At 54.2% G+C, this 69,507-nt stretch overlaps 2 protein-coding genes across 19 annotated transcripts in view; both read left to right on the forward strand.

Annotated features, from left to right (window-relative positions):
- Positions 1 to 26,695: 26,695 nt before the first annotated feature.
- Positions 26,696 to 57,918, forward strand: JAKMIP3 (Janus kinase and microtubule interacting protein 3; the record flags this gene model as incomplete). Of its 18 annotated transcripts, none has more annotated exons than XM_084264282.1 (21): positions 26,696 to 26,830; positions 29,342 to 29,839; positions 36,479 to 36,694; positions 38,254 to 38,373; positions 39,360 to 39,506; positions 40,253 to 40,384; positions 40,706 to 40,741; positions 42,033 to 42,092; positions 42,941 to 43,069; positions 44,520 to 44,648; positions 45,764 to 45,847; positions 48,453 to 48,515; positions 48,971 to 49,069; positions 49,948 to 50,046; positions 50,136 to 50,195; positions 52,398 to 52,483; positions 53,049 to 53,148; positions 53,255 to 53,332; positions 56,238 to 56,396; positions 56,748 to 56,813; positions 57,868 to 57,918. In XM_084264282.1, 21 exons carry the CDS (start codon positions 26,696 to 26,698, stop codon positions 57,916 to 57,918), a joined length of 2,547 nt encoding a protein of 848 aa, XP_084120408.1. The 18 variants fall into 18 exon arrangements, with proteins under 18 accessions (XP_084120408.1, XP_084120406.1, XP_084120404.1 ...); XM_084264280.1 differs by having other exon boundaries at positions 52,398 to 52,463; positions 53,080 to 53,148; positions 56,193 to 56,396; XM_084264278.1 differs by having other exon boundaries at positions 50,136 to 50,189; positions 52,398 to 52,463; positions 53,080 to 53,148; positions 56,193 to 56,396.
- Positions 57,919 to 68,739: 10,821 nt separating this feature from the next.
- DPYSL4 (dihydropyrimidinase like 4) overlaps positions 68,740 to 69,507 on the forward strand; it is a gene marked incomplete at both ends in the record, with an annotated part of 11,694 nt that continues 10,926 nt past the window's right edge. Inside the window, one exon of the mRNA XM_084264460.1 lies at positions 68,740 to 69,006. Within this exon, the coding sequence (XP_084120586.1) occupies positions 68,740 to 69,006 (267 nt within the window). The remainder of the gene's footprint in view (positions 69,007 to 69,507) is intronic.

Consider the following 69,507-nt stretch of genomic DNA (forward strand, 5'->3'; position numbering starts at 1 on the left):
ACAGTGCATCACCCAGCAACTGCAGCCTGCCTGTGAAATTCAGCTTTAGCTTCTCCTCAGTTAGGCTGCTCTGATTCTTCACTTGGGGGTGTGTACATGGTGAGCAGATTTTACTGTATGGTTGATTTTTTTTTCCTTATTTTTTCCTTTTCCTCCTCTGTCCTCTCACTGCCTCTCCGGATGCCTGATGAGCCATTCCTCATCCCATCCCGCTGCTCAGAGGACAGAGATGCAAAATGTCACCTTATGCAGCAGGGATGGATTATTTTTTTTAGCCTTTTGCAGCGTGAATCGTAAAAATCCTTTTAAATCTGTCTGCTAGGAGCAGCCTACAGGTTTTAAAATGAAGTGCACTGCGTACAAGGAACGGTGCTGTCCTCAGGTGACGCAGACAAGCAGTGTGCAGCACGATGGAGCATGCCTGTGAGGTTAGTTCCTGTATGTCTTTATGCATATATAAATATCTACACAGTGTGTGTTGTATTTCTCTCTCTGTGTTACACATGACTCATCTGCTGCCTGCTGGCTCTGTATCACCCATTTTCAAACGTCCTGTTTTGCATCCTGCGCTTGGGATTTTGTTTTTCCCCATGAATACCTAGTTTCTCCTTGGTGTGGTTAATAAACACAGCTCTGATTTGCAACAGCTTTGCATTAGGACGCCAGCAGCCTGTCGCTGATAATGTCTCATCCCTTCACTGGTTAAGTGGGCTGCACCTTCCTGCTCCAGTTACTCGTCAGGATGCTCAGAGAGGCTCCATCAGATGCAGTGGAGTTGAAATGTCAGGGCCTGTAATTGCTGATGAATGTCCTCTGCAGCTGTAAATATTGGTGATTGAGGGTAATACCAGTTAGGAGGAATCACTGAATTCCTGATCTGGTGTCTGTGCTCACAGTGACTGATGTGGATGTTTGCTGTTTCCTAAACTCCATTGCATCTACTGCGTATCTTGAGAGCTGCTCTCTGTTCTGTGCTGCTTAACCTGTTAGGTTAAAACCAGAAAGCCCTTTTTTTGCCCAGCTGCTTGCTCCCTTGGTGGGTTTAAATGCCATTCCTCTCCTCAGGATTTCTTTTCCTTCCGGTTACTGTGGCTGTGCCTCTGCTACAGCGCAGACAGAAACTAGAAAACAAACACAGTGAGTGGGGTCAGACCAACTCTTGCCTGTTATTTCTCACACTGTGGTGCTTCAGGGAAATGTGGGTAGTGCAGAAGAGTAACTTACTGGCAGGAGACATTCCCTGCTGTCAGTCCAGGCTCACAGCTCCCAGCTGATGGACAGTGGCCTTGACACACCACCTATTCTACAGCTTGCTCTGCTCTGTACCTTTAAGTGCATGGTGGGTGCCTCGGGCACGCTCAGAAATGGAGGGTTTGGTGTCTGGCTGCTTGGTGGTTGCTTTTGCAGAGGATTTCCTGGCTGTTGATGCTGCTCAGCTTTCTGAGCAGTAACTGCTTGTTCTTCACCTGGGAGCATCAGGCGTGTAGCAGGAATGAAAAGGGGGATGGTGCTGGTTGAGGGTACCAGGATGCCTTGGCTGGAGAGAGCTGCATGTGGCACTGGGGCCTGATGGGAAAAGCAGCACCCTGTTTTAACAAGACTTCAGAATGTGTTCAAGGCCCACTGGCTGTCTGGAAAAGCACCAGTCCTGGATATATTTGTGGAACTGTGTTCCTATAAATCTTCCCCTTATTATACGCTCTGCAAGTGACAGTTGTCAACACCTCCTACTTGGTGAAGCTTCAGAAACTTTCCAAGTGCACTGTCAATTTATGTAGAGAATAAAGCTTTGCTTTGCTTTTTAATTTTTTCCCCCAAAATGCATCTCTGACACATGACCTCCTATTGCAGATGGCTGGAATGCAGAGCAGTGTCAGCAGCTTGCTCTGGGTTTGCTCCAGTGGGCAGCTGGGCACCACCACCACTCACTCACTGCTCCCCCAAGGCTGGGGTGGAGGATGGAAAAGCAAACTGCTGGGCTGAGATGAAGTTTAATAGGATAAATGGGACAAGAAAGGCAGAGATTAATAATAATAATAATAATAATAATAATAATAATAATAATAATAATAATAATAATAATAATACCATGAGTGAAGCAGAGGGGTGACTGCTCAGCCCACGCAGAAGGACACTGCAGCAGCCCCACGCCCAGCCCCTTTGGGAGCAGTGACCCCCTCCCAGCCAGTCTCCCCAGTTCCATGTGCAGGGAGCCCCACGTGCCATGGGATGGAGCATCCCGCTCTCCCGGCTCCTTGTGCCCCTGGCAGGGCACAGGGAGCTGAAGAGTCCCCTGCTCTGGGTAGGCACCTCAGCTCCCAGCAGCAGCTGAGCATCAGCGTGTCCCCAGCATCATTCTCACCCTGAATCCAAACCACAGCACGATGCTGGCTGCTGGGAAGAACATTAACTCCATCTCAGCCGAAGGCAGGACACAACTGAAGGCCTTTAAATAATGATCTTTGTTAACACTTTCCATTCAAATCTCTGTCTTCTAAGTTCAGCAGCTTCTCCAGTGCTGGTCTGCATGCAGAATCCACAGCAGACGTTCAGCTAAAATGGAAACATAAAAAAAAGGAGGTTCAGAAACTTTATGCCAACCAGCTGCCTGGGCTGTAGGATGTGGACTCAAAGCTGTTCCATCCAGCTGCTCTGGCTGTGAGGCTCTAACAGGACTAAGAGAGATAACAGCATTTGTACTTATGTGTTATGGTAAAAGCAGCCAAATATCAGCCTTCCAAATTAAATCATCCCTGTGATCCCACCTTTACTTGACAGGACACCGGTAGCACTGAGCTGTGTGCAGAGGGACAGGGGGGCTTCCTCATCCCTGGGCCATCAACTGCTGCCTACTGTTGGTGGCAAATATGAAGTGATTTCTCCCAGTCATCTAACCCAGAAGGGTAATTGGGGTACAACTCCCTGATTTCCTTTTGGTACTTTAAGCCACGTGCTCCACAGTCAAATGGGCCCAAAACCCCCAAAGACCCTGGAATTTTCTCTCATTCTGCAGCAGTTATTCTAGCAGAGAATGACGTCCTGGCAGCTTTTTAAAGACTTTTCCATTCTCTGCAAATCCACTCAGCAGTGTTTCCAGGAACTCATGCTGAGGGATTTGTTGTTCACTGGAGATGCAGAATCAAGATGTAGGTTCAATAAATCTCCTCTGTGGCCTCCCATCTCCTCCTTTGTACTCCAGCAAAGCAGAGGCAGCATCTCAGGAGGGATAGTTCAGAAAGGCTTGGTTCCAGAAATGTCAGGAGGGCAAGATGTGCTTCCTCACAGGCGTGGACAGGCAGCAAGGTGTGGGGTGTTGTCTTTTAGCCCAGCAGATGCCCCGTTGTGCTGCTGCCTCGAGTCATGCCGCTGGTGCCACGACTGGCTGACCTTGACAAGGGCGTGTGCAGATGGGGCCTTGTTTGCCATGGAGCTGGCGTGAGAAGAGTCAGTTTCAGGGGCAGGATGTGCATTGTCTGTCCTTGTAACTCACGTTTCTGGGCTCTCATTGTCTCGTGTGGTTGGTCCCAGGCTCAGCTGCTGCTCTGTAGCACAGCCGGGCGGGCTGGCTGCGTGGTGGGGCTGCAGGTCTGGGCTTGGGAGGAGCTGAGCTTTCCCAGGCCAGCGGGATGAGGTGTCCCAGCACCCTCTGAAACCAGCCCCTGGTCTGGAAAGCTGCTGCCCAGGTGATGTTGGATACTGCACGAGGCTGACTTTGTCACAGGTCACAGCCAGAGTTTGGTACTGCCTGCAGAGCAAACTGTTAGCTGCTGGGACTGGCCATCAGTCCCTGCCAGTCCTGGTCCCTCTATTTCAACCCTCCAGAAACCAGAGTGCATGTTAATTGATTCAACTTGGGCTTTTAATACCAAAAAGGCTGCTCAGCTTTTTGCTGAGTGCTGTGTTTTGTCTTCCATGACCCTTAGTTGCATAATAGATGTGTCCCCTGGCAGGAGCTGGAGGTAAAGGACAGCTTTAATGAACTCCAGATGGCACAAACTGTATTTTACTGGGATGTAAATCTGAAACAAACCCATAAGAATGGTGTTTAATTAAAAAAGAAATTGCACACCAAAGGCCTGATTGTGATGCCACTGAGTCACTGTCAGGAATCTTACTGGCTTCAGGGACTCCAGTGCCCCAGAGGGAGAGCTTTGCTAAATATCAAAGTGTCTGAAGATTCACTGGTTTGCAGGAGCTTCTAGGGGGGCTCACAGTAAAGTTCCCATCACCTGCCTGACTTGGAGTGCTGCAGGAGACTTCCCTTTGCTCTGGGGGTGCCTGCAGGCTCCTGGCCTGGGGGACTAAGGCAGCCTGGCCATGCTGGGCTGAATGGTTTGTTATTTATGATGTTTGCAGGAGGGTTCGTTCTACATTTGGGCACTTTCACCTTTGGCTTGTGTCTCCCTTTTCCTCAGTATTCCACACAAGGCTTTCTTGGGTGCTGTGTGGGCTGGGCAGAGGGCAGGGAGAGGCTCTTCTTCATCAGACACTGGGCTCTTCTGCTTCTCTCCTTTCCCACCTCCTGGTTTACTGTTTTCCTGCTTCATAATATTGACTGTGAATTAATTTAGCATTTGTTGTTGAGCAGCTCTGGTGACCATGGGCTAGGCCTTGAGAAAGACTGATTCAGTTTAGGAAGTGCAGTAAAGGCTGATGTGTGCCTCCTGAGGTAGCACCACTTAGCAGCACACCTAGAGAAAGATCAAGCAAGGTTTTGGAACCAAGGGAGGGATTTTGGTTTGGTTTTCTCTACTTTTCCAAAGCTTTCCTGGGCATGTGGCTGGCTCTTGGCTTTGCACACAGAGGAATTCCAGTTCCACATCCTGCTCATAGCTGCTCAGGTGCTGCACAGGGACTGAAGCATCTCTACTGTTGCTCTGGGCGTGGTGGATTGGCAGGCTTGTAATGAAGGGAAATCTCATTAGGTTCAGCTGCCCTTAGGATACATGCAGGCTGAGCAGGAGCTCCAGGCCTGGTGGTTTGCTCCCAGGTGGCCATCATTAGCCCGTCCATTAGCCCAGCAGGCTGGGGAGGTGACCTGGTGTGGGGCAGAGCTCGCAGCAGGGTCTGGGGGAGCTCTGCCAGGCAGCTCTTCACAAACAGGTAATTTTACTCCCTCTGCTTGGGGAGTCTTGGGTTTTTTCTTCTTCTTTTCACCTCTTACAGAGCTTTCTGTGTGTTGCTCAGGACCAGCTTAGGGTCTCAGCCTGGTGAGATGTTATAATCACAAACTGCACAGCAACACAGTGAAGCAGCCCAGAAGGGGGAGTTACTGTGGATTTGAGGGGGAATGGGAAAGAGGGGTGTGCTGAAAGGACTCCTGGGGTTGTCCTGCATGAAGCCAGCGGTGGGTAAGGGTGTCTGAGTGGGTAGGGGTTGGTGAAGTGGGCTGGAGAGGGATGAGTTTGTGTGTCAGGCAGGGGCAGCAAAGTGTAACTGTGCTCTTTTCCCCTCCAAATTTGTTTTGTCTTTATTATTACATTGTTCAAAAGGAAAACCTGAAATAGGGAAGCATGTGAAATGAGCTTCTTCACAAGTGCCCAGTAGCCACCAGCATGGCAGTGGGTGGGTTTGGTGCTGACAGGGATGGTGCATCCAGACCGAACCCATGGAAGAGCAGGAAGGTGAACAGAAGCCTCCAAGCACCTGTGGGCAGCTGGGGTGAGCTCTGCTGTGCTACGAAGTGCTGCTTGGGAAAGGGCTGTCAGAATGTGGGGAAAAGTTCTTTCCCCTCCTTTCCTTGCAAAATACATACCATTTGGAGAAGCACGGGGGTTGGGGGGGTTTTCCTTCCAAAAGTTAAGCTGAGGATGGGAATCCCCGTTGCCCTTCTGTTAATGGTCTGTGCTGGGAATCCTGTTACTGTGTGGAAGCCCCAGGAATGACGTGGGGATGGCAGAATGAGTTCATGCTGTGCCTGGTGCACAGGTCATCCTGGGTGCAAATGGTTCAGTGCTGAGCTGGTGCTGTCTTCAGGTAGAGCCTGTGCCATTGGCAGCCCAGGAGAGCTGAAATGCCATCTTCTGCATGGAAAGCCTAGGAGATGCTAGGGAGGAGGGAGCTGTGTGGGTTAAATGCTTTGCTGTTGTCACTCCATTATCACCATCTCTGTCTGGCACTAGAGAGAGGTGGGTATGGCACGGAAATGAAGTAGGAATTGGGATGGGATGGAATGGACTTACAGCCTGGATGGTATTTGCTCTCCCCTGTCTCTGGCAGCCTCTCCTGAGAAGCAGCTGGGAGTGGAGAACAATCTCCCTGGCCAGCAGTGCATCCATTCCCTTTTTCTAGATAAGAAGTTGTGTGTGTTCCATGGGGAAGAAGAGGTGTTTCCTTCCCCTGTGTGAGGCTTGAGGCCAGAGAGCAGAGCTGCTCAGCAGGAGCAGACCTACACCTGCACGCTCTGCTTGGGAGACATCCCAGAGGGCTTCAGACAGGGGAGAGGCTTGTTCACTGCTGTGGGTCTGGCTGCTGGTATTGGCAAGGGCCTGGTGGCAGTAACAGGCCCCGTGTTGCCCAGCTCAGCACGGGAACTGCGTTCCAGCCCCCTGGCTCTCGCTGCCAGAGCAGTAACGACTCTGTGAGGGGGGAAAGTTGCTGATGAACTCAGTGGAATGAATAAGCATGTGAAACTAGGGAAAAATAGGTGCTTCTGCTAAAAATACCCAGACTGACAGTTAAAAATAAGTCACTCAACAGCCGCGTTTGGCTCCGAAGAGTGTTGTACAGGCAGGAATGTTTATCCTCTGCTTGTGTTTCTAGGTCAGTCAACAAAGAGGCGCCCAGCAGCGTTAGCTCAGGAGTAGCTGTACAGCCTGGGAAGGAGGATGTCTGTGTCCTGCAAATCTCCAAACAGGAGCAGAAGATGCCAGGGTTTATAAAGCAACAGATGCAGCTTTGGAACAGGGTTGGGAGGAGTTACAGGGCACCAGCACTAATGAAAGTGGGTAATTCAGTTACTAATAGAAACTGCCCTGGAAATGGTGGATATATTGCTCCTGCCTCCCTGCAGCCCTGGGCATCAACACCTCAGCTTTTGCTTTGCCTTGGCATCCACTATCTCTTTATCACTTCTTTAAATACACATTTCCAGGAGTGTACACAGGAGCTCCTGGTGTGATTTAAGAGCACTGGGAGTCTCTGCTGCCTGCTTAGCAGCATTGTAACCCCTGGGCTGCAGTCCCTGTGTCTGTGCTGCGAGCTCCAGCAGGTCAGGTCTGGCTTTAGAGGTGGGGTGGGTGGTGTCAGTAGCACTTTCTGGAATGCCCTGGGATATGTAAGCATATGTAAGCCTCTGCTCATGGCCAGACAGGGAACTCCAGCTTTGCCTGTGTCAGTGGTGGCACGACCTTGCTGAGTGACGTGGTGCTGAAGCTGCTGCTGGTCTCTCAGCTCTTGTTTATCACCTCTGGGCAGTGACTTGCTGTGCTGCTGAGCATGCTCCTACATCATGTGTTTGATGCAGTCACTGGCAGGACAAGCCATGGGCTGATACTTGGAGTGTGTAAGTTTTGCTGTCTGGGGCTTGTGGTGGTGCTGCAGCCACCCAGTGCTGCTCTCCAGCTGCCTGGGCTGAGCACAGTGCTCACTCATCGCAGTGTTCATGTGGAGCCAGGCAGCTGGGTGTTCAAACTGTGAGTCAGATCCCACCTCCAGGCATGGAAACAAACGTAGCAGTCACCTTGAGGTGTGATTCCCCGGTGTACTGGGAAGGTTTTGCCCTTTGAGAGTGGAAAAGTGATCTTTAGTGCCTGGATAATATGCTGAGGTGTTTGGGACTGGGGGCAGCCTCTGTGATTCAGATTGCTGCCACCTATTAGTGCCACAGCAAACAGCAGGTACTTTAGTTCACGTGTATGTATATATAGGCATGTGCACACAGATAGATAGAGAGGAGTTTATATCTGTACCAGCTCTCTATAAACTCTGGAGGAAAAGGGAAGTCAAAGGGCACAAGAGAGAAACTAACAATTGTATATTTGTCTTTTCTGCCCCGATCTTTGGCTGCTGCTGGAGTGGCCTGTGTCCCAAAAGCCAGATGCTCAGAAGTTTTGTAACCCTGACAACTTGCTTAGATCCACTGAGGCTTGGGGGCTGTGCTGGGATCCAGTTGTACCAGCAGTGGAAGAAAACCAGGGAAATACTTTTAATGCAAATGACATTCTTGCTTCTAATTAAGACAATGAGGGTAAAGGTTTTATGTAGAATCATAGAATGGCATGGGTTGGAAGGGACCCCAAGGGTCACAGAGCTCCAACCCCCTGCCACAGGCAGGGACACCAACCTCCAGGCCTGGAGCTACACAGGGTTGCCCAGGGCCCCATCCAACCTGGCCTTGGACACCCCCAGGGATGTAATTAAAGTCCATGTTTGCCCCTTTGTCGCAGGCTGAACTCTGAAGCGCTTCTCAGATGCTTCTGGAAGTGAACCCTGAGCTTCCCTTCTCCATAGTAACAGGCTGATCACTCATCTGCACAGCCCCGCTCACTCACGGCTCTAAATCCCACAGGCCCAGCATTGGGGATGGGGAACAGGCTGCCCAGGTGGGGGCTCCAGGGACCCCCAGCCCGGGGGCACTGCCCGAGCTCCCTGCACTGAGCACCCCCAGCCTGCTGTGCCTGGGGCTGGACGGGGCTGGACGTGAGGCCTTTGCCTTCTCTCTTGAGCTTGTGTGGATGGTCAGCAAACACGGTGGTGGTGGCGGCACTTCTGAGCTTTGGTTTGAGGGCAGGGAGTGAAAGAAATTAAAAACTGGAAAATAACCCTGGAGAAAATGAAAAGAAGTCAGTTCTGTGTTATCTGGTGTAATGGGGAACTGGGGCAGCTCGGAGAAGGGAGGCAAACGCTGCAGTGGCACTGGGAGCACCCAGGTCCTAGCTGGGAGATGCTGTGGGTTCGTGGGGCTCGAGGGAGCCCTGTGCACCCCATCCAGCAGCATCCCTTGGCAGGGAGCACAGGGGAGAGGGGGACCATGTGAGATGGATGGTTCGTGGGTTTGTCTCCCTGATGAGCTGTGGCTGGTTGGGATTCACACCTCGATGTGTGTCACCATGTACTGCCTAATGCTGAGCCTGGCTGCTTGGGTCAGTGTGAGACCCTGGTTTGTACACTGCTCAGGCTGGGACCTGACCACCCTGCTCAGCCTTTCTGCCCCTGGGCTGTGGGAGTCGGCTGTTCCCTAACAGTGAGAGCCCCAGGCAGCACCCTGAGCCCTGTGCTGTGCCTGCAGCCCTCCGAGGTGCTGCCCCCTCACTAGGCTCAGCCCAGCAGGGCCGTCTCAGTCCACACCTCCACCCGAAATCCCACACAGATTTCCACACAGCTTCTCCATGGTTTCAGCAGCGCAGAGCAGAGGGAGGCAGTGGGGTCTAGCCTGTGAACAGGGGCTGTGCTGCAGGTAAAGAGCCCCTTCCCCACACGCCTCATTACCCTGCAGCGTGCCTGGGGTACGAGCTGAGCTCTGACCCTCAGCTGATGGTGTCTCTGGAGGGGCCAGAGGGGTGTGTTCAGTGGGCAGAGAGGGAGGCACCCCCCTTGCTCCGGGGTGATTCCCACCTCCACCAGCCTGTCAGGGGTCTTCTGCTGAGCTCCAGCCGCATCCCAGATGCTCGCAGATCTAAGGATGTCTGGCTAGGAGCAGCCTAACTCCTGGCTAATAATAAGACACCACCTTTTCTTGTAAACACAGCGTGGATAGAGGTTGGGAGCGTTTCCTCTCCGGTTCAGCCTGGCTCCCGTGCTGGCTGGCGTTTGATTTCTCCCTGAAGAAACTGTTTCCTGTTGTCATAACGTAACCAGATGGGGAGGGTTCAGTGGGAATAGCTCAGGAGAGACTGGCGGAGGAGTGGATCCAGGAAGCAGATCCTCCCTGTAATATTGGCACGGTTTGGTAAGTTCCATCTGAAAAATCAGGAGCTGCTCCCTTTGCTGAGTCACAGCCCCTCGGAGCTGGAGCTGTGACAAGCCAGGAGCCACCGCGCTGCCGGAGTGGAAGCGAAGGTGAGGAGAGGCTGTCCAGAATCCTTCTCCAGCACCTTTCTTGCCTGAAATGATTTTTAAATCTCATTAAAGCCTCTGGTGAGTCTGATTCAGCGTGTGGAAGTGTGCAGCTACGTTCCTGCCTTGCAGGGCTGGGGCTTGCACGGCTCTTGGGTGGCAAATGCTGGGCAAAGCGCGGGGGAAGCTCCTTCGCTCTCCAAAGGCAGGGAGAGAGGAGAGACGGGCTGGGGCTGCTGCTGCTCTCCCAGGGACTAGTTCTGGATGCAGCGCTGCATCTTCCTGTACCCGGCTGCCAGCACCGCGGGGCGGGGAGCCCGTACCTGCCGGGGAGGTGCCGGGGCAGTGGCACGCAGGGTGCATCTGATCAGCAGGGAAGGAGGTGCCCAGCCTGGCTGGAAAGTGTTCTCCCTGATGGCAGGGGAATGCTGCTGGCCTTACTGATGGCTGCGTGGTTGGTGGGTGGGCGGGTGCGCTGGTTCCTCTCTGCTCGTACAGGCCCTGTGCGTGGCTGTGTTCCCTGGTTCCTCCTGCCTGCACTCCTCTCCGTAGCCCAGGCCGGTGTGTGCCCAGGCTCTGTGCTGCTGTTTGTTTGCTGGAGTTGGTACAGCTTGTTTTGTACCTGCTTCTGTGTTGTGTTCTGATGGACAGCTGAGGGTGGTTCGCTTTCTGAAGCCTGGTCATCATCTTAAGCCTTCAGACCCTGGTGTCAGTCCAGAGAAGGAGTTTCCGTGGGGAGGAGGCAGCTGGGGCTGTTGGAGGACAGTTGGGGGGGTGGTACAGGGGCACTGGAGCACTCACTGGTCACCACTGAAATGTGGCATTTGGCATTGGAAGCAGCTCTGGCTTTGTCCAGGTGCTGCTGAGAGGCAGATGTTTTCCAGACTGGGGCACTCTTGGCTGTTACCCCAGGCACACACGGGCTGTTACTCGTGGGCACGTGCAGGTTGCAGGTTTGCATTGAATGAATAAGAACATTTCAGAAGCAAACGTTAAACCTCAGGTGCTACAGCTGAATACATCTTAACCGTGTTCTTCCTAATGGATTTTTTTAAAAGTAAACAGACAGCCCAGCAGTGCCTCTGGTTTTGCTGCTGCACAGGGAGTGATCCCAGCACGAGCTCCCTGCCCGTGGCACAGGGGGCCGTAGCTGGGTTGAGCTGGCATCCCACGAGGGCAGGAGCTGCATCCCTGTCGCTGGGCTCCTGCATGCTGCAGGCAGAAGAGCAGCAGCGCTCCCCTGGGTGCCCCCAGAGCCACGCTGTCACTGTCCTCAGCTGGGAGAGAAGATGTCACGAAGGACTCATGGGCCAAGGTGAGGACAAGGAGAGAGCACTCAACAACTACCCTCATGGGCTTATTTTTTGGGTTTTTTTCCTTCTTAACCCTGTTACCCCAAAGGCCCTATTGCTGTCACTGATGGGCTCGGCTGTGGGCAGCGGTTGGTCCACCTTGGACCAGGCTGGTGTTGGCTCTGTCAGACCTGGGGGGAGCTTTTAGCACCTTCTTGCTGCCACACAAACCCAAAACACCCATCCAGTCCCAGAGCAAGAGCTTGGAAAAGCAAACCAGCCTTGCTGTGGCTCCTGTGCTGTGGGAACCTGCACCTCTACTCCTTGCTCCACCTAACCTTCAGGTCTGTCCCGCCAGCCCCACCAGTGTTCCCAGCCAGGTCTCTGCCTGCCCACCGAAATCGCCTCGCTGGGGTGCAGGGCACCTCCTGTGCCTGCCCAGCAGCATCACCCACCCTTCCACCTTGCCCATGCTGAGCGGGCACTGCCCATTGCTGCTCCTCTCCTCACAGCCCCTTCCCCAAAGCGTGGGGGCCAGGTGCCCGGGTAGGACAGCCTGGAGCAGACCCCTCCCAGCCCCTTCCCCAAAGCACACGGGCCAGGTGCCCAGGTGGGAGCAGACCCCTCGTGCCTGGAGCAGGGAAGAGGTGCCTGTTTAGCTTTGGACTTTTCCTAATTGCAAACCTGGGATTTACACAGAGCAAGATCAAAGAAGAAACTGTGATTTCAGCACAGAAACTAAAACAAGGAAGAAAAGCAGACAGGCCTGAGCTCCTGCACAGCGACAGGGCCAGGACAGCTCGGGTTCAGCCTCAGCCTGCCCGCTGCAGCCTGTGCAGCAGGGAACATGGTGCTGCTGGGTGGGCTGGGGGCCGCTGTGCTGGGCATCGCTGCCCTCTCTGCCAGCCCACTGAGCACACGTTCTGTTCTTGTGTGTTTTCTGCTCAAATGGATTTCCCAGCGTTTTGTTGGTGGGTTTTTGGTTGGCTTTTTGAGCAGCTGATCAGCTCTAGCAAAGGTGAATTGGCCTGGAGCTGCCCAGCACTGGAGCAGTGGCACTGTGGAAGGGGTGCGTGGAGCATGGGTGGAGGGGTCTGCACGGCCCCCCAGCTCTGTGCCACAGGACACGCTGCCCGTCCTGCTCCCTGGGGCTGCTCCGTGCGGAACACGACGGTCGGTGTTGTGCCCGTGGAGCTGGGGATGTTGTCCCTGGCTTTAGTGGGCCTGGGACCGTGAGTTTAACTGTGCTGCAGCAGCACAGAGTTGTTGTGGAACAAATGCAGTCTGGGATGTGGCATGCACAATTTTATGGCTATTAGATACTTTAATTCTATCCTGCCTACAGGGTGATGGTGAGGTACGCTGAGCCCGGTGCTGTGCACACAGCGCTCCTGGCTGTTAGCTTTTCAAAGCAAAACAGGCTTGAAATACATGTAAACTGTGTTCATGTTCACACTCACCCCCTTGTCACGGAGCTACACAGCCCACAAGTGAAACAAACGTGTGTCCAGCCTTGCTGGGTGGGACACTTGAGGCTGTAGCATGAACCTCTTAACGCTGCGCTGAGCATCGATGCCTGTCTGAGTCCAGGCAGGGAGCTCTGAGCTGGCTGGAGCATCCCCCCAGCCCCACTGTGCCCAGACAGCACGCAGCGTGATGGGTTGGTTTAATTGGCTGGGTGATTTAATTGAACACAAGTTTAAGAGCAGATGCAGAAGCAGCTCTGTGACGTGTATGTGATGCGAGCTGAGATATAGGTGAGGCTGTACCAGGAGCAGGGTGGTCTCGCTGTACCCGTGGTGCTGTGGTTAGGCTGCAAGGCCCACGGGCCTCTTCATCAGCTGTGATGAAGCAGAGTGGTGCCTTGCACAGGCTCTGCACGCTGAGCCAGCTTGGGCCATGTCTGTCCCTGCACATCAGAGCCCAACAGGGGTGGGCTGGCTGAGATTTTACTAATTCTGTGTGGCTGGAAATGAAAATCAAGTGAAGCTGCAGTCACTTTAACTACAGACATCTTTTAACAGAGAAGCAGCAGCCACCAGCAGCACTGTGCACTGCCCAGGCAGGCTGCATCGTTTCACTGACACTGCTTTTCTCTCCTAGCATCCTTCCACAGCCAGAGTGTGTCAAAGCCGGAGCGGACTGGGGAAGCAGGGGTCTCAAGCTGGGCCTCAGAGCTGGGGTAGGTGCTGTACCTGTTCTTCATGCCCTGCTGTGCTGTTTCCAGCCAGTCACCTCGGAGCGCTTGTCTCGCAGGCTGTTTGAGAGCAGTGTGACAGAGGCTGTGCTGCCAGCCCAGGAGTGCTCTGGTTCCTCGTTTGCCAGGGGTCTGTGTGATGTGTGTGTGAAGCAGGGGTGTCAGGGCAGGACAGCTCTGCCCGTGGCAATGCCTCAGGTCGCACTGGAGCCGCTGCTGCCCGCTCTGCTGCGGCTGCCCCGGGGCTCCCCGGGACTCGGGCTGGCAGGGTTTGTCCCTCGCTGTGTTTGGTCTGGGGTGGTTTCACCCCAGGAGCAGCTCAGCGCTGGGGAGCTGCTGCCAGGGCTTGTGGTGTGCAGTGCCAGCTGGAAGATTCATCCTTCCGGGGACAATGGGGTAACTGCCCCTGCCAGTGCCTCGGGGAGGGGCTGCTGCTTCTGGCACCAGTGTGGAGAGGTAAACAAAATGTGCTTCATATAACTGCCTGTTTACTGCCTCTTAGAAAAATCACAGGCCCTGCATCTTTTATTACCTGCTGGCACCTGCTACGTCTCTTCTAGGTGAGTGTGAGTGTAAGAGCAGTCCCCAGCAGCACCACAGTGCCTCCCAGCTCGTTCCCCATCTCCTGCTATTCCAGTCTGGTATCTTGCTGACCTTCCTGCGTATGCAACAAGTTATCCACAGTGATCACTCGATCCTCCCTTCTGAATCTCTGTGTGCAGAGCACACCTCAGGTTGTGTTTTAGAATATGGATTATCTTGTACCTTCCTGTACTGATTTGCATGTTGCTTAGTTACCTGATTTTTGAGGTTATTGGTTGGGTTTTTTTCCTCTTGTTTTATCTTCCCCTCTCATTTCGATTGACCTGAATGATTCTCTGCTACCAGCAGACTTTGGTACCCGACCCTTCATTCCTCAGTGCTGGCAGAGCCTCGGGCACCGCCGGGCCCCAGGGCTGGCGGCTCCCAATCTCCCTGTTCCTCCCTTGGTTCTGTCCCCATCCGTGAGAGGGTTTCTTACACATCCCATCACCAGATCTCCACAAACAGTGAATTGCAGGAGCAGCCAGCCCCTCAGTGTGCACTGTGAAGCTGAGCTCCACATTAGCAGCCTCACACGTGCGTGGTCTGGCTGGTGCCCTGGCTGCTGGGCCCAACGCGCTTCCCTCAGGCTGTGTGACACCCTGTTGCCTGCTGGCCAGTAGCCACCCGTCAGCTGGGCGCTGGGGCATCGGCACCCTGCGGGTGGGTTCCCTTTCCTGTCAGCACCTGCAGTGAAGTGAGGACTTTGGGGGGCGCGGGTGCCCGGAGCGGAGCAGCCGCAGCCCTGCTGTGTGTTCCCGCGTGTCTCGGGTCTGGCAGCGCCCTGCAGACGGGTGTCCCCAGCCCGTGCTGCGGCCGCACAGCTCGGTGGGCCGCGATGGCAGGCGGGTGTGTGTCTGCACTCCCGCTGCTGCTGCTCCTGCTGCTGGCAGCGACGACCAGCCAGATGGACACATCCTCTTAGCTGCAGCTCAGCCTGGTGCAACCCGTGCGAGAGGCGACTTGCTCGGGAGGAGTGCGAGCTGAAGGACTGGCAAATCCCGGATTACCCAGCTGCCAGGCCAAACCCACAGCTAGGGAAGAGCTCCCTGCAGCTGCTTCCCGTCCGCAAATGGAGATGCCTTGGGGGAATGGTTTCCCAGGTCTGTGTGACACTTTCCACACTGAAGCCAGGCTAGTGCTTTCCCAAAGCCTCTGAACCAGCCTGAGGAGGAGATACCTGCACGGAAGTGCCACGAGGAGACAGCAGCAGGCAAGGTGCTGCTGCCAGGAGATGCCATTCAGGAAGGAATGACCCAGCCATGGGGGTGAACTCCAGCAAGTGAATTCTGATAGACAGTGTGAGCAGATGCAGCTCCTGAGGTCCTTGGGATGAGCTCCTTTCCCTCTATTTTTTTAAAGTTTCTCCCCCCAGTAGACAAATGAGAGCCTTTTCCTTAACCTGTGTGTCCTGTGACTGCCCCAGTTTGTCTCTTAGAACCAGGAAGCTGCTCTGAGCTGCAGCTCCACAGGTGCCAGCAGATACTGTGCTGTGCCAGTGTCGTGTCCGTGGTGGTCTCACAGCTGGAGCAGCAAAATGAGGAGAACTCTGAGCTGCTGCTTGGTTTTACTCAGCCACACACAACCCTTAGGGCAGCAGCTGCTGCTGTGACAGGGGGTTGTGGTTTGTAAAAAGACAATTTGTGTATTGGTCCCTGGGTGTCTCTCGTGGGCAGGTAGAGGCCACCTGAGGCTCGTGGTGCTGTCGGAGATGTGATACTCTGGATATGTTTGGCATTCTTGGTGCTGGTAGCAGGAGGCTTTGTAGCCCAGTGTAACTCCTGTTTGTGTTCTCATTGCTGGTTTGGAAGGTTCACCTTCTGAGTTGCTCATTCCCATAGTTACACTTAAAATAACCCGATTGTCTGATTCAGCATGCTGACTGCTACATTCCATGTGGCACTGGAGGGGTCTGTTCATGGTGTGCTCATCACTGACTGGAATTGTATCTCCAGTACGATACTGTGTACAAACTGGTTTTCCATGGAAGGCAGAATGTCTTCTGGTAGGAAGCCTTGGTTATAAACATATTGTAGGTTTCTTGTGTTGGAAAAAAGCCTTTCCCAGAGGAATGGATCCTCTGACTTCAAATGTTAAAATTAGATTGAAACAGCCCTTTGCCCCTTATGCCCCTTTAAAAGCCTGAAGTGTTAGGAACAGGGCTGCTCCTGCCATGCTGAAGGGGAGCCGTGACCCCAGCTGCCCTGCTCTGTACCTGCACACGGGTATCTGCTTGCAGGGCAAATTCACTGGACAGGTCACTGCAGCATCTCAGCTCAAATCAGCTTTAAAAAATCAGATTATCACTTAAAAATCCCCAGCCACCTACATCTGGTTAGTGCAGCTACAGACAGCAGCCACCTCAGCGAGGTCAGCAGCGGCTCCGCAGTGACTGGATGCTTGGCCTCTCGCAGGGGGTTTGCTCTGGGTCAGGCTTGGCATCTCTTGCTCTTCGGGCACTCTTTCCCCTGGTGCTCTGTCTCTCCTTTGAGGCTTTGCAGTTCTTTAGCAGGTCTATTTCATTATCCAGAGGGCGTTTTGCCCTGAGGATTTTGTTCAGTCATCTCCCCTGGGTGTTTTGCTTGTCTGATTTGCCTCTAAAAGCCTTTAAAAAGTGACTCTTTCTATTGTTGGAAATCAAGTACTCAGTCAGACACCATTGGAGTGCTGCTCCTTTTCCATGTAAAGGCCACGTACTGCCCTACCTGCCTTGGATTATGGGATGTGTTGGCTCTCAGCTCAGGGTTTGCTTCACAGCACAAGTGTGGATGGGGTCCTTCTCTCTGCAGCTCAGTGCCTGGGTCAGACTGGGATTCACAGGAGTGTGTCTGACAGCTCACTTGCAGAGAAATGGTCAGGCTGAGGCCCTGCGTGTGCCAGCAGCAAGCGCAGAAACATTGCCAAAGGGAGGTTACCTTACCCAGCCACAGCAGAATACCCATTTGCAATACTTGGCAATGTTTTTCATGGTCATCTGCAAAAACCCCTGATTCACCATGGCAGGGGTGGGATACTGTGCTTAAATCTTTACACAGTCCTTTCCCCACAGCACCCAGCCACCTCTGCCGTCCTCACTCTCCCCCACAGCTCCTCTGCAGTCTCCCTGGGTTTGGTGTGCCCGGGAGGTGGGTGGGCAAGGGGAGCCCCTTCTGCTGGGCTCTGTGTGTGGCTCCGGTGTCACCCCTCTGCCCACAGGAGCTGGAGGCGATCCCAAGGAGGAGAGCAGTGTCCTTGGGCTGGCTGCCCCAGGGAGCTGTCCTGTCTCCAGCTCTGAGGATAAATAACGTGTTTGCTTTCTAGGTTTATCCTGCCACAGCTGCCTCCTGCCTCTCCCTCTCTGTGGCATGAGGAGGGCACAGGTATGATGTCCCGGGGAGCCAGCTGCGTGCCCAGCACTGCCCAGCCTCCAGCCAAGGCCCCTTCTCACCTGGCCAAGGCGATGGAGGAGCTGGAGGAGCGATGCCAGGAACACCCCTGCTCCTGCGCTGGGGTCAGCAGAGCAGCACTTGGCCTGGCCTGTGCCGTGCCTCTCAGGCAGCCCTCCCCTCCAGCGCTGAGCACCATCCTGGGGTTGCTCCCTCTCTGCGAGGAGACTCTTTCAGTTCCAAGCTGAAGCCCTGCAGAACAGCTTTTCAGCACTTACTCTGCCTCCTGAGTGTGTTAATGGCCGGATGGTTACCGTGGGTAGAAGGTTCCTGCTGGCTGAAGTGGAACTGGGCTCAAGTGCCTCGTCCCTAACCCAGTGCACAGCTGGCAGGAGCCTGGTTTCCACGGGCCGTGGGGGGGCTGCGAGGGGACGTGGCTGTTCCCAACAGCACCGGTCCTCTCTGGCATCCTCAGTCCTTGCAGGGATGCTGTCTTTCTGGAGACATACTGGAGTTTTGTCTGAAGTTGGCTAACAGTATTTTTTCCTCTCTGTCCAGTCCTTTTCTGCTTGTTAAACGTTTAATTTCCTTCCTGCTCCCAGGCATTTCACCCAGCCCATGACTTCGTGTGCCGTGCCCATGAGCCGGGTGTTCTGACTCCTCCTTTTCCATCGTGTTTGTGAGCTGTGAGGAGACACTGCTCACATGCACTTGTGCAATCTGTGCAGATTTGTGCAGGAATTAGCCATGCAGCTCATTAAACAGTGACCTGCACTCCCTAAGAGCACTAGTGGTAAATTCAATAGCTTTTCAGTTGTTAAAAGCATAAAATCAGTCATTTCGTTGCCAGGTGCATCAGCTCGGTACAGCAGCTCTGATTTCCTGAGCCCAGCTTACAGACAAGTGATGTGATATCTGTGGGTAGCTTAGACCCTGTGTGTGTGTCTCCTTTAAGAAGACAAGTCTTAGGCTGCTGTCTTGTCTCCCAGTTTGCTATGGGAGACTGTGCAGGCACACAGTCAGAGACCACTAATGAAACAGCCCTGCGCTCAGCCAGCCCTGCAGGGCTCTGCTCTATTGGATTCCAGCTCCCTCCAGGAAGGAGCCTGAGGCTGTTAATAGCCCCCAGAGCACGCAGTGATTTCCAGAGCTGGTTTGTATTTCCATTCCACGTGCTATGATGTTACTGTGATAGAAATCCACGTACCTAAATGACTTCCAGCTAATTGTGTAACAATGCCTGTAAACCACCCCTGTGCTCGTTGTGGTTGTCCCAGCCTAGTGCCAGGTCTCACAGGGACTGTTCCTCTAGTGCTGCCCACTTCAAATGTGAAGAAGCCCTGTTGTGTGGCACTGAGCAGTAAACCTTAAGCCATGATGGCAGTGTGATCTCTGAACATCTTCTCTTCCCTGGACTTGTTTGTCATCTCCCAATTGGGTATCTCTCTGCTTTGTCTTCTCCAGCCATGCTGTGGCCAGAGGCTCTCCCAGTGTGAAAACACCACGTTGTCTCTAGTCACTGTACAGTGAAAGATCTCCCCTTCACCTGAATTTACCTAAAGCTCTCCTGGTCTTTCCCAGGGACCTTCTCATCTGAGATCATGCTGCAGGGCTCACACTTGACCCCATGAGACTTTGGACCTCCAGCCCCCCCAGGACTGCCTTCATCAAGCAGATGTTCGTGGGAGAGGAATGGTGCTAATCCCTGTCACAGCCAGTGAGTACTGCTGCTCATCCCCTAAAGCATCACCACCACAAAGCACCAACTAGCCTGTTAGCTTGGTCACATTGCTGCTCTCTTTCTAAATCAGGGTATGGCTCAAGGGATGTGCTCACCATTCAGTAACTGGGCAGAAATGAGCAGGGGAGTCTCAGCCACTGTCAAGGAAAAGTTCTCTAAACTTGGCTATTTAGTCCTGAAAAGTCAGAGTGAAGTACCCTGATCAGCTCTCTGGGGCTGCAGGAGCAGCTCTTAGTCCAGCTTGATGGGCATCTGACAACTTGCAGCTGGTTTTGTTTGGGACAATCATTGACTTTCCATTCACATTCTTGTCTGTGGCTGTCAAATGTGAATTTTTATCTTGGTTTAGAACCAGGCACACACCTACTGAGAAATAAATAACCCATCAAACAGGAATGCCTTTCCTGGGTCAGCTGAAAGCAAGCTTCCTCCTCCCAGCAGCATCCTTCCCTGCTGCCCAGCTCTGAGCTGAGTTTGATGAGGATGAGTCATTCTGGCAATTAGTCTGAGCTCTGCAATCTAAGCTGCAGTGTTTGTGTTGCCACAGTAGTGTCTTTTCTTTTGAAGCTAATTTATAAATTGGATAAATCCAAGAACTGGAAATCTTTTCTAAAGCCTTGCAGTTAAACACTGCCTTCCCACCCTCCCATCCAGCTGTGTTGTGTGTTCAGGCAGAAGGGGGCTGGAGAGGTAGAGTTAAACACTTATTTAGGGATGTTAATAACATGCTCACAGTGTTTCCATGAAGTGCTTTTGGATCATACGATGCCATCTGTGTTACAGCTGATTGGAGTTAATGACACGGGCGGGAATTCCCTGGGAAAATGGGTGGCATCGCTCAGACAGTTTGTTTGTGATCAGGATAATGGAATGACACAATATTAAATTGATGGAATTAAGTCTGAAATACATTCCTCACTAATAACCCTCTGCAAATCAGTGGCAGCATTCCCAGTTGCTCCAGTTTCCCGGGGAGTGTGGGTCGGGGTACTGTTGTAACTGCAGTAAGGCCAGGGGGGTTGTACCTCACCTGCTGGGGAGTATCTGAGGAAAAGGAATCACAGAATCCCAGACTGGTCTGGGTTGGGAGGGACCCCAAGGGTCCCAGAGCTCCAACCCCCTGCCACAGGCAGGGACACCAACCTCCAGGCCTGGAGCTACACAAGGCTGCCCAGGGCCCCAGCCAACCTGGCCTTGAACACCCCCAGGGATGGGGCACCCACCCCCTCTCTGGGCAGCCCCTTCCAGCCCCTCACCACTCTCTCTGCAAAGAACTTCCCCCCAATATCTCCTCTTCCCCTTCCCTCCTCCAGCTTCACTCCAGCCCCTTGTCCTGCCAGTCTCTGCCCTTTAACAAGCTGATTCCCCTCCTGTTCCTCTGCTCCCTTCAGGGACGGGGAGGCTGCAGTGAGGTCCCCCCACAGCCTTCTCCTCTCCAGGCTGACCCAGCCCAGCTCTTAGATAATAGCCAGAGTTTCTAAGGATCTATTTCAATTCCTGCAGTTCAGCCAGCAGAGGTGTGAACCTGGAGCAGGGGGTGTGCTGAGGGACACTGAACTTGCCATGTGTAACTGACATTTAGTAGCAGGTGCCTCCTCCAGTTGTGAAATTCTGTGAACCTCTTCTGCTGCACTACACACCGTCAGCTAGACAGGTGTTGGCACCCTCTGTGCTTCACACTTCAGAACACCCAACAACCTGTAGAACTGGGGATGGAAAATGGGTGGACGTGACTTGGTGCACGTGTGTGATGCCAACTGCACCCACACAGGAAGCCCCGTGTAAAGTACCTGTGTGTGGCTTACAAGGGGCAGGTTTGGCTGGGCTTGGTCTGCCCATCGATGAGTTAAAGCTCACTGTGGCTGCAGGATTAATCTTGGGGGGCAAAATCCAGGTCAGCCAGGATTTGACATGTGTCAGTTAAAGCTGCTGGCACAGGTCTGATCCTAAGCCAACCTCTGGCTGGGCTTCCATCTGCAGAGGGTCCCTGCTGCATGGTGGGGCTCTGGTTTGAATGAAGTCAGGAATTACGTCGTTATGGGAGGGTTCAGAACTTGCCTCTCACTGGGAGATGGTGGTTGGTTGGCTTTTTCCCCTCATGGAGGCAGAGATTTGCTCCACACCCCTGAGTGCTGGTGGAAGAGCACGTTACCTGTGGGGGGTGTGTAGGCTTTGCCAGCCAGGGCAGCGTGTGGCAGTCCTGCTTGGAGCAGAACTGTCCCAGACAGGGCACTGCTTCCCAGGGAGCACGGTGCAGGGTTGAAAGCAGGGTCCTGAGCACGAGTCCCTGGCATCCTGCAGGTCCTGTGTGCCTGGGGTTGCTGACACCACTGTCCTCTGTGCGTTTCCATGAGGAGTTTTGTTGTGACCTTGGAACCTCCCAGCAGAAGCGTGATCATGACACAACATGGGACACAACAACCCTGAGCAGTGCTACAGGCTGGGGGAGACTGGCTGGAGAGCTGCCAGGCAGAGAAGGACCTGGGGTGCTGGGTGGCTGCAGGCTGAACACCAGCCAGCAGTGTGCCCAGGGGCCAGGAAGGCCAAGGGCAGCCTGGCTTGTGTCAGCCCCAGCGTGGCCAGTGGGGCTGGGGAGGGGATTGTGCCCCTGGGCTGGGCACTGGTGAGGCTGCAGCTGGAGTGCTGGGTCCAGTTCTGGGCTCCTCAGCACCAGAAGGACATGGAGGGCCTGGAACGAGTGCAGAGAAGGGCAACCAGGCTGGGGAAGGGGCTGGAGGGCAAATCCTCTGAGGAGCAGCTGAGGGAGCTGGGGGTGTTGAGCCTGGAGAAGAGGAGGCTGAGGGGAGCCCTTCTCCCCACCTCCCCTGCCCTGCCAGGAGGGTGCAGAGAGGTGGGCGATGGTCTCTGCAGCCAGGGGACAGGAGATGGGACAAGGGGCAATGGGCTCAAGCTGCCCCAGGGCAGGGTCAGCTCAGCTGGGAGGGCAAAGTTCTTCCCTGGCAGAGTTGTGGGGCTGTGGCACAGGCTGCCCAGGGAGGGGCTGAGTCCCCAGCCCTGGGGGTGTTTAACAGGGGGGAGATGAGGTGCTCAGGGAGCTGGGGCAGCACAGGACAGGGACGGTTGGACTCGATGACCTTAAAGGGCTTTTCCAGCCTGGTGACTCTGTGATTCTGTATGCAGGAAATAGGCAGCATCCCCATATGCAGATGACAATATGTGTTTTGGTGATTATCCCCTGATCTCAGAGCTTCCAAGACTTCCTACCTGTATTTCTCCATCCAGTTTCCAGCAGATTGGCTCCTCCTCAGGCTGCAGCTGTGGGAATAACACCCTGTTTGTGAGAAATGTTTGTACAGGAAAGAACAAACCACAGAACCCGTGTGAGAGGAGATGACACTGGCAGAGCACTTTGGCTTAGCATGGGCTGCCATTCCAGGGGAAACCTCTCTTGCATTCAGACCTGGAGACTGTGGAAACCCTAAAGGAAAAATTGGGGTTGTCCAGAAGAGCTTCCCCACATGAGGAGGTGGGGACTCAGCCACAGACAAGACTGTTTCTTTCTGTTATAGTACTGAGGGGCACCAGGGACTCAGACAGCTTTGCCTGAACTAGTTAATTCAAATAAGTTGTAAAAATAGAAAACAGGAGTGTTTGTAAGGCTGTACCACACATCTGACATTCCCAGTATTTGTAAGAGTAGTGTTTTGCTTAAAATATTGGTGCTCTGGGTAGAGAGTTGTTAATTTATTTTCAAGTGCAGTGAGGCAGTCAGTTCAGAACTACTATCTAGAAAACACATTTCCCAATTAGCCTTGATGTCTGAATTGCAAGTCAGGAGCCAAAAGGAATGAGGAGCCCTGCTGAAGGCAGCTTATGATGCATTATTAATGCTATTTTCAATATCAAACATGCCAGGAATCAGATGCATAATATATTCTCCCAGAATTGAAAATACAAAGGCCTCTCTGTTCCATTAAGATGATGTGTCTTACAGATGCCTCTCTCTGCAGAACTCATCACACAAAGCCCAAACCAAACAGGGGTGGTATGAAGGAACAGGACTGGTTTCACAGGGAATGGCTCCTCCGCCTGCTGGGGTCCCTCTGAGCTGCTCTCCTGGTTTTGGGGGTCTCTGCTCTGCTCTGCAGCTCAGCATTGGCCTCCTGGGCTCCCCACAGGTCAGGCAGCCACTGGAGTGGAGCACAGAGCAGCCTGGGCACGGCAGGTTTCCCCCAGCACCACACACCCTCTCTGCTGTCTCTGGAGCAGCGCTGTGCTGCCTTCCAGCTGCGTGGGCACTATTCCTCCCAGGGCTTGGGAGCAATGCCCTCTGAAGACCAGCATTTGTCTTCATCCCCAGCTGGCTCTTCTGCGCCCAGGCATGCGCCAGCAGGCACTGCTGTCTCTGTGGCACAAGACTGGCACTTGTCTTCACACAAATAACTGCTTCAGAGTTCCCAACAATGCTGCTCGTCCCCTGGCACGCCCAGCAGCCCATGGCTCTCACTAGCAAGCCGTGTTCTGCTGCCCAGGCTGCTTTCCTGTTGTCATCCCTGGGCCACCAGCACGCAGAGAAGGACCAGTGACCCCAAACTCTGTGAATCCCTGCATGGTCTGCAGGACAGCGAGTGCAGGAGGGGAAGATGCCTGTCCTGGAAGATAAAGCCAGTGCTCTCAGCTTGTCTCCTGCAAGAGAGGAGCTGCTGTTTGAGAGGAGCCCTGGCCCAGCACCACTCTGCAGGTGTTCTGCCTCCTGGTTCACTTGTGTGGGTGCCTCAGGCTTATTGTCTGGGAGCAGGCAAACAGAAATTCCTGTGGGCCTTGTGTGTGGGAATCGCCCTGGGGTTGAAACCATCCTCACAGGGCCCTGTACCCTTCAAATGGTTCCTTGCCTGGCACCCAGATGCCAGCATTCAAAGTGTGTGTTGTGCAGCTCCCCCAGGCTGTGGAATAACCTGACCCCACCCGCTGCACTAATTGCAGTGTGCACAGGCACCTCGTTCATCACAGCAGGTACAGGTCAGTGCCCATGGCTGTGTGCCCCTGTTTTATCTGTAAAGAGGGGTTTCAAGACCTCTGTTGTAGTAGAGTCGCTGCTGTGTCGCAGCCTCTTACACAGAGGAGCCAGACTCTCAACTGCTGAGAGCTGCTGCTCCACTTCACTGGGGTTTCAGGCAATATCTGTAACATTCTATTTAGTTCCATTTCTTTGGCCAACACTTTTTTCTTGTTAGAAGCTTCAAGGCTATAAAGTCAAGCAGCAGACTGAGAAACAACAGAACTAAGGCTCTGGTTTGGGCAACTGCCATGAGAAATATCCCCTTCATTTCTCAGTCCCAGCCCCCCCATCACTCCCCTGACCCAGTTTAGACTTGGGGTGGTGCCTGTCCAGTTTGATTTCCCTGTCTCCCAGCAGCTTCACCCAGTTCCTCCCAAACTCCAGCCCCATCTCCCCATTGCCCTCAGCCCTCTCCCAGCCCTGCACCCCATTATTACATCCCCTAAGGCTGCCTCCCTCTGCTCTTTTCTCCCCAGGGGATGCTGGGCTCTGCTCCTAGGATTCCAAGCACACTGTTCTCTTACTGGTGTTGTTTTACTGTTGTTATTTATCATTACAGGTGCCCTGTAGAGCCTCCTCACTCCTGCTTGCACAGGGTCCATTGTGGTTTTGACTGTGAGTCAGGATGAGTAGACCAATGCATTGAAGGTCATCGCTCACAACGCTCATTACCCACATTAATAAGGTAGTATTGACAAGTTGGGAATGGTTTTTTCCAAATCTGAGCTTTTTGTGTACTTTTTTAATAGTCTAAACTAAACAGAGCTTTAAAACAAGGGTTTACTTCAGGCTGGAGTACAAACTGGGCTGCCACAGCCCTGCCCTATATCCACAGGTGGAAAAACTGCCTGTTTGCTTCAGGAGTATACAAAGGGTGAAAGGACCACTGAGGGAACAGCCGTGGTTTGGGATGGAGCACACAGTGCCTGCATTCCAGGGCTCTAGAGCCAAGCAAACCCCCAGGACACTGTGTCTGGCACAGAGGCTCTTGCTGTCCTCAGGTTCCTGGGAAAGTCAGTCTGCTCATGCTGTTGATGAGCACTGAGCTAGATGCTGCTCAGAGGAAGAGCTGAGTTAAATACTCAGCAGAGGAGGAACTGACAGCAGCCTGAACACCCTCCTACCAACCTGCTCAGCACAGAGCAGCCAAATCCTTGACATCAATGGGCTGGCTGGCTGAATCAACAGCTACAATAAATTAATCCAGGGGAGTAGGGACCAAGCGTGGCAGCGTCAGTCCTGCTCACCTCCTGCAGACAGCTTGCAGGTCACAGGGGTGTCACTTGGTCTGATGAATAGGCTAATTGTTTTTACACAGAACTCTGATAGAGTTTTCTCAACCATAGGATGGAAGCAGCATTAAAAGGCATTAACAGATTAAAAATAGCACGTTTCTCCCTCCCTTTACCTGCCTTTGTCTCAGACTGCAGATTCTTTGGAGTGACTTTGTGTCTTGCTCTTAGGCTGCCCACGCCTGACAGCTAGACCAGCCTAGAATATGGGGTTTTTGCAAGGATGTGGGTTTTCAGTATCTCTTACCCTCTTAACAGCACTGACTGTAGAGGACCTTTGAGTTCCATTAATAATGTGATGTTTTAACTCTGCCACAACCTCTACAGACTTACATTATGCTTGCCCATTCCAGAGGGCTGCTCTTTATTCCTGGGCAAAGTCTGTTGGAGAATTTTGAGATTAAAATCAACAAATGCATGGGGCTTTGACTGCTGTGCTCAGTATTGCAGGACCTGTCTCACTGGTGAACCTGAAGTCATAAATCCTGTATGCTGTGGAGCTTATTAATCTCTTGGATTAATGGGTAGGCATAGAGTGCAGCTGATATTTATGTATGAACTCTGTGAAGCTGGGTCTGCCTTTGCCTAGTTCTCCAGTGTTTAACAGGATAAATCTGCTTGTCTCCCTTTTGTTTGCTTAGACTTAACTCCGAGCCTCCTGGCGCGAGTAAACCTCCTACATCACTACCAGGCTTAGGTAAACCTGTACAGATCTTACTTGCTGGCTTGGTGGTACACCACACACGTTGTATGGAGAGCTGCTCTTGCTTTGTGTGATCTCTGCTCGCCTCTGCTGCTGCTTCTTGTTTCTCTAACCTTTGTTATTTCCACCGTGAACTCCTGAGCCGTGTCTGTAGGAAGCCAGACTTGGCTTTGCTGAGGAACAGGGCAGTGCTCCCAGCCTTTGCTGTGTCTGGGCTGTGACAGTGCCAGGGGACGCTGCTCCCTCCTGAACATCCCCACCCTGTGTGGGCTGAACTGCAGCGACTGGAGTCCCTTAGCCCCGAGGGGAGCTGCTTGAGCTGGCCGACACCACCGCACGCTTCCCGGCAGCGCCTCGCCTTGTGCCGTGCTCGCGGCGGGTGTTGTGTCGCCCGCCCAGGCTCCAGCACTGGTGCTGTGATTCCCCCTTCCAGGCGAGTGAGAAGATGTAGAGGGACAGAGACACGGAGGAGACGGGACGAGGAGCCCTCCTGCCGCCAGCAGCACCATGTCCAAGAAGGGCACCAGCGGCCGGGCCAGGGGCGAGAAGCCGGACGCCTTGGCCGCCTTGCAAGCTGCCAATGAAGAGCTGAGGGCCAAGCTCACCGACATCCAGATAGAGCTCCAGCAAGAAAAGAGTAAGGTGTGCATCTCTCCCTGTCCTCCCCCTGTGACATTAAACGGGCCCAGCCTGGTTCCTGAGTGCCACCCCCCCTCTGCCCTGCGCACAGCTGACTCGCACGGGACCCTGACACGCGCCGCAGCTTTTCTGTGGGAAGGGAGGGGATGCCTCTGGGGCAGATTTTTAAACTTCCCTTTATATTTAAAGCCTGTACCTGGGATAAAAACTCTGTGTCTCTGCAAATGAGGGTGCAGCAGTGCTGCAGCTCTCAGTGGGGGAAAACCCAGCAGTGAGGATGCCACATGCTTGCTCCTGCCATCCAGGGAGAGATGAAGCTGGGAAGCTGCATAGCTGAATGCCAGCAGAAGATCTGGAAAGACAAGCAGCTGCTCAAAGCAGATGGCATACACGTAGCAGGGGGCTGAAAGCTGCCCACCTCCTTTGTTTCTCTTGCTAGAACTTTTTCCAGTCAATATTTACCTGTTGAGGAGGATGGCTACAAGTGAGGGGTTTGCAGTGCAGTTCTGTGGCAGTCAGAAATCCTCTCTGCTGATTCTTCTCATTCACGTTTACACTGGTGTCATGTGGGGCTTATGCTCAGAACCTTCAAACTGGCAGTGATAAACCTCAGCTCTGCCTCTGATTCCCAAATTTCAGGGATGTGCAGATCACCCTGAGCCTTCAAGATGCAGCCTGAAGGCTCAGCTTTCAGAGCTTCCAGCCACAGCCTGCAGGCCACTTCTCAGTGTGGGCATGAAAACTTTAGCTGCTTCTTCCTAATCCCCCAAATTAGTTTCCACTGATAAACTTTGGGGTTTTTGGCTCCAGGATGCTAACAGAGACGTGCATTCCTGTGCAGGGACAGAAGGATATTCTGCATTTTTCCATCAATTTGTATCATTAATAGACACTGTACATTCTGAACCTGTTTTTTCAGGCAGCTCCTGGGGGCGTGTACATGTGTGTATATATATATGTATATTTAAATAGAACATCTATTAATCCTTTTGTTGTGCAGCAGCATTTGTGGTTTTAAGGCCGTGGACCCTGTTTCCCTTCCTGCTGCTCTCCCCAGCCCTGTTGATACAACATCCTCACGTGACTTCTCAGGAGTGTGCGGTGTGGTTTTAGGTTTAAGTGCCTCTGAACCCTTCTCTGGTCAGGTACAGTTATTTGTGCTGGATAACTCATTGCTTAAAAAGCATCTGATGGCAGGTGGTGGTTCAGGGCTTGCAGTGGCGTGCACGGGGCTCCTTCTGGTGTGCACAGAGTGCAGTTTGGATCTGTGTGCCAGAGAGTGCCACTGTTGGCTTAGCACAGGAACAGTTGGACTTGATGATCATAGAATCCTAGAATCCCAGACTGGTCTGGGTTGGGAGGGACCCCAAGGGTCCCAGAGCTCCAACCCACTGCCACAGGCAGGGACACCAACCTCCAGGCCTGGAGCTACACAAGGCTGCCCAGGGCCCCAGCCAACCTGGCCTTGGACACCCCCAGGGACGGGGCACCCACCCCCTCTCTGGGCAGCCCCTTCCAGCCCCTCAAAGAACTGCAAAGAACTTTCCCCCTAATATCTCTTCTAACCCTTCCCTCCTCCAGCTTCACTCCATCCCCCTTGTCCTGCCAGTCTCTGCCCTTTAACAAGCTGATTCCCCTCCTGTTCCTCTGCTCCCTTCAGGGACACGATGATCTCCAAGGTCTGTTCCAACCTGGTGACTGTGAAAGCAATGGCTCAGCATGTGCTGTCCCACCCCTGCTTTTGGGGATGTGGTGGGAGAGCTCCTGCACACTCCCAGCTGAAAAGCAAAGCAAGGGCAGAGACTTACCCCATAAGACACCAGCCAGTTCCTGAATGTGTAGGATCTTCACTACTAACCTGTTCCCAGCCCCTCTGGCACCCACACTCACCTGGTTCCCTGCAGCTTTTGGATATGGTCACCTGAGTTCTGTGCTTCCTGCATAAAGCTGTGCTCCTGACTTGGACTGGATTAAGCCATGCTCCTTAGGGCACTGCATCAGGCAAATTAAGGAGTCTGTGAGATTGCAAGGGATTATTATTTAATTATAAAATAGAACCTACTGTTGAAATCAGTGCCTAGGCTTTCATCCTCAGCAGAAGACAGTGCACTGGAAATATCTCCCCTGAGCTGGGAGAGGCCTGTGAAGGGCTGTCACAGGGCTGTACTGTGTGTCCTCTGCACAGGAGATGCTTTGGGAGAGGAGGCTTCTCTGTGGTAAGTGAGCAGCATGCAGGCTGTGTGGCAGAGCACAGTGACCCCAGCTTTACCCAGAACCTCCTTCAAAAAGCCATGCTTAGTGTGTAATAAAGGGTTGGATCCTAAAGAAGGAGGGAAAGGCTGGATATGTAGCCCTGTGTGAGGCAATGCTAATCGATGGGGCCTTGGCTCTGAGGCACAGCCACACAGCATTAGGGTGGCACGTGGCATCATGATGTGTCCCATTGTTACAACATACCACAATCTGCATCCATCGTTCTCCTGACTAGAAATCCCTGGTTGCTTTTCCTTGCAGGTCAGTAAGTTGGAAAGAGAGAAGAACCAGGAGGTTAAGCAGATCAAAGAGCACGAGCAGCATAAAAGTACAGTGGTGGTAACAGAGCTCAAAGTCAAACTTCATGAGGAGAAGATGAAGGAGCTCCAAGCTGTTCGAGAGGCGCTTCTGAGGCAGCACGAAGCTGAACTGCTCAGAGTAATAAAAATTAAAGATAATGAAATCCAGAGACTACAGACCCTTCTCAACGCTGTGCGCGACGGGGCTCCTGACAAGGTGAAAACCGTGCTGCTCACTGAGGCCAAGGAGGAGGCCAAGAGGGGGTTTGAAGTGGAGAAGATAAAAATGCAGCAAGAAATTTCCGAGCTGAAGGGGGCGAAGAAACAAGTGGAGGAGGCTCTGACGATGGTCATCCAAGCTGACAAGATCAAGGCAGCCGAGATCCGGAGTGTGTATCACCTGCACCAAGAGGAAATCAGCAGGATTAAGAGGGAGTGTGAGAGAGAAATTCGTAGACTGGTACGTGTCGCTATCTGCACCTGTGATTGTACTAACACTTGGACTATTGATAGTAACTAATGAGAGCTCAGTGCTGGGCGCAGATGAATGTGTAAGGATGGGTGATCACACTTCTGGAGCTGGCCTGAAATCTGGTGTGTGTTTAACAGTCGAGGTGTCTAAATGGCTTTTAGGAATGATGAGGCTGTTTCGTAAGGAACTGATTTGTCCATGTCAGTGCCTGGTGCTCACACCCCAGGACGAGGCCTGGGGTTACTAAGGGGTTAGGGGAATTCTACCAGTTACATTTCTTGGCCCATGCCTCTGTTTCTCCACCACTTGACTTTGCTGATCCACCTCAGTGCCTTCCTTTCCCTGTCTTTACTAGTTCCCTTAAACATCCCATAATGAGCTTTACACAATCCCAGAGTGCTTTCTCCTGCATCCCATAGAGATCTGATACCCTGTAGGCAATCCCTTCGCTCTGTGAGGCATCCTGGGCGGAGCAGCTCCTCTCCATGACCCCAGGGGCTCTTCCCAGGACAGGCCTGCAGCAGCCTGTGAGCCACCACGCTGCAGGCTCCAGCCTCCCCTGCAGGTACCCAGCAACCTCACCCGGCACAGCCATCCAGTCCTGGCTGGGTCTTTGTGTCTGGTCATCCTTCGGTCACCTGAGCAGTGTGCTTGAGTGCCAGTGCTGCAGTCTGAGTCTCCAGGCAGTGGCTGTTTGCCCGTGGCTCTGGAGTATTCCTCCAGCCTCTGGAGACTTGTTGGAGAGGTTGAGATGGATCTCGTGTGGAAAAGGGGAGAGCTCCCTGCAGGAGGGAGCTCCCTCCCAGAGGGAAGTGTTTGCATGGGAGCCTGCCAGGCCACCAGCTCACTGGGGTGTGTGTAGGGTGATGTCTTCTCCCTGACCACCTCAGACACTTGCGGTGGGTGCAGTCCTGTGAGTGCTGATGTGCAGAACCAGATCCCTTAACTGTTCCTGCCACTCCCAAAGGTGTGGAGCAAATGTGACACCCCCATACTCTTGTGATGAATATTACAGCCCTTGTCTCAGTATTTCATGGACTCACAGAGCCCTTGGGTTGGCAAAGCCCTTTACAGGGCCCAGCCCAAGCGCTGACCCAGCACTGCCCAGCCCACCCCTCGCCCATGTCCCTGCGCCCCACATCTCCTGGCTTTTAACTGCCCCTGGGGACGGTGACCCCCCTGCCCTGGGCAGCCTGGTACAGCACCCCACAGCCCTGGGGGGGAAGGCACCTTTCCTGTTCTACATTATTGGGTTTACTCTATATATTAAACGTTCCCTGTTCCTTTGAAGTCACTGTCTTTGTGTGCAGGCTGTGCTGCTTCTAGCAGTCAGTGTCCCAGTGTGCACTCACCCATGGCTCTCCTGAGGCACCATCCCTTGTCTGTTACCCAAATCCTACAAGAAGTGGAGAAGCACCTGCTCAGCTGGCAGGCTGGCCATGAGCAACACAGGGCAGCACAGCCGTGCTCCTGCCAAGGCCCTGCAGACCCCAGGCTTGGGGGGGCACCCCCCGTGTCCTAAGGAGCCAGAGCGATGGGCACACACACCGTGTGCCACCCTGACAGTCAGCGCTGTGTACCCAGTGTTGTGCCACGTGTGCTCCCAGACTGCAGGGCTTAAGTGTTCTTCCCCCTCACAGATAATTTTACTTTTATGAAGAGGATATTAAATTAATTTATAACCAATCCACTTACAGATACCATTGAAATATCCTGCAGCTAAGTGCTTTCTCCTCCAAACAGGCATTACTGGGGCATTGATTTAATGCATCCGACTGGGGGGTGGCTGATGAGCATCCTAAAGAAACTTGCTGCCTTACATGAACAGTCCCTGCTAATGGCCTCTGATGCAGAGGCTCTAAGTGCATCCTAGTCACAAAGAGCAGAGTCACCTCATTATGTTTTCTAGATGGCCTTGGAAATTGCAACTTTCTTGTGAATTCCTGCATGACAGAATCCAGTTAGCTACCTGTACTAATTAATTCCACCATGCCACCGTTGTACTAACCTCCAGTGCTTTCTGGATGTGACTTTAAGTACATTCAGCTCTACCTACTCGACCCTAATTGGTCTCAGTGGGAGGTGTGGGCACCTTGCTGGGGAGGGTCCTGGCGTTTGGGGGAGGCTGGTGCCACCTCATAGGATAAAAGCTCGCTGTCAGCATCAGGCAGCTCTCAAAGCACTTTGGTGCATCCCAAAAGCCAGTGCTTTCTTCCCCTTTTAAGGCAGTGTGGCACAGGGCTGAGCCTCTCTGGGATGGCAGAGTAAGGCAGAGCAGCCAAGGTGAGCAGGTCAGGAAGGAGAAGGGCTGAGCAGCCTCCCCTCCCCATACGTTTATAAGGGGGAAAGTGAAGAACTGAGATTTCTTGGTGACTGGAAGGTGCTTTGTTTCCATTTAAGATAAACTGTAGTTGACACTGACTGTTGAAAGGTCTAATAACCTGTGGGATACCATGGGTGAGACTGCAGCACGGTGAGACCTTTGTGGCTTCCTGACAGTAGAGCCAGAGCTCAGCGAGGGGGTCAGGCTGTTCAGCATCGCACGGAGCTCTGTGCTCACAGCACCTCCCCAGAGCTCTGTTCAGTGGGGTACGTTAGGGAGGGGGCCTGATTTGCAGGACGGTGTCAGATGAGAGGTGTAGAAAGCTGACTTGTAAAATATTAATTCCATTGGTGACTGATTTGTTCTTTATCTTCTTCCTTTCCCCTTATATGGTGGGAAGCTACCGTATTTGGCATTATAAAGGTAGCTCAGCTGTCATCCGTTCAGAAGGGTAGACACATGATCCAAGGTGAATAATTCCTTCTTGCAAGTGTAGATTTTTTTCATCTTTAGTGGTTTGAACCTCCTTTGAACAGCATTTATCCCAACTCCACCGGGACGGCGGGAGGATTTTCTGTCTGTTAAAAACTATACAGCGTTGCTCCCAGGTTGGGAGGGTCAGTGAACCTCCTGGTCTCAAGTTGTTCCTGGGGCTCCTGGCCATCCAGGCTTTGAGGCTGCTGGCACTGGACGTGAGGTGCTTTCGCAGCCCCTGTCTGGGACATTCCCCACTGGCACCAAAGAGTCACCCCAGCCCCAGCGGGTCCCGAGCGGGAGGAGCGTACGGAGGTGCCTGAAGGGAGAGCGGAGCGGGATGCAAACAGGAGAAGTGTGGGAAGAACTTGGAATCTTCCCATACACAGAATTACCTCTCTCATTACCTCTATCAGGGCACTGACCCGGGTTTGCCTTGTAGAGTGTTTGGAAATCCCTCTGGAGAGGGATGGTGAACACGAGCACACAGGGCAGACATCCCCCTCGCCAGCCCATGCGGGTGACCCCATCTCTCCGGGGTGCTCATGGAGCAGGTGACCCCATCTTCTTTCGTCTGACCCTCTGGTGTCAGCCTGGGGGCTGCAGGTGCCCCTCTGCTCCTGGGGGCTGAGGTCTCCTCACCTGTCCTGATTGCTGGCTCTGCCACTGTGCCCATGGGGAATGTGTTTGTCATGTAACCTCTCTGGCTGGACAGGGGCTTCTCCTTTGCACCCAAACCAGCTGCCTCGAAGGACCAGCCTTTATCCACCCGCTGCCCAGGGGGTGTGGAGTCTCCATCCCTGGAGATATTCCAGACCCATCTGCATGCCGACCTGTGCAATATGAGCTGGGGAGCTGCTTTGGCAGGGGGTTGGACCTAATGAGCTCTCCAGGTCCCTTCCAACCCCTATGATTCTATGATTTCTGGGGTGCACAGACTGCTCCTGAGGGGGGCTGGGGATTTGCAGAGCTGCAGAGGCCCCAGGAAGGTCACAAGGAGACACTTCCCAGCCAGGGAACCCACACACTGATTTTACAGTCGCACTGGAAATAATACATGTAGAAAGAACCACGTGGCTGAAAACCAGCTGCGTGTCAGACAGCGCTGGGGGGTGCACTGGGTAGCACAAGGAGGGAGCAACACATGTAACTTTGCATGGGATTATGTTTGCATAATTGGCGTTGCCTGAGCTCAGGGGCTGGTTATTAATTAGCTCTCCCACATAAATATTCATCCTGAGCTGAGGCAGGCTGCAGGAACTGACTGGGAACATCCACGGTGCGGGACATCCTCTCAGGTGGTTGGATGCTGCGCTCCCACGCGCTGACGCCCTTCCACCAGCGCTGCTGGTGTCTGAAGCCATCAGACACTGGGTGGGGAGGAGGAGGAGGGGAAGGAGGAGGAGGAGGAGGAGGGTCCCGCACCCATCGCAGAATGAGCCCAGGCTGTGTGACAGCCTGGGGGGCTGCGCGCCTGGGGACCGGCACCTCTGCCCGTGAGTTGCAAGTTGTTTCTTGTCTTCATGTTTCCTTGATGCTAATGCTGGGTTGGAATGTGCTAAATATCATTTTTCCATGAAATGCCTCCCTCAATTTGTTCTGTTTCTGCCCCATTTCTGCTCAATAACGGGCTGTGAACCGACTGTTATACATAATTCATGCCTGAATTTGAGCGTGGAAGGGAGCTGTGAATACTGATGTGTCCTTTGTCGTTTATGAAGATTGTGTTCAGGGCTTTTTTTTCTGGCAAACAAACCATTAGTGAAATGTTGTGAAATCTGTTGTGCTTTCTCCAGTTCCTTTGTTCCTCCTGGTTTAAAGTGTGGCTGATGTTGTACCCTGTCTTTCTTTCCATATAAATGGGGATCAGCTACCCCCTGTCCTGCTTGTTTTACACAGATCATGGCTTGGTGGTGTGTTACCTTCTCCTTTGGATCTCTACCTGGGTAGGCTCTTAGCAGAAGGACCTCAGCAGCACCTCTTTGTTCTGCTCCAAGTCAGCAGGGTCCTGATGCCTGGGTGGAGATTGTTGGAAGGTCATTAGCAGCACGGCCACCAAAGCACATCTGTTTTGCTCTGTTGGGCTAAAAGATCCTGAATTGTGTATAACTCGTTCCACACAGGTATTTATGGGCTGTCCCACGTTGTCTTTTGGTGAGGGCTGGCTCATCCCCTGGACAACGTGGATCTCCCAGGGCTGTGGCTGGGGGCAGGACCGTCCCGGGCAGTGTGGCCATGGGCAGCACCTCAGCTCTCGCCCGCTGCCAGGACCCCAACCACCGAGCTTGCCCACGTGTGAGGGGGTGACAGGGTGATGGTGGGGCAACGATGGGGTGACAGGGCGCCTGGCCTGGGCTGGACACAGGCTCCGTGCTGGGCAGCGGAGGGACACGGAGCCCTGACCCGCTGTGTCCTCTCCACCGGAGTCTGTTCCACAGCCACGGGCTGTAATCAGCCCCTCCACCCCGCAGGGCAGGGATTCCCATCGCTGGCTGCGTGTGGACAGCTGTCACTTGCTGTCACTCACCTTTCCAGGGGGCCATTTGTGCCATTACTGGGAGCAAAGTACTTGGAGTCCCCTGTGGACTTACAATGTGGTGGTTTCTGCTGGGTTTTCCTGCAGAGCTGGCAATGATGGAGTACCAAAGGCAGCTCTCCCAAAGCAGAATGTTCTTGTTTTGAGCAGTCCAGGTTTCACAAGCTGATAGCTGAAAGGTGATGGGTACAGCCTCAAAGGGCTCAGCCTGAAAGGGCTCAGCCAAGAATCCAGCACGTTCCTGGTGTCTGCAGTCGGATGAGTGAGCACTTTGGGGGATGTCTGTGGTGCCTTTCTTTCCATAGAACCCTTACCAGCAAGTGCTCTGGGCAGCCCTGTGGTGCATGTAACTAACCCTTTACACCCCTGTGTAACATGTAGGGGAAGAGCCTGAGGTTGTGTTGCAGCGTTGCACACCACTGCAGCACGGGAGAAGATTTTGGGCTGTGCTCAGTCTCTTTCCATTATCATGGCTGGGCACAGGCTCTGAATTGCTCCAGGTCTGATCCTGCACCTTGAGCACAGCACCCTGCATGGGTGAGTGTGCTCAGGCTTTAATCCCCCCTTAGCATTTGGAGTAAAGTGTCCTCAAAGTGTTCCTGGAGCAAACTGAATGTGCCTGCCACAGCAGGGATGAGCACAGCACTCAGCCCCAGCGAGAGCAGGGTGGGAAGAGAGGAGAACTGGAGACAGCTGATGTCTGCCATTTAAGCACTTAATGGGTTTGTGTGGTGTTTATTATGCACAGCGAAGCCTTTCATGGCAAGGGGGTAATTAAACAAATTGCTCACATGGAAGACTTTGGGAAAACAATTGTGAAAGTTCATTTTCCTCTGATATTGTGAATGTCAAAGTGAAATTCAGGGTTTAATGTTTTTCTTTTAGATTGTGAATCCAGATTTTCAAAGGGTCCAGGCAGGATGCTGCAGAGCCACTGAAGTGTTTGCTAATTAACCAGTCCAAATTGCCATACGAATATTAGGCTTAAACCTTTTGTAAGATGTTCTGAGACAGTCCTGAGAATGTGGGGTATTTCCTGGCCATTTTCATGGCAAAACTCCTGCTGGGAAGGGAGTTCATCCTGGGTGGCCCCTGGAAAAAGCACAACACTCCCGAGCTGGTGAAGCAGTTTGGTTTGTATGGTGTCTGCCCAGCGCTCGGTTTCCCTTCCCAAGGGCGCTGGTGTTTCCCACCTGGAGGGGTGTCAGCTCGGTGCCGTGGTCGGGGTGGTGAGATGCTCTGTTGTTGTCGTGCCGCTGCCTGCCTGTGTGATTGTGTTCTGTTCTCCTTGTAGATGGAGGAGATTAAATTTAAAGACAGAGCAGTCTACGTGCTGGAGAGAGAGTTAGGGGTTCAAGCCGGGCATGCTCAGAGACTGCAGCTCCAAAAGGAGGCTTTAGATGAACAACTTTCCCAGATCAAAGAGTCTGATCGGCATCTGAGCAGCCCCAAGCGGGAACTTCCTTATGCAAGTGGTGCAGGAGACGCTTCAGATCATTCGGGAAGCCCCGTAAGCACTTTCACCTGGTTCCACTACCCGAGCGAGCAGGCGGGGTGCCAGCCTGGCAGGATCTTGATGAGTGCAGGCGGGAGCAGCGGCTTTCCCACCGGCACCCCCCAGCACCGAGACCTTGCTCTGGTTTGCTAGAGAAACCACCAAGGTTTCGGAGCCAGGCTGGCTATGGGAGAGCTCTTGCTCCTTCTGGCTTTGTTTTGGGGTTGCTTTGGTTGGGTGTGTGAGGGGGTGAGTCCTTCTGTTCCTTTCCGTTTCCTCACCGTACCATACCTCTGCCACCGCCTTAATTTGACCTTTTGACACGGTTTTGCCAACAAATGATGCAAATGCATTTCTAGCCGAGTGATGTTTGTGTTGCTGGCTTTTGGGACCGCTACCAATGGGCTTGTGAGCAGGTGTACGTGGCCAGTTGACAAGGGGAGATGGGGAGGGTAACCGGTGCACCAGCCCCGCTGCTAGCCCGGCTTCTTGTGCTGCTAGGTGCTCCCGCCTTCAGTGCACCAGAGGGACCTAAACACCTGATAACCTGTTCTCTCCCACTTCTTCTCTACAACTCGACGCCCAGCACGTTAAATTCTCACCACCCTTTCACAATGGCTTTGTGCTCCAAGTGCAGCACCACTGGCTTGTGCCTCGATTTGCCAACATGACAGCCCCCTGTGAACTGACCCCGTATACCTGACGTACACAAATTTTCTCCATTGCTGATTCTCATCAAGATTTCTTTTGCACCAGCCCTGATTTTCTCAGTAGAAGTGTAAACCCTGAGCAAACCACTCTTTGTCCCGAGCCTCTCCTGCACCTGTTGAATGAGGAACCCCAGGCCTCCCAGCAGTGCCGCCAGCACTACAGACACTAATTTGCTTGTTTCAATTAGCTCCAAACATCAGAGCAGGTCCTAGAGAAGGGGAAGAGTCTGTCACTTTGCACATAGATGTAACTCCTCTCTGATTCTGAACAAGGACATGTCCACCTATATTCCTATTCATTTATAATTTGACTTGAGCATTTTCACTCGGATAAAGTGCTGCCCCTTTGGCTTTATGAGTGACCCTTTAGAACCCAGCAAGGGCCACAGCTCTGTGGAAGAAGAGCCCATGCAATGGTGTCATTGCATGGATTTTCCCCATTGGTACTCCAGCCCTTCCAATCTCATTTCCTTATTCCAAAGCCCTCAGAGCAGGCGATGTGTCTGACGCTCTCAGTTCAACAGCGGCATGCTTTGGAAACATAGCCTTCATTTGTGAGATTTTCTTTTCCCTAAGTTCACCATTCATGACTTTGTATTTGCATATACATACCTCTGCATTTGCATATACACACCTCTGCATTTGCATACTTTGTTCCATTTTCACTCCTGACCTGTTGGTCTCATCCTGCAGCTCTCGGTGCTCAGTTTGGGTGCGCAGGCTACACTCTGCCCTGTGAGGCCTTGAAATATTTGGATAAGATAAAATTATAATATTTGGTTAAGATAAAAGTTTGGGCTTTGAAAAATATGGCTATGGAATGTAGGCTTATGGCCAGTTATTTGCAGTTGATCTTTGTTTTAGGAACAGCAGTTGGATGAAAAGGATGCCCGGCGTTTCCAGCTGAAAATCGCTGAGCTGAGTTCCATCATCAGGAAGCTGGAGGACCGGAACGCGCTGCTGTCGGAGGAGAGGAACGAGCTGGTGAGTCAGGGATGACTGCCTGTGTGCCCAGTGCCACGGCCCTGCCTCGCCCCGTGGTGCTGAGACACCTCCCCTCTGCTGCCGGAGCAGCGGGCTCTGCCTTGTGCTCTGTGTGTGGTGGTGTGCCACACCGCCCTCATCTGCGCTTATTTAATGATCAGTTTCTTCAGACAGCATCAGCTGGAGCTACTTCTGTTCATCTTTAAAAAATAAATACCTTCTGGTGTATATGTCAGATGGATTGAATAGCTCGTGAAGGAGGGGCAATTGCTTCCCAAAGGAAAATGCTGGGGTGCATCAAAAGGAGTTTGGGCAGCAGGTCACAGGAGGGGATCCTCCCCCTCTGCTCTGCCCTGCTCAGGCCCCACCTGGAGTGTTGTGTCCAGTGCTGGGCTCCCTGGGATCAAACAGCCAGGGATCTCCTGGAGAGAGTCCAGAGGAGGGACAGAGATGCTGAAGGGCCTGGAGCATCTCCCCTGGGAGGAAAGGCTGAGGGAGCTGGGGCTGTTCAGCCTGGAGAGAAGCAGCCTGAGAGGGGATCTGATCAATGGGGATCAATAGCTGAAGGGTGGGACCCAGGGGGCCATGGGCAGCCTCTGCTCAGTGTCTGTGGGGACAGGACAAGGGGCGATGGGCTCAAGTTGGAGCACAGGGAGTTCCCCCCCAATGTGGGGAAGAACTTCTTCCCAGTGAGGGTGAGGGAGCCCTGGGACAGGCTGCCCAGGGGGTGTGGAGTCTCCTTCTCTGCAGAGATTCCAGCCCCGTCTGGGCACTGCCCTGTCCTAGGGACCCTGCCTGGGCAGGGGGTTGGACCCCATGGGCTCTGGGGGTCCCTTCCAACCCCTACGGTTCTGTGATGCTGAGGGGTTTTGATTGATCCTGCTTTGAATTAGCAGCAAATACTGCTAGTGTGATAGTGAATGAAAGCTGGTAACACACTTGATGCAGAATGTTCGCTCCAGAGGTGTTAATTCTTCATCTTTCAGTTAAAACGTCTGAGAGAAGCTGAGAGTCAGTACAAGCCCATCCTGGACAAAAACAAACGCCTTAGCAGGAAGAATGAAGAGCTGTCCCATGCCTTACGCCGAATGGAGAACAAACTGAAGTTTGTGACACAGGAGAACATAGCGATGGTGAGAGTCCTGTGCTCAGGGAGCCGGCACTCACAGGCAGCATCCCAGGCCCGCGAGTCTGACGGGAACGTTCCCCTTCCCGGTGCTCTGCTGGGAGGTCTGTGCTTGAACATGTCCTGGGTTTATAAGATGTTTTGTTTTGACTTTAAAACAAATAGTTCTGAAGAAAAGAGACTGTGTGAGCTCTGCACGATTGGATCGGGCGAGTGCTGAGCTGCGACGTGAGCACAGGGCACCCCGCTCCCCCTTGGGCCTCCGTCCCAAACCGCTGGTGGTCCCGAGGAGATGGACACTTGGGCCTGGCTGCCTTTCTTCACTGCAGGTGGTTAGTGGGCCGTAGCCATGGCACTGCCCAGGGCTGAGGTCAGCCCCATGGGTGCTGCAGCTCCAAACGAACGGGACTAGGGGATCCCTGAGGAACCCAGGGCGAAGCGACGTTGTCCCCAGCTCTCCGCACTGCTCCTCTGCCCAGGCAGCTCTTGGTGGGGCTGAGGAGCAGATGCAGCTGACCCGCACTAGGCCCATGTGCCTGCTGTCCTCCCCAGGGGCCACGAGCTTCATGCCACGGTCTGAGGAGCAGGAACAGCTGCCCCGTTTGCCATCTAGCTGTGTCACCAGCACAGGAGGAGCAGGACAGCTGCCAGAGCAGCCTGTAGAGCAGATGCATCACTAGCTGTACAGGGAAGTACACTGTCCTTTGGCAGAGCCTCCTGACCGGCCTCTTCTGCCGTGTGGGTTTCTTTCAGAGACAAAGAGCTGGAACAATAAGGAGACCGAGCTCTTTAAATGACCTTGACCACAGCCAGGAGGAGAGAGAAGTCGATTTCCTGAGGCTACAAGTCATCGAACAGCAAAATATCATCGATGAACTCTCCAAGGTAAGACGTAGTGCCGCTGCTCTCATGAGAGGCGTAGCTAAGGCCAGAGCAGAAGAACAAGAAGCCTCAGCAAGGGCTGAGGTTATGGTTGGGTTTCTGTGAGCAAATGGGCATAGCTTGCACCAGCAGAAATGTGGTAGGTGCTTCCATCCTTAGTAGTGTTTGGGCTGAAGCCAAGTTCCCTGTGGCACTGTACCTGGAGAAATCCTTTCCACCCGCATCATACATGCCTGACAGAAATGGTAATGCTCTGCATGTGAATAACTGCTGTGGCTCTTAATGTCTGTACACTCCTGACATTAGTTTATTCTTTCTTATTAGACCCTGGAAACTGCTGGCTACGTGAAGAGTGTCATGGTAAGAAGGAAGTTAACTTCATCCTCATCTTTGTAAGCTTTAAACTGCTGTTCATGAAAAGAGGGCAGGGTAAATAACATTTATTCTCACTTACTTCTCTATTGAGGCAGCTAACTCAGTGGTTTTCTCACTAAGAAAAGACTGTGTCAGAAGCTGTTCTCCAGAGAAAAGTGTAGTGATGGTGGGGAGGAAAGCTCTGATGAGAGAGGAAGCTTTTTTTTCATCACTAGGATGAACTCAGAGGTGAAGGGCAGCACGATCACCCTGTTCTGATGGCCGATGTTGAGGGTCCCCATCTCTGGGACAGCTCTGCCACGTTGGAATTGTCTCTTTTTGAGAGCCTGTTTGCCAGTGGCTTTGTCTCCCCCACGCTGGCATGTTCCCAGTCGCTGCCCTTCCCTCATCCCTTCACTATCTTCAGTGAAGTCTGTGTGAAGTTCAGCCACTGACATGGGGGCTCTTTGGCAGCAAAGTTCATGTCACCCAGCAAAAGAAGCATTCGGTTTTCTTCTCTCCTGACTGCTGGTGTTGGGATTTGCCATTGGGCTGGTGACACAGTGCCAGAGTCCCATGGTGCCACAGCATCCTTTCACCAGAGGGTGACAATGGAAGATCGAGGGGCTTCCCTTCCAAATTGAGCTTTCTCTGATCCCAGAGTTTCCCTGCACTCACAATCCAGAATAAATGGAATGTTTTCCTGTACTATGAAAAACCCACCTGGCAGGATGAAGGATGTCACAGCTTCCACTGGCCAGGACAGTTTGCTGGCTGCAGTAAGTGCCCAAACCCTCTGTGGGGAGCACTGGGACCTGCAGACCCTTACAGAGGTCAGCTGAAGGTGGGAGTGCAGACGGTCTCTGGATTTGACATAGGTGGCTGCTCACCTGTGCCCCTTCCAGAGGGCACCAGCACCCACAGCAGCCAGGGCCAGGAGTCAATCTGGGCAGAGGGAGCATCCCCAGAGAGGAGCCATGGGCTGGAGTGTGTCGTGTCCTTGCAGGGCAGCTCAGGAGCAGGGCCTGAGCTGGCAGCACCTTGCACAGGGTGTAACCAGCTTTCTTCTGCTGTCTTGACTTTCATGAATATAGAGCAATTGCTGCTTGTCTGTGGCACACTTAGACAAGGGGGAGTAAAACCAACATTAGACTGGTGAAGCCATGGTTATTTCCTGCTGAGGCAGCAGCCAGCCTTGGCATTACTCTTTCTTGACTGCCCAGTGAGCACCAGTACTGACGTGGCTCTGTTAAATGTCAGTCCCTGGCAACAGCTAACCTGTGTCTGCTTCTTTCAGGAACGTGATAAGCTGCTAAGGTATAGGAAGCAAAGGAAAAAGATGACAAGAATCCCTAAGGTAAAGGAAGAAGGCTTGTGTGGTGCCATGCTGGTGGACGTGCTGCTTCTTGGGGTGCTCCGAGCGCCTTGGGGCCATGCAGGGAACGTTCTCCTCCAGGATCTGTACGCAGATCCTAGTCTTAAATTTGGGTCTGAGGATGCTCCTAATATTGTCCCAACTCAGAAGATCCAGGGAAGGGGAAGCGCTCGCATCGCATCACGAGCAGTCACATCCCTCTGGTACCCCGAGCACTTTCGGTGTCCAGGGGGACTTCAGTGGGAGGTGACTGTCTTTAGAGAGACACACCTCAGGAATTAACACATCTCAGAGGGATCCTTTAATGGCACTGCTGGAAAGCACATGGAGGTTGTAAATCATTCAGTTTGGGGTTAGTTACACACAAAAATTGCTGGTTACGAGGAGCAGCAGCCAGAGCTCAGGGAAAAGAGCTGCTGGTGAATGAACCCTGGGCAGCACGTTAATAGAAACACTGCCTCTGCAGTGACACCGTATGGTGTGACACCAGGGCCCTGCCAGTGGGCTGTGCTCTGCCTGTGGCTTTGTCTCTCTCCCCCATGCTGGGGAGATCGTGGGGCAGCCAAAAGGACAGGGGCCTTGCGGGTGTGACACTGCAGCTGTTACTAGAGCTGTTCCCCACGGGGGTGACAAAGCTTTCCCAGAACCAACAGCGAGCAGTGCTGGTGTTCTGGAGCAGGGGTTCCTCAGCAGGGTGCGTGTCCAGACCCTGCCCAGGCTTCAGCTCTGTGTGCAGAGCTGCTGCTGTCCCCCAGGCCGTCAGGCTGGCATGGGGATGGCACTGGTGCCCTGTGGCACGGCTGTGCCCACTCACACCTTGTCTCTGCCAGAAGCCGGTCGTGGAGACGTTTTTTGGCTACGACGAAGAAGCCTCCTTGGAGTCTGATGGTTCCTCTATCTCCTACCAAACTGACCGGACAGACCAAACCCCCTGCACACCTGAAGACGACTTGGAAGAGGTATTTGTCCAAAAATATGTATTCTTTTCTACTGAAACCTTGCTACTAATTTTAGGTAGGTCCTGCTCTGTTACATCATCCATCTGTCACCTCTGGCCAGGGAATGATAAACTGGTGTTATACTGGGCACGGTGGTTGGTATCTCTGCATCTTGAGTCCTCGGTGATTTCACAACGTGAAGCTGGAAATATCCCATGCTAAGGATGTTAGCTCTCTGATGGGGTTATAGTTCAGAGCTCTGAACAGCCTGACAGGTTGGTTGGCTCCAGGAAGACGCGTTGGCACTGAGATTCCCTGCAGGTTTGTGCCCATGCAGTGTCATTTCAGTCCTTCCATTTGAGCTGGGCACAGGGCAGTCTGAAGCTGTAGGGTCTGTGTGTCTGGAAGGAGGAAGCTGCCACGTAGAGCTCCCCCTGCAGCAGAAAGGGCGTCTCTCACTGATGTCGTGGGGTCGGGCACACACAGAGGCAGCTGGGATGCAAATAAAAGTGACTCTTCTGCAGGGCGTCCCTACAAACGTGCTCCCCAGCGTGGGCCAGGGCACTGCACCCTTGCACACCCCTGGGTTTAACAAGAACCCTGTGATAAGCAGGATAATAAGCAGCCTTCTCATGGTGTGATGCTGCTGCATTTTTTCATCTGCCAGTCTGCCTCTACCCTGGGTTGCAGTCAGAGCTGGTAAGAGGGCACCCAGAAAATCCCCATCTCCTCCACAGAAGATCCGTGAGCGGTTACCAGGTGTGTGCTGCCCTGCAGGAACCCCACTTGTGTTTTCATACACATGAGCCTGTTTGGTTTTCCTTCCTGTGCTGACGTTTTCCCTGTTGGGATGGAGTGAAGTTCCTGCATGCAGCCAGCAGTGTAACTGCACCTCATGTTGGATGAAATACCCTGGTGAGCCTGACAGGGAAGCGCTCAGTGCTGGGCGTTGTGAGGAGAGCAGGGAAGATGAAGGGCTGTCTTCATCTTCGTGGCACCATTTCAAGTATCAACTCTAGATTAGTTGGTCTTAATCTAGATTAGTTGGGTTTATTAGCTGGGCTAATATTAGCTGGGTTTATTCTCTGGATTAGACGCCTTTTGTTGTTTGAGGAGAGGGTACTTTCACCTGCAGATGGGATGGCTTTGCCTGGCACAGCAATAATTCAGTCAGCAGCAAGTTACACTGATGGCAAATTTCTGTGTTTCCAACATAGGGGGAGTTCTTTTTTCCCCCTCTATTTCACTGTGTGGCAGGCAGTGTGTGCAGAGGTGGTTTATGGACAAAGGAAACAGCCTGGGAGCACGTGAGCAGATCTGCAGTGCTCTGCTTCCCAGATGGCGTTTTGGAAGGAATAATCTTTGCCCTTCATGGAGAAAACAAGCATAATCCCCTCATCTGGGTTTCTTTTACTCTCATTGGAGGTAAGAAAGCATCACTGGTGCAAGGTGTGTTTGTTTTCACTTGCAGGGCATGGCCAAGGAGGAGACAGAACTGCGGTTCCGGCAGCTGACCATGGAGTACCAGGCGCTGCAACGCGCTTACGCCCTATTGCAGGAACAGGTCGGAGGAACATTGGATGCAGAACGAGAAGTTAAGGTCTAAATGGCTTATATTACATGGAAATAAAGGACTGGGGGTGTAGGGTGGGGGCAGTTTACTTGCCCAGGTTGTTTGCAAGCTAGGCAGGGGTCAGACAGCCCCTCTAGCACGCTGCCAACTGGGCACGCAGGGCAGGGGACTGGGCTGCTCTGGGTGCTGAGGTGGGCTCTGGGGTCTCTGACTCCAGCCAGCTTGTCCTACCCCCCCAGGAAGTGCCAGCTGGCTGGAGGAACCACAGCTGATGGGTTTGTCTTTGCACCTCGGATCAGTCTCAGGGGGATTCAGAGAGGATTTTTATGGGAAATCCTTGAAATTAAGCTCTCTTTCTATGACAATGTAGGACTGATAGCCTTAGATGTGTAATGCTGGGTTTTTAATTCTGTCTGGGTTCTGTGGGATTACACGACTCCTCATGAAACCTTTGGAAGGTTTACAGCTGGGATTTTTATTCTTAATTAAATTACAAAGTGTCCTACAGCATTCTGCCTGCCTGTCTGCCTCCCACAGCCCACCCAGCTGCACACACTGGTCACAGAATGGTACGTTTATTGTGGTTTGTTGTGTATCAGGAGGAACCAGCAGGACTTGCTGTGCACAGAATGCACAGTGAACACAGGAGAGGAAGGGGCAAGTCCAGTAGAAAACCCACCCAGTGCAGTAAGAGCGTATGATAGGGTGCTAAATGCATAAGGAGTGATGGAGTTATAACATTGCACACACATGGTGTGAGCTTTTTGAGCTATTTATGCTTTTTAACTCATCAGAAATGGTTCTCATGGAGAAATGACTCTGTTACACTGGCTTCCCAGCGCCCTGGCTGCTGGCTGCAGACCCTCATACCAGCTGGAGGAAGCCTCTCACTGCTGCCTCCCTAAGGGGATGCTGCTTGTGTTAATCCCGAGGCTCAGAATTGTTACCCCATCTTGCAGAGCTCTCTCTGTGATGGGTGACTAGTGCTGTGTGCTTGGCTTCGGGTTTGTTTTGCCAAAGAACTTTACAAACTGCGTGGTATAGGTATGTGTGGCTTTAGGAGTCTCTGGACCTGTGCTTGCTTTTGTCCTTTGGAGAAAGTTTGATTTATTATCTTTTCTTTCTCCGCTCGAATCCTACAGACACGTGAGCAGCTCCAGGCAGAAATACACCGGTCTCAGGCACAGATAGAGGACCTGGAGAAGGCTCTTGCTGAGCAGGGGCAGGTAAGGCTCGTGGCTCAGTGCAGGGGGCAGGGGGGGTGCTGGGTCACCTGGCTGCGTGGAGCTGCAGTGTCTGGGTGCATATGGAATTAGCAATTGCAATTAGTAATTGCAAACCACACGTACTAGGGAAGCAACTGCCATCCCTGTCAGTGTGTACTGTAGGGAGCATCTCCACACAGCTCCCATCCCCACATCCCCGCACAGCTCCATCGCCACATCCCCGCACAGCTCCATCGCCACATCCCCGCACAGCTCCATCGCCACGTCCCCGCACAGCTCCATCGCCACGTCCCCGCACAGCTCCATCCCCACGTCCCCGCACAGCTCCATACCCACGTCCCCGCACAGCTCCATCGCCACGTCCCCGCACAGCTCCATACCCACGTCCCCGCACAGCTCCATACCCACGTCCCCGCACAGCTCCATCCCCACGTCCCCGCACAGCTCCATCCCCACATCCCCGCACAGCTCCATCGCCACATCCCCGCACAGCTCCATCCCCACGTCCCCGCACAGCTCCATCCCCACATCCCCGCACAGCTCCATCGCCACATCCCCGCACAGCTCCATCCCCACGTCCCCGCACAGCTCCATCCCCACATCCCCGCACAGCTCCATCGCCACATCCCCGCACAGCTCCATCGCCACATCCCCGCACAGCTCCATCCCCACGTCCCCGCACAGCTCCATCCCCACGTCCCCGCACAGCTCCATCCCCACATCCCCGCACAGCTCCCATCGCCACATCCCCGCACAGCTCCATCCCCACATCCCCGCACAGCTCCATCACCACTGCACCCCTGATTTAGGAGATGTTAGTGCAACTTGCTGAGCACTGACTGTTTCACTAAGTGTGTTAGCTAACTGAACAGAGAGCACTTCATGTGTGTGTCTAGTTGGTTCCAGCTAGAGGCAGCAGGCAGGGGCTTTTGAAAGCCCTACTCTCCCCGTTTGCACGTCGCATCCCAGACATCAGTCCCACAGACCTGAGTGCCCATTGGTGCTTCCACAGCAGCTCCTGAAGCACCACTAAGGCCCACAGACCTTTGCTGCTCTCAGCTGGTGCCTCGCTTGCTCCGGTGTGACGGGGAGCAGAGGGGTGATGCCTGTGTGGCAGGGTCTGTAATGTGCAGATGTGACAGTGGGGCACAGCAAAGGCTAGCTGGTAAAGGCTGGCCTGAGCTCGGCACGTGTGCTGCTGGGATGTCCAAATAGTGTGACATGCTACAGGCCCCTGGGGATCTCCCCACACAGCGGCATGGAAATGGGTTGCCATGGCCCTTGTCACTGCCAGATGTCCCAAAGCACGGGGGCTCCTTGGCCCCAGCTGACAGCCCTGCTATTTGTCCTGTCCCTACACTGTGTCTGATTTTCCTGTGCCTCTCCCAGGAATGAGATCCCTGAGCAGCAGGCCAGTTCCCTTTTCACTTTGGGGATGCGCATAGATACCGGGGAGGCAGGACGGTGAGGAGAGGGAAGAGCTGTGCTGGGCAGGAAGCTGCTCTGCTTCAGAATCTCACTGAGAAACAGTATTTTTGATACCTAGGAGAAAACTGAGAAGGTAAAATAAAGGCAGACTCTTTATTTCCTAATGAAACCTTTGTTTAGAGAGTGTAGGAGTGAGCTCTCCTTGCCAGCAGCTTTCCTTGCAGCTCCATGAGGTTTTACTTCCGTAGAAGGAGAAAAGCAGGTGTTGAGAAAGGGATTGGGGCTCCAAGGGGGGGAGGAAGCACACAGCACGGGCAGTGTATTTTCAGCAGAGACAAAGTGGTTCTTGTCACATGGAAAACTCTGCTGTGAGTGCTTTCCTTAAGGTCAGAGGAAGTTTGTCTAGTGGAAGTGTCTGGCTCAGCTCTTTGTGCCCTTCCCCGTGCTGTCTGCTCATCAGCAGCCTGTCTGGCCACCTCAGTCATTCCTTCAGAAAGGATTAATTTGAAATACAGCTGAATAACCCACGGGATGGACTGTTGGAGATTCAGTCTGAGTGATTAACGTGCAGCACATCACACCCCGTCCAGCACCCGCCGGGCGCTGCCGCGCTCGTGTCACTCAGCGTTACTCGGGTGTCCTGGTTGTGCTCTAATGTGGCAAGACTTCCACTCGGGTAATCCCACCCCCACTCACTGCAAGGTGCCTGCTGTGGCACCACGGGCTCTCACCTTGCTCTGACCCTGAGGTTCCGCTCTGCACAGCCAGCCCCTCTCAAGGTCTGGGCAGGTTTGGGGGCTGCAGCAGCTTTCGGCAGGTGATGCCCAGCCCTGGCACAGACTGCAGGACACTCCTGGCTGTGGCACACCGTTTGTGTCCCTTTGGATTGCCCTGCTGAGCTCCAAATACCTGCCACCTGCATCCGTCTGCTGAGCTGGTGCTAGAACATTCTCCTTCACAGTGCTGCCCAAACAGCAAAGCCGTTACAGTGCCGGGAGCTTTCACATCCGCTCTGGATGCCCACGGCGCAGTCGTGTGGTCTCTTGGATGCAGGAGGGTCCCATGCAATGTTACTCTGCCCTCTTCTCTAGTCCTGTGGTTCAGTGAAGCACTTGCTGCCGTGTTTGTGCTGAACGTTGCCAGCCTCACCTACAGTATTGGTTGTTTCTTTTTCAAGGACATGAAGTGGATTGAGGAGAAGCAGGCACTGTATAGAAGAAATCAAGAACTGGTGGAAAAGGTGTCCAGTGTTTCTGTTTATATTTTTCTATTTGTAGTATTCGCATAATACTAGTAGTTGGAACAGTGCAGAGGGTGCAGTGTTTTACCTGTATCACACAGCTCTGACAGAAATAATTCACATATAACAAGATCCTTATAAACCTGCCAGGAATAGTGGGTTTCTGGCATTCCCTATTGCCCATAAAACATCTGGGCACAGAGGATGTGGGTCTGGGAAAAAGCCCTGCGTGCCCCAGCTGCAGTCCACCTTGCACTGGCCCTGGGGTGGGCTGGGACCCTCGGTGCTCTAACTGAGCTGGGGGTGAGTTGGGATCCTTGGTGCTCCTGGTGCCCTGGGGTGGGCTGGGACCCTCAGTGCTCCCGCTGAGCCCGGTGTTTCCGGGCACGGTCAGAGCGCGGCAGATCTCGAGTGAGTCTGCAGACAGTGCTAACACGTGTTGCTTTGTTTTGCAGATAAAGCAAATGGAAGCTGAGGAAGCTCGCTTGAAGCACGATGTCCAGGACGCTAAGGATCAAAACGAGCTCCTGGAGTTCAGGATCTTGGAGCTTGAAGTGAGCACGTGTGGCAGCCACGGTCCTGGGCTGCGTGAGCCGAGGCCGGGGCACCGTGGCGTTGGGAACTCACCCACGTTTACTCTAAAGAGCTGCCTTGCACTGAGTGAGACCGGGCTTTGGTGCAAAGCATCAATGAAAAAGAACCCAAACAAAGGCCCAGGATCAATACTGGTGTTCCTGCAGGCTGTTCTGGCAGTCTGACTGCTTACATGATGCTGAGATCCAGAAGATTGCCTCGTGATCTAGATACACGTTTTACTACACCCCATCTGTTCTGCAAAGTGATAAAACCAGAACAGGTCACACGTGGGGAAATAACAGGGAAAGAACTTTGTTTTCAGAATTGTGGCTGTGTTTCAGCTCTTGCCAAGCCTGCAGAGAGGGAGCCACCTGGCCCAGACCACTCAGTTCACTGCATGGAGCTGTCTGTTTGCTTTATCATTACCTGATAAGCAGAACTCTTCTCCAAATTCTCCAAGCAGCCCCTTACCAGACAAATTTCAATGCTCTTTATATTATACTGGGTGTTAGTGTGTGGTTTTCAAATGTGTTACGTGGTCAGAACAGCAGGGAAGAGGTGGTGACCAGTGCCCAGCAAAGCAGCGTGGGGGGAAAGTTTCCATGCTCTGAGTATGCATGTCTGTCCTGCCTCCCTGCCAGTCCCACAGACCCCCACAAAAGCACATGGTCTGGCCAGAGAAATGGCCCTTGCTGCTGGCTGAGGTGTGGATAGCTGTGGGCAGAAGGGTTCCTGGGCACTGCAACAGCATTGTCATCAGAGCAGGCCCTTTCCAACCCGTATTTCCTGAGCTCCTGGTGCAGCTGCCATTTCTGACGTACCACCATGGGTAACCAAACAATTACTGTCATTTCAGGAGAGAGAAAGGCGGTCGCCTGCCATCAACTTCCATCACGGTCCCTTCACGGAGGGGAAAAGCCCCCTCCAAGTCTACTGCGAGGCAGAAGGTGTAACAGTAAGGGATTCTCGTTTCCTATCTTCCTTCCCCCAAGCAAAGCCACCTGCTCCTGTCTGACTCCTGGTTTTCCATTTCTCTCTTGTTAGGACATAGTAGTAGCAGAGCTGATGAAAAAATTGGACATTTTAGGGGATAACGCCGTAAGTGTATGTTCCTTTAATCAATTGTGCATGCTTTGGTAAATATCTGTCCTGCTGCTAAGCTGGAAAAGCCCTTGGTTTGCTGCTGCACAGCCTGCCCTCCCCACAGCCTGAGAACAGGGCTGTAAGCTAAGCATTTGGGGGCTTTTCCCATGTGGTTACAGCCCCTGGTCAGCGCCACGCGAGTCACAGTGCTGCTTTGGAGCTTTCAGTGGTTTGGAGAACACATTGAAACTGAAGTGGTTTGGTTGGGTTCCTCTGGCTCTGTTCACACACGGTTGAGTTGCTTACTCTGCATTCGCTTCGCTTTCGCATCCTAGCAGCTGCGTGTTTCGGTGTGGCCTGATAACCCTCTGCTGGTGCCCAGGATGTCACACACAAAGCTACAGCAGGAGCATGAAAAGGAGAAACAAATAATAAGCAATCTGAAAGCGTCTCTCCTTCAGTAAGTGACTGGTCCTACCTGCAGTTAGGGACGTGGAAGATGCAGGTCCCTTTGTGCATTTTCTCTACCTGTCAGCAGAGCCCTGCTGCCCACGGGGCTGCCAGGGGCAGGGGAGAGCAGAGAGTCTGGCAGAGACCCCAGGAGCTCCCCCCAGGCACCGCTCTGCCCCACAGAATCCAGCCAGCACTGACTGGAGGAGCTGAAGCACCGAGGCAATTAATCCCCTTCGCTCTGGTTAGTGACATTCACACAGCAAAAATGTGAAGAATCCTGAAATCATTTTCAAAGAATTAAAAAAAATAAATACAGCTAAGGTTAGAGACCATGAGCTGAGACAGTGTGCAGGGAGAGGGCCTGGTGCTGGCACTCTGTTCGTGCCCATGCTAACCGGGTCCTTCCATGGCATCAGTAACGTCAGGTTGGTCCCTCAGCATCCCAAACAGGCAGCCTGGAGACCACCAGGAGCAGGAAAGTGGCACCTTTCCTCTCATTGTCCATTCCCTTTCCTTTCCCCTTGGCTTTGTTAGGAGTGTGAGCAGCCTCTGGTCTGTGGTGGTGTTCCCTCCTGACGTTGTGCTCCCATCACATGGGAGTTGCAGCCAGATGTGATCCCAGGGGAGGTGGCAGTTCCCACGAGAGAGCTGCAGACTCAGCCTGTGCTTTCTTCTTGCCTCCCTGTGTCTAACATCATGGGCAGCTACTGCAGGCAGGCTGCCCCGTGGGCACACCTCGTCAGGCCTGGCTGGTAGGGGCTCTGGGGAGGCCTCCCCATGTCCTGCCCCGGTGTGCTTCCAGCCTTTTCCCTGCCTTCTCCCACTTCCATCCCCACAAAGCCCCCCGGCAGCTCCTGGCCGCTTCCCCCTGCACTGTCCTGAGGGATGTAGTGCCTTGAGTAAGGCAAACCCCTGAGCAGAGCCAAGGGTGGGGGGCGACGCAGCCCCTCAGGCTCCAGCTCCACGTGGACAGCCCGGTGAGGGGGCAAGGACCACCCATGTCCTCCTCTCCCCCAGACAGGGCTAGTGGCAGGACAGGAAGAACCATCCATTGCCATGCAGATGGTTCTATTTCTGACTCCATGTCACTTGTTTTACAAGCAGTGACTTACATTTATGGACATGACAACTTCTGTGGTCCCCAGAAAAGATCTCCTGCCCTCCCTGCCCCAGAGCACTTTGGCTGTCCCTTACCTGAAGGTCACCCCTCTCCCCTAGTACCAAGCTCCCCATTACCATGGCAATGCTGGCTGCTGCCCCCCAGCTCTGCCCAGTGCCAGCCCAGCCAGGAGCATACATTTCTGCTGGGGGTGTGGGGCCTTGGGGTGAGATGCCACCCATTGTGTCAGTACTTCTTTCCAAACAAACCCCAGATGGAGCAGCTAACTCCTTAACAGATGTTTCCCGACACCAGGACTGGCTGTGCAGAATGAGGATGGTGTGTTAACCCACCGTGCACACAGTGGAGCTCTGAGGACGTGGGATTGCATCTCCTTTCCCCATGGCACAGCATGCTGCGCTTGATCTTGGCCTGTGTGACTGTGTGCTTTCTCCCTGGCAGGGGAAGACAGATCCAGGGCCAACACCTCAGTTATCTCTATGTCTGACAACTCCGCCTGAGGAGTCCCAACTGGGTTTACCACAGTGTTACAATACTTTCTTTGTCTTAGTTTATTATTTAATTTCGTACTCAATACAGCAGTGGCCCGAGCAGGGGGTTAACAGCAGGACACTGGCACCTCTTGTAATTATGCTCTGCTTTTGGTGCAGAATCTGACCAACGAGGAGCAAGTGGTTGTCATACAAGCCAGGACAGTTCTCACGTTGGCTGAAAAGGTAAAAACCCTGTGTCCCTCGTGTGTAAACATGTGTCATGGGAAGCCTCCCACCCTCCCAAAATAGCTCACTTGAAGACACTGGTGATGAAAATGATAACACCACGATCCCTACAAGGGCAGGGAGGCCCTGGCACAGGGTGCCCAGAGAAGCTGGGGCTGCCCCGGGATCCCTGTCAGGATGAGTTGGATGGGGCTTGGGGCACCCTGGGCTGGGAGGGGATGTCCCTGTACATGGCAGGGGGCACTGGGGGGTCTGGGGTCTGTCCCCACCCAAACCAGCGTGGGGTTCAGTGTGGAATTACACTTAAATTAGTTTTCACCACCGCAGAGATAACACCCAGGCAGCACAGACAGGCATGGCTTATTTTAACACACTGCTCAGAGAGCCAAGTGGTGTTAAACAGCAGCCTCTAAAATAAACCTCCTATCCCAACAGCAATATAGCCAAAAGAAGAGATGCAATGATACAGTTAGTCTTTGCTCTTGTATCGAGTGAATTTAATCGAGTACTTGCAGTGTGTGCCCACAGCCCCTGAAGTCCCAGGAGAGCCCGGGGTGCAGGTGGGCTGCCCCTGCCCTTCAGGCTCAGGCACCCACACCCTGTTTTTGTGCAGTGGCTACAGCAGATAGAGGTGACGGAGTCGGCGCTGCAGCAGAAGATGCTGGATCTTGAGAATGAAAAGGTACCGAGGGAGGAGGGGACCGCAGTGGCTGCAGAGGCAGCAGGAAGAGCTGTTGCCACACTGGGCCGTGGCCCTTGCACTGACTGCCTGTTCCCGCTGTCCCCAGGAGCTGTTCAGCAAGCAGAAGGGCTACCTGGATGATGAGCTCGACTTCAGGAAGCAGTCCTTGGACCAAGCTCACAAGGTGAGGGAAACCCTTCTTGACTGAGTTCCAGCACCGTGGTTACCTTACCGTGTGGGGTATGTCTGTTCTGTAGAGCAGAGCTCTCTGCTCTGGGCAGCACCACTCGTGGAGCTGCCAGGGGACTACATACACTCAATTTAAACAAACCCCTCCATTCCCCGAGCTAACAGAGTTCCTTATGTACAGAGTTCCCTATGGATGGAGAACCTTGGGTTTGCATGGTCCTTGCAGGATTAGGATCTAAATATTGGTTTATTAAACACCCATTTTAATTGCAGGGGTTTTGGTAATGACTGATAAGCAAATTATGTTTTCAGTCATGTCTCTCTTCCCTCCACCATAGAGCTTGTGACCGAGACATCTCCCTAGATCTTTCAGTCTGTGTAACCAGTGTAGCTGCAGATACTGGTTGTGATTCTGTAGATTTGAAGTGAAGCTGCTTGTCAGCCAGAGTCAACAGTAACTGATCCCAGCCCGTTTCAACGATCTCTTTAGCCATCAGCCGTCTTGTCTCCTGCACTTAGAGAAAAGGTCAATATATGCTCAATGAAGACACAAATGCATACATTTGTGCATCGATTTCTCTCATTCCTTCCTTTCCATTCCCTCTTGAGCACCGTTACGCTTCAGAGAAGCTGTGAGCATTTCTGCCTCTTTTTCTGGCCATGGCCTGTTTGTCCATCAGGCCGTTTGGGGGAGCTTTGACTCCGTACGCCTCTGGTCCTGCAAGGATGCTGTTCATTTCCTCCAGTGCCGAGACCTGTGTCTGGGCCCCGTGTCTGTGTGCAGTGGGAACCGTAGGAAACACACACCCGCCCTTCCCTGCGGGCTTGGGCCTAGCGCCGGGGCACCTCCAGCAGCCTTGGGCCTTCTGAGAGCTTATCTTCACAGATGAGCCCTGAGCGGGGTGATCCCCTGCGTCTGGGGCGAGTCCTGAAGCAGACCCCTAAGTCTGAGCGTGTGGAAACGTGTGACAGTGGCAAAACTCAGCTGGCACCCCTCGAAACACCCCAGAGTCTGTGGGAGAGCTCAGGCCCGGGGCCGTGGCTGTCAGTCAGGGTGCACGCAGCACCCCTGCGGCTCGCAGCCAGCCGCTCGCTCTCCATCCCTGAGGTGGATCTCCACTTCCAGCATCCCAAATTTAGCAAAGGTTCCAACAAAAACTACCTGCTCCTTGGCTCTGCTGCTCCTGGAGAAGGAAGGAGTGTAACAGACCGTGCTGAAATAGCAAAGGGCTCTTTGGATGTGTCACAGAGTGTCCCCTGGCAGGGAACAGGCTTTACTCCTGGACACAAACACAGGCTGAAAGCGGCAGAAAGCTTTGTTCTGCCCCAAAATTTGAGTGGCAAAATGCGTTTTGATTTGTACAATTCGCTTCACTGCCATGTCTCCTTTGTGCCCCTTGAGATGAGGAGCTGCTAATCTTCCCCCGCTAACCAAAGCCAACAAGATTAGCAGCCGGAACCGCTAAGCTCTTTGCACGGGTTTCACTCCCTTTGGCTGCTGGAGGGGATTTTCCTCCAAGAAGCTCTTGGCTTTTGCAGAGACTCCTGACGCTGCTGCAGCTCTGGAGACCTTGAGTTTCCCCTTCTCTGCACTCTTTGTCCTTCACAAGTCAGTTCAGCCCGAGAGGGATAACAGGGGATAAGCGCGGTTCAGGGCCCAGTGGAAATCGGCGTCTCCAGCAACAGCATTTTGTTGAGACAGCTGCTGTTAGCAAGGATGTTGGCGTTACTTTTAACAGGAAAAGCAGCATCTTCTGGGATGTGACGTGACCTCCCCACAGGTACACTATGGTTGCTGTCTTTCAGCTATCTTTCTGCTGTCTTTTAACGCCTGCCATGATGTCACTGTTCTTGTAACTGCTGGTATCCTCCCAGTCTGCTAAGCCGCAGTAAAAACACCACCAGCAGCCTCAGGGGGACAAACTTGTCCATTTAACTCCAGCAGAATTATCCCAACATCTGTCTGTGGTGCTTTCAGACCCACCCTGATGGGCAGACCGGCTACTGCAGTCATGTTCTGAGCTCTGTGAGACGCTCCCAGCTTTGGCGGGGGTGGGCAGAGGTGCCATCACTTGTCTCTTGCTTGGTATCCAACTTGCTGAAGGGGATTCTGTCTTGGCTTTGGCTTACACAAAGGAAAAGCATTTCTTTTGGACTTCGAAGCAGAAGGTGTTGTCTGGCAGAGTCACTTGCCCCATGAGGGTACCAGGCTTGGGGACCCTGGGGACATGTCAGTCCATCTCCTACACACTTTTTTGTCTCAGTCAACCTGGGGTACATCCATGTGTGTGCAGGAGACACTTGTGATGCAGTGGAGTCACGACTGTGTGGGGTGGGAGCCCAGTTAACTACCTGGTATCTGGGGAGGTGCCTGAAACCCCTTCACAGGAGCTGGTGCAAAGGCTGCAGACACACAGCCTGGAGCCGTCCCCCCCGGGCAGGAGGCTGGCTGGAGCTGTACCCCTGCTGCTGGGACAGCACAGCGGGGAGAGGAGACCCTCACAGTGACAGCATGGCCCTGCCTCGCAAAGCCAGTCCTCGGGAATCACTCCCCTTCCCCTTCTTTTCCTCTTCTCCAGAAAGGAGAGGCTGGCACCATACTCAGTATGTTTTGAGAGAGGCAGCCCAGGCTGTCCCCGGGGGTGTCCCAGTGTCCCAGTGCTGCTCACAGTCCCACAGCATAGAAGCAGCCTGAAGGCTTCTCCCCTTGGATGGAGCTTTCCACACTGCCCCGTGCTCAGCACACAGCCCCCCCACACTCCATTCCTCACAGGGTAGGACTTTCAGTCCCTCACAAAATCCTCCTCCGACCAGAGGCAAGACCGAGCTGACAGCCTTATATTGTTTTTGATTAGCAAATTCTGGAATTAGAAGCCATGCTCTATGATGCCCTGCAGCAAGAAGCTGGAGCCAAAATTTCCGAACTTCTTTCAGAAGAGGAGAAGGAGAAGCTGAAGAGCGCCGTAGAGCAGTGGAAGCGGCAGGTGATGAGTGAGCTCCGGGAGAGGGACGCCCAAATCCTGCGGGAAAGGATGGAGCTCATTCAGCACGCACAGCAGGTAGGTGCTGATGGTGGGCACGACAGGATTCGGGGTGGGACGGTCCCTCAGGTGGAAGCATAAGGACCTTTTGAGCACCAGCCTCTCCTCCTAGAGCTGAACCAGAAGTGGCTGGTCCTGGGGCCAGATTCCAGTGTGCCTTGGATGATCCATGCAACCCAGGCACTTTGATTTCCATGAGTTGTCACACGCAGTGATGGGTGTGGAGGACTCGGCTCTACCTCAAGAGCCAACTTTATTTCATTTTAAAGAAGCGCAGCACATGCCACTTGTGTCTCCAAAAGCAGTGCATCTTCTGGGTACGTCTGTATTTGGTTGGTTAATAAATGTTTTTTATTTGACATCTGACAGAGAATTAAAGAGCTAGAAGAAAGAATTGAAGGCCAAAAAAGACAAATAAAAGAGTTAGAGGAAAAGGTAAGGTAATGCAGAGCGAACAGCTGCTGTGTGTGCCCATGACCATGTCCTCATTGCACTCTGGAGAGGCAACTGGGAAGTGGGGGTTGTTAGTGCAGTGAGCTAACACGAGAGTGTGCCAGGAGTCCCGGGGCACTCGCACTAGTCCCTCTGAGCAGGGAAGCTCACCAGCTTCAACCGAGTCCTTCCTTCTGCTGACCTTCAGGAGAGCCCGAAGAGAGGGCTCAGCAGGGACAGGGGGGGTCCATCCACCCTGGGAAGGCAGCAATGGAGGGCTGCCGGGCAGCAGAGGGGTGAGAGCTTCCTGAGGGGCTTGGGGAAGGAGCCAGGGATCTCCCCTTCCTCCCACTCCAGCATTTGCACATGCAGCTGTGCTGACCTGCCTTCCCCAAAGGGAATGAGGAAGCCTCCTCCTTCTCTCCTCCTCCTCCCCTTCTCCTCCCCTTCTCCTCCTCTCCCTCTCTTCCTCCCCTTCTCATCCCCCTTTCCTCCTCCTCCTCCTTCTCCTCCTCCTCCTCTCCATCTGCATCTCCATCATCTCCTCACCTGCAGCCACAGAGTCACTGCCATCGTGGTTAATGTCATTGAGCTTTCTCCAGTCAAGCCATAACTGTTGAATTTTACCCTAAAATTGCCCTCACCTGAGACCATCAATTCTCGTGAACATGCCGTGGGAGGACGTGTTTGGGTACAAGAGGGGCTGAGCTGGACTCTCCCCTGACACTAATCCCACTCCTTAGCTGTGCTGGTTTGGGAATTTCTCCTGAACTACCAGAAGAATCTGGCTAACATTTTCCTTGCCCTTTCCCAAGCCCTTGGCTGTGGCTGGGCTGGGCTCAGCTTGGGCAGGAGATGACTTGCATCAGTCTGAGGGACAGGGGGCTGTGGCCAAGCCCCCAGCCCTCACATCTCACCTCACACTTAGAGCTCTTTCCAACTGAGAGTTTTGTTGTGCTCTGTCTGTAACCACGGGTTATTTCTCAGCTAAACACACTGTAAACTCTTATTCTTTTTCTTCTCTTCCATTTTTTCCTCTCCTCCCTCCCCTTTTCAGTTTTTATTTTTGTTTTTATTTTTCTCCTTAGCTTTCATTCTTTGGTCATAGCCCTTCAGGCCCTGTGCCCAAGGTAAGTAACCCTCGGGCCACCTCTGCCCGCCCCTCTGCCCCCAGTAAAGCAGCAGAGCCTTTCCCTTGCTGCTCAAGGCTGCCTTGGCAGTATCAGGGGTCCTCTGGGAGCCCCACAGAACCCAGAAATGGAAATCCCTCAAACCTTTGAAAAGGCACCAGCAGCTAAACTGTGTGGAACACAAGGGCCTCCTTCAGAGGGAAGGGCAAGGAGAGAAAAACAGGACAGGGTTAAGAGCACAGGCACCTCTCACAATCCAGGGAAAAGCCCAGCCTGTGCCTGTTCCTCAGGCTCCATCCAGGCTGCTCCTTGCTGGAAACCCACCACCCCTCTCCCTGCATGGCTGGGGGCTCTGGCACCTCCTGCCTTCAGGCTAAGCAGCCCTGATGGCTTCATGGGAACATGTCCTTTGTAAGCATGTGTTTCTCTGGGCATCATGCTGTAGGGCCCTGGGTATTGCCTAAATAGAGATAAACCTCCAGTCTGTGCCTCCGGTGTGGCTGGAAGGGCCATGTCACAGATGGCACTGTGGGGAGCCGTCCCTGTGACCCCCACACATCCCATGTCACGGATGGCACTGTGGGGAGCCGTCCCTGTGACCCCCACACATCCCATGTCACGGATGGCACTGTGGGGAGCAGCCCCTGTGACCCCCACACATCCCATGTCATGGATGGCACTGTGGGGAGCAGCCCCTGTGACCCCCTCACATCCCATGTCACGGATGGCACTGTGGGGAGCAGCCCCTGTGACCCCCACACATCCCATGTCATGGATGGCACTGTGGGGAGCAGCCCCTGTGACCCCCTCACATCCCATGTCACAGGTGGCACTGTGGGGAGCAGTCCCTGTGACCCCCTCACATCCCATGTCACGGATGGCACTGTGGGGAGCAGCCCCTGTGACCCCCTCACATCCCTGTCTCGCAGTGGCAGTGCCCCAGCAGGCTGTTTAGGTGTAACCCTTGCGGGAACGCCGTGCTGGTACGGGTGCCCAGATACCTTCTGCCTGAGCCCTGTCTGTACGTCTGCTCCCCTTTCAGCCCACGGAGGAAGCTGCTGTTGCTGCTCCTGTCCTGGCCAGGAAGGCGGCACAGACAGACACAGAGACACTGCTGTTTCAGAGACCCCCAGCCTCTCCCATGCCTTGCTGCCGGCGGTGGAAGATCCGATCCTCCTGACCCCTTCAGACTGACGCTGGGATCGGGTACGTGAAACTTGCGCCCTGAAACCTCTGAGGGAGCGTTTGAGGAGCCAGAACTAAGCCGACCAAGAAGGAAGCCAAAAACCCCCTCCCTGTCCTACAGCCACCGGCTCCGTCCCGGGGCCCCGGCTCTGCTGCTTGACCTAACGTCAGTGGAAGTCCTGGCTCTGCTGCCCGACAGCTCCCAGCGCTGCGTCCGGAGCGCTGCACCGATCCAGACACCTGGATGTATTCCGGTTCCCTGCTACGCAGGCAGTCAACTGCTTCTCTGTAGAAGTGACCGTGTCCTGTTTTCTATGTGGCGCATTTATATTTGTAATCCATAGTTATTTAAAACCCTGTCCTGAAGGAAGAGTTTAGGAAGAGTTTAGGAAGAGTTCTGGAGGAGAAGTGGGAATGAGAAGGAAGTGGTCTGTGCCAAGGTTTCTCATCCTAACACAGGGCATCTCTGATGGCTTGTTGAACATCCATCCCATGAGGCCAGTTCTAGGGAAAAACATGAAGCTGAGTTCAGGACATCACGTCATAATTCGGGTTTTTGAGTTCTCAGTGGCCCCAGCACGGGCAGACTGATCTATACTTTGCTGTGCCTGATGATGCCAGAAGCTAAAGGTTGTCCCAGGAAAAACATCAACCTGGAAAAGAGTGACCATAAACCACAGTGTCCCTGGTCTGCAGGCTCAGGGCTGGGGGAGGCGGCAGGAGGGGACAGAAGATTTTTCCCCTCTGAGGCAGAGGAGCACAAGTACCCCAGAGCCCCACCCAGGGGGGCTGGCACCAGAGCCAGGAAGGGAGATGGATCCTCTAGACAAGAGGCAAAGGAAGGACCATGCAGAAGACATCCCCCAGCATGATTCACACAAGGAACTGCCGCCGAGCTCACGAAGCTGGGGCTGCTGGGGAAGGCCAGCGACACGCTCCCCTCCCGACTCTCCACGTGCCACCAAGGCCCCCGAGGCACCGCACATCCCTCGGCAGAGCCCGAGCTCCTGGCAGGTAGGATGGCATGCTGTGTGATGGTGTCTGTGTCACTCCCCTCGTGCTCAGGTTCAGATGCTCCTGCTGATGACACAGGACAGTGTGAAGTGACCAGAGTCTCAGTGTGAGCAGGATTTCTGTGTGTCTCTGACTGCAGTAACCCAGGCTCGGGGTGTCAGTGTGATGGTTTGAGGTCACTAGTCACTCTTACCAAACTGTTCCTGGGGAGGTATTGAGATGAGCTGTCAGATTTGCATGAAGAGCAAGAATCACATGACTTGTAAAGAATGTGTATTTGAAATGATAAAAATCTTGTTAGTTTGGGGTTGAAACCACCAACAGCATTCAGGGAAGTGTTTTGATTCACAATTTCACTTTTCTGCTTTACGGTCGTAACGAGTCACTTGGCTGGCAGACAGGACGGTCACCCCAGCACTGTCTGCAGCTGTGTGTTTTTAAGAACTCTGAGGAACACAGCATGTTTGGGGGGGTCAGAGCCCACAGGTCAGCTGGAGAGACCTGCCTGGGTCTGCCGTGCCCAGCCAGACCCCAGTGCTCATTGTGCTCCGTTATCTGCTCTGCTGCCAGGGCAGGACCCCAGATCTCCAAAACACACGGACCTGGGATGGGACTCGGTCCCTCCCGTGGGCAGGGCTCAGTCTGCAGCAGATGACGACGAGCTCAGACCGTACCCATCTATTTTCAGGTCCTCCAGCCTGTCTGCTTCCAAGATAATTCTCTTTAGATGACTCTGTGTATCAGTTCTGCCATCAAATCTTTCCTTTCTGTTGGGTGCTTCAGCTGTGGAAGCGGCTGGGTCTCTGTAAGGCCCACAGCACGTCCTTCAGGAACTGGTGCCCCAGGGACACAGCAAGCTGCTGGAGCTTGCATTTTCCTGTACCTCTCCATCAGCTGCTCCTGGAGATGGATACGTTCATGAGAGGGGCTGTAAATCACTTTCTTCACGGGGGTACAGAGATGGAGCTAATGAGCTACGTTAGCAGAATGCTAATTGGCTCGGCTGTGCTGTGCAGGACGACCCAAGCCCTCTTTGCCTAAAGAGGAGTGTGTTGGGGAACCCGAGCTGCCAAGGCTCTGACTGAGCAGAGGCTCCCCTGGGAAGAGAGGGGTTTCCACTGTGCCACACATCTTGTGGCACTTCCCTGATCTCAGTGGGGAGGGGAATTTCACTCAGTGGTAACAAAGTCACTTCCGACAGATTAATAAGCTGTCGACTTGTATGTGTCTGGCTGCTCAGGATCTCTGCTGGAATGTTCCAGGGGCTGTGGCCAGCTGAAGAGCACAGAAGCGACAGTGTCAGTCTGAATTTAGAGATGAGATGGGATGAGCTGCAGCTCCTCGGGCAGAGATAAGGACGTCGCTGGAGCTCAAGGGTAGACTGAGCACGCTGGATGTGGGGCACATCTGGGGAAGCTCTTTGGTCAGGGAGAGGTCTCAGTTTATAAAGAAGCTCCTTACTGTTGCTAATCCCATGGGAAAACAGCGTGCAGCAGACCTGCTGACATCATCCTTCCAAGTAGAGCATCTGTTTGGTTGTGGCAGTAACATTTTGTCCTGCTTCCAGGAGGGTTGGGGGAGGACCTGGGGCTGTTCTCTACCTTCTCCTCTCTGTGATCACTTTTCCCACGGTCCTGTTTGGGTGTAGGGGTGTCTGATGCACAGCACGGTTCATACAGGCGTTCTCACACCCCTGAGAAGCAGCGAGGAGCTGTCTGTGTGTGAACACCCTGCACACCTGTGCACAGCAGCAGCAGCCCTGCCTCGTGCCGGCTTCCCCCTCAAACCCTCGGCACCTTCCTCCCATATCTCCCTCAGAAGGACAATCCCAGGCATGCTCCAGCTGAGCCTGGGTCCAGAACCAATCCCACAGAGACCTTTCTACATAAACCGACCCACTGATCCTGTGCAACCTGCTCGAGGGGATCCAGCCTTAGCAGGGAGCGGATGTCCCCGGGTCCCTTCCAACCCCGACCCATCCGGGGTCCTGCATTCCCTGGCACGCTCCATCCTGCCTGTGCTGCTGTCGGTTTTCTGAGGGGAACTGCAGATCAGCAGCTCCAATGGGCACAGCTCAGTACAGAACAGAGCTGGGCACTGTAGAACCCTGCTCCACGGAGCTGTTTTTAAAGATAATCACCATTTAATCCCTCATTCTCCAAAGCACTCCTGGGCATGGCTGCTCCCTTCACCTCTGAAGTGCTCTTAGTGTTATTCTTGCTGAGTTCTTGTCAATAACAAGGACACAGATTTTCACAAGGTGCCAGAGTCACAATTAGCCTGAAGAATTAATTAGCTGGAAAATCTATTGTAAAGTCAGGTTTTGTTTAAAAATACATGGTATTTGTAAATGAATGCTTGTGTACACACCCCCCTCCACACAGACACAAACACATTTGTATGTGCGGGGCATTAATTTGCAAGGCTGGCAGGAGTCAGAGCCTGGGGAAGCTGTTACACTGATGTGTGATAGCAAAGGGAGAACAAACACAGGGCTGAGCATCCTGAGCATCACTTCAAGGGAACCTTTCCCTGGTTCCTGCCAGGTGGCTCGTCCTTTCCCTGGTTTCCAGTGCTGAATCAGCTGTTTGTGAAGGCAGCGTGCGGTCAGGGGTAGCTGAGCACAACCTGTCCTGGGAGCACGAGCTCTGGGGATGGTAAAGGAGTCATCAGGTAGTTTTAATTATAAAGAGACTTCAGGGAGTGTGTGGGGGTGGCATGGGGAGGAGTGTGTGTGTGTGTTTGTGAAATGAACAGCATCCAGTTTATTCGCCAAAGATCTTCTCACGAAGCAACCCTGTGGGGTGGAAGGGAACTGCCTTTAGGAGCCTTGCTGTTAAGCATCAGCAGATCCAGACCCTGTCCTCCTGTAGCAGGAGTGCTCCATAGCACATCCGTGCTGCACTTCCCCCTGTTGCCGTTAGGGATGCTGAGCCTGGTGGTGCTGCAGGAGCCTGGCATTCCACACTTGTGTGCTGCCGATGCCAGAAACCCAGCTGTGCCCTGCAAAGAGTGAACAGAAAGGGTTAAAAATCGGCTGTCTGGTTGATCCCCCCATAGCAGCAGTCTCAGCAGAGTGCCCCTGATGGGACGTGAAGGACAGGGAGGCTCCGTGCTCCAATCTAGGTCAGGGCTCAGTGCGGGCAGCTCGCGTTAGGGAGGGGATGCCTGAAATCCCAACGCGTCCTGACAGCGCCTGGAATCCCCACACACCCCAAGGCAGCACCCAGCACCAGCTCCAGGCTCGCCCCGAGCCCGTGGAGGTGCTGCAGGGCCCCTGGAACAGCGTTTCAGATTCCAGCCCGATCAATATTTATGAACTGAGATGCTTTTATGCTCTGAGTAGCTCTTTGGTGTAACATATGTTCACGGGGTTTGTCAGCATGGAGGGATCGTGTCGGGTAATCTCCCTTCAGCTGCTATGTTGAACCATTGTAAGGGGAAAAATCCCCAGAATTTTCTGAATTGGTCTGGTCAGGACCAAAATACCCCACAGATGGAGTGGCTGGGATGGCCTGTGACAAAGGGCTCTTGATTCTGAAATGCTGAAATCAAAGTATGAGTTGAGATTGTAGTGATGGACTGAGAGGGCAGTGAAAGACTGCGGGTTACGGGCTCCTCGGAGCTAGGAACGGGTACTCCTGCCATGAAAGCCAAGACACTTGGCAGAAGCCAAGCCCAGCCTGGTTCTCTTAGCATGAAAATGAAATTCCACTGCTTTATTCTCAGCGTGGAGGATAAGCAGGAAGATCAGAGAGAATTTGCCTTTGCATGAGCGAGTGACAAAGCTGGTGGTGAGGCCGGGAGCCAGCGCCCAGCCACAGTGTCCGTGCGAGGGGTCCCCATGCTGCGGTGTCCCCCAGTGCCTGAGGAGGGGCTTGGGGGGCTGGCTGGTCGTGCAGGGAGCAGCTGGGCTCCAGGCATGCTCCAGTTTCACAGATGGTAAAAGCCTCAGGCTCGTCCCGTGGGCTCTCCATCGGGAGAGAGGGGCCATCAGCTCTGGGAATGCCTCTGGCATGTCCTGCCCTCCCTGCAGTGCCCAGGGAGCCCAAGGGACTGGCCGTGATGCCACAGCACCTGGCTAGGAAGAACGTTGAGACGAGCCATGTGGCTGACAGGCACCAGGGACTGAAGCCACCGACTCAGGCTTGTCCTTCCAACCCCTGGAACTCAGCCCTGTGCTGGAGCCTCTGGCAGGGAGCAGCTGCTGTGCCCCACGCTCACTGTGACTTTGCCCTTCCAGCCACACAGGTGCCGAGGGTCTGGGCTGGGGCAGGGGGACACCAGAGCTCTCCTGTGACACTCACTGGCACAGCCAGGGGCTGGAGCAAATCCTGCTCCACGTTTTCAGCTGATTTAACCCCACACCCATGTTCCAACCGACTATTTCTACTGGTTAATGTAAGCAGAGCAAGATACATGAGGTGTTAACTCGGGGAGCTGAACCCCACCTATGCAGCCGAGCTGCTGTGCTGTTACTGCCTGTGTGCTCCTCCTGTCCCAGCACTCTGAGAGCCTGACGCTGACAGCTCTGCTTCTCCCAGCACCGGTGCCGCTGACGTGCAGCCAGCTCTGGCTACAGCCCATCTGCTGCACCAGTGCCAGGCCGGCCTCACCCACAGCCACTGGCCTCCACACAGGACATGGGAATGGGATTACAGCTCGGGGGTGTTTGAACAAACTCCCAGCAAATCCCCTTAGCACAGTTTACAGATCCCAGAGCTTTACTGGTATCTCTCTATCTGTATCTCCTTCCAGTGCTGTCTTGGTAAGAGGCTGTGCATAATGACAGTGGGCTAATGCAGGCAGCCCTTCCTTCTCCGTGTGGAATCCATAATCCCTGGTGAATTGCACTTCTGCACTGCTGTTTTCCAGGGAGGCTGTGAACGCTGAGGTGCACACACACACACACACACACGAGCTCCATCCATCGCCATTTCAAACCCTCCTTTGGTCTCTCTGTATGGCTTGCTGAGCAAAACCTAACCCCTGCAGCTGGCAAGATATTCCTCCCCAAACCCACCCCACCAGCCTTCCAGGGACACAGGGAATGACAGTGATGTGATCTGCAGCGAGCACCACTCTTCACCTTCACCTAAACTCACTGAGACTCCTCGCCCTGCCCGGCGCTGCCGACATGGCTGCTGTTGGCAGAGACATCCCCATCCATAAACCAAAGTGGCACCTTTAAAATCCAGGGCGATTTGCTCTTGGTTTCTCATCCCTTTCTAGGGACCTGTCACGACCCGGGGGATGCATGTCCCTGTGGGCCCTGCCTCTGGACACGGAGGGAGGGTTCTGCCCCCCAGGCAGCTCCTCCTGTACCATGTAAATCGCAGCTCCCAAAGCCCCAGCCACAGACATCTCCTGGCTGTGGTACAGGACTGGCAGTGCTGTGGCACACCGAGCTCACTGCTCCTGCCATCTCCCTCCTTCGGGCCCGACCCGCGGCACCTCCTGTGTCCCGGGAACTCGCTGGTGGGATGCTTGGGGGTGGTGGGCGCTGTGGCAGCAGCCAGGAAAGGCTGTGTCAGCAGGTGGTGAAGCTCGATGGTCGTTACCATCATTGTGTTCCATCACCTGAAGGCTTGTGGGGGGGGCTCGCTCAGGGAAGGTGGGACAGCCCATAGAGAACAGCACATTTAACCTTTCATAAATCATCTCCTGTTTCCAGAGGAAAACCAGCCACTGGAGAGGCCTCCTCCAGCCAGAGGCTTCACGGTCCAGCCAGTCCCAGGAGTGGGAAACCAGGGACCAAACCTGGGGGCTGGACGCAGCGTCCCGGCTGCAGTTAACCCTCGTGTTTCTCTCCCTTGGTAGGTACCTGCACCGCTCCCCAGACCAGGGTCAAGTGGACCAAGCTACGAGGACAACCCCTGATGCCCGAAGTCTAAAAACTCTCCAGCTACAGGCACATCGACCGTCTGCTTTACCCTGGGCAGAGCGAAGGGCAGAGGGAGTTGAGCTACAAAGAGTGAGCGACGGGATTGCCCGGAGAAGGGATGTGCTGGTGCCGAGGTGGTACCACCCGTGGAGTCGCAGGGCTGGAGGCCCCTCTCCATGTGCAGCTTCGTTAGCAAAGTGCTGGTTCTGCCCGATCAACCCCTGGTGCTGGGATCCCACTGGCACACTCCACTCCTCCTCCTGCATTCCCTGCCTAAAACACGTGTCCTGCTGAAATCCCACAGGGATCACAACAGCTCATTGACAGGAAGAACTGCACCCAGTCGCTGAGGAAACGACCCACTGCCTCCAGCCTTCCGGAGCCCTGGCTGGGAGCCTGTGGGGAGTGGGCTGTGGGGTCCCCCAGTGTCCCCCAGCACCTTGCCAGAGGCCTGAAGACGCAGCCCTGTGCTCCCAGCAGCGCTGGGGGCTGCATTCGAAGTGGCTCCCACCCGTCCCATGGTGGTTTGGTCAGGTCATGGTGTGTGTGTGTGTCTGGAACTCCAGTTCTCATTAATTAGACTTACAGAATAGGTTCTTTTTATTTTTAATTGCAAAGCTATGTGTACAGGACAGGTGTGTGTGTAAATAAGGAGCAATGCTTATGTATATGTTACTATCTATATGTAAAAAGACGTGTACATAGGGAAGAACAGAACGGCTCAAGGAATGTCCTCAAACCCGTGTCCTTCCTCCCGGTGCACGGGCAGGGGCTTTACCAGCTGTGCTCCCCAGCTCCAGCTAAGGGATCACACTCACCTTCCACCCACTTCGCGCTTGGTTTGGTCCTGCCAGGGTTTTGTCTGATGAGTCCTTGACCATGGCCCAAAGCCCTGTGGAGACAGTGCTGCCCTTCATCTGTGAGATGAGCTGTGTCAGGTCTCGTTTGCTGTCTCCTCACCTCTGGGTCCTGTGCATCCTTTACCAGTATGGGCTCAGAGCCACTCCATCTCCTGTCCCTTGGTGCAGGTGTGAAGTGCCAGAGGAAAGCTGGGATTTCTGGCCCGGGGAGGGACCCCCACCCATTCTCAGCCCAAAGTCAGGGCTGCCAGCTGCTCTAGTTCATGGAACCCCAAGCTGGTTTGGGGGGCAGGGCCAGTGCCCTCCTTCCATGGGCAGGGACACCCCCGAGCCCCAAGCCCCATCCAACCCGGTCTTGAGCCCTGACAGGGGTCCCGGGGCAGCCCCAGCTTCTCTGGGCACCCTGTTCCAGGGCCTCCCCCCTCCCCAGGTAGGATTTCTGCCCCCCAGCCCCTGTCCAGCTGCCCCCCTGCAGCTGAAGGCCATTCCCCTGGGCCTGGCCCTCCCTGCCCTGGGCACCAGCCCCATGAAAAGTTTCTATCAGCATCTTTTACGAATCCCCCAGATTTCCTTCCAGTAGCAGCGGGGAGCTGGGCAAACCAAGCACATCGCACCAGGCACGTCGCTGCGGCAGCCTGCGAGAGCTGAGTGGGACACATGGTTTGGGGAGGCATCGCTGTGCTCGGGACGCTCCCTGCCTGGGCCCTGCCACCGCCCGGAGCAGCACGTCTGCGCGGGACCGCGCTGTCACGGCGCTCAGCACCCCTGCGCCCGGCACAGGCCTGCGCTGCTCGTTCCGGCTGTTGGGAGGACTGTGGCTGTTACTCTGCTCTCCTTCTATCTGTAGCCTTCAGTGTACCCTCGAGTGCCTTACGCAGCTTGGGAACGGAACTCCACACGCACCCGGGCGGCCCTGGGGGGCCGGTGCCAACCCCCTGCACCCCAAACACCACCACGGCCTCGGGCAGCGTCACCACAGGCACGGATGGGGCTCAGACTCAGGAAACCCCGTGGGAGAGCCAGCGCTGCCCCTTAGCAAGGGAACTGAAGTAAACTTATGCAAGAGGTGAACAGAGGAAGCGTCTGGGGCTCTTCTCCGGCGGGGCCGTGACTCCTGGTCTCTGACAGCCCGACCCGCAGCCCGGTGCGGTGCCGGAGCAGCGCCCGCGGGCCCGAGGCGGGGCTGGGCCGTCAGCTGCAGAATTTTACACCTATTTTTGTACTGTGATTCATACAGATCTATCGAGAGACTTTCTATTCATTTGTAAAGTACAGAAATTATTGTAAACTTTTAATAAAAAGACCTGTTTTAAAGCTGCAGGAGAGAGGAGTGTTTGGGCTCTCCCGGGGGTGCAGGGGGAACCCTTTGCTCAGGAATGGGTTTTTCCCAGTGCCACAACTTTTTACCCATTCTTTAAGTTCTGCCAGAAAATCGGGATAAACCCCCCGGATGGATAAACCCCCCGAGGGATAACATCCCCCTCCCCACCGAGGGATAAACCCCTCGGCGACGGGTCCTCGCAGAGCAACGCGCCCGCCGGGTACCCAGCTCCCTCCCGCACCGCTCCCCGCCGCGGCACCAGCCCGGCCCGGAGCCGGGGGCAGCCGGGGGCAGCCGGGCAGAGCCCGCCCGGGGTGTCGGCGCCCGCGGGCCCGGGCCGGGAGCAGCGCCCGAAGCCCGGGGCCGGCTCCGCGGCTGCCCGCGGCACTGCGGGGCGGGATGGCGGCAGCCACGGGTGGATGGTCACGGCCGGCCGGGCGGGGCGGGTCCTGCGCGGCTTTTAACGCGCTTTGCTCGTCTCCCCGGGCCGAGGCGGCCGCGGAGCGCGGCGGAGGAGGGGCCCGGCCCGGAGCCCATGGCGGGGCGGCAGGAGGAGGCGCTGCCCGCCTGCTTCGCGGGGCTGGGCGCGGGCAGCCCGCGGCCGCGGCAGAAGCGCGGCGGGATGTTCTGCAGCGTGGAGGACGCCTTCGAAAACAAGACGCTGGACTTCCCCTCGCTCGGCGACCCCAGCCCCGGGACCCCCTCCGGCGGGCACCGCCGCGCCTCTGGCCCCGGCCCCGAGCCCGCCGCGCCGCCGGAGGGGGTCCCCGTCCCCGGAGAGCCGCCCGCCGGCTGCGCGCAGGTGAGGGGCAGCTGCGGCGGGGCAGGGCTGGGGCAGCCTGCCCCCATCCCATCCCATCCCATCCCATCCCATCCCATCCCATCCCATCCCATCCCATTCCGCCTCCATCCTATTCCATCCCATCCCATCCCATCCCATCCCACCTCATCCCATCTCCATCCCATCCCCTCCCTCCGGCCCGGCCCCGGGACAGGCGTGGAGCCGGCAGCAGGTGCGGGCAGCCGCCAGCCCCGGCCCGGCGCCCGGAGCCGCTCTCGCCCCTCGCCCCTTCTCCTCCCGCGGGCTGCGGAGCGGCTCCGGACGAGACCCCGCGGGGAGGGCGAGCGGGGGTCTCGTCCCGTCCCAGCCCCGCCGGCATCCCTCGGCTGTGACAGGGGCCGGGAGCAGCCCGGCGGGCCAGTTCCTTGCAGGGCACGGCCGGGGGCGGGTACCGGCCGCTTCTTCGGGGGACACGACTTCCCCCGCGACCCCCGGCCCTTCCGTGGCTGCAGAACCGCTCGG

The sequence above is a fragment of the Gallinula chloropus genome, assembly GCF_964237585.1.
Source record: "Gallinula chloropus genome assembly, chromosome: 5".
Lineage (NCBI taxonomy): Eukaryota > Metazoa > Chordata > Aves > Gruiformes > Rallidae > Gallinula > Gallinula chloropus.